General features: G+C 39.0%; 2 protein-coding genes and 1 pseudogene across 2 annotated transcripts; 1 reads left to right on the forward strand and 2 right to left on the reverse strand.

Annotated features, from left to right (window-relative positions):
• Nucleotides 1-4882: 4882 nt before the first annotated feature.
• On the reverse strand, nt 4883-5085 carry LOC110217809 (DNA-directed RNA polymerases I, II, and III subunit RPABC5 pseudogene; annotated as a pseudogene).
• Nucleotides 5086-21120: 16035 nt separating this feature from the next.
• On the reverse strand, nt 21121-33793 carry LOC144457780 (uncharacterized). Its single transcript, XM_078156227.1, has 2 exons — nt 33508-33793; nt 21121-32996 (listed from the first exon to the last, which is right to left on the reverse strand). The coding sequence occupies exons 1-2, from the start codon at nt 33766-33768 to the stop codon at nt 32823-32825; spliced, it is 435 nt and encodes a 144-aa protein (XP_078012353.1). The 5' UTR covers nt 33769-33793; the 3' UTR covers nt 21121-32822.
• On the forward strand, nt 32488-50543 carry CCSAP (centriole, cilia and spindle associated protein). Its single transcript, XM_021000449.2, is given in 6 exon segments — nt 32488-32556; nt 32888-33010; nt 33800-34196; nt 34199-34270; nt 42534-42796; nt 47803-50543. Coding segments are annotated over 4 exon segments (774 nt in total). The 5' UTR covers nt 32488-32556; nt 32888-33010; nt 33800-33934; the 3' UTR covers nt 47980-50543.
• The last annotated feature ends 2537 nt before the right edge of the window (nt 50544-53080 follow it).

The raw sequence follows: 53080 nt of genomic DNA on the forward strand, positions 1-53080 counted from the left end.
GTTTTATTAGTGCCCTTCAATTGCATGCTTGATTTCTGGTGATTTGTCTGAACTGAGAATAGGAGCTGAATCAAATAAGAGAACGAGCAGAATATATTTCCTTTCCTCCCACACTGAACCCAAGAGTAGCATAAGGCCCCTCAGAGTAGAAGAAAGATAAATCCTCATTATAGTATATAGTTTTTATATGTAAATGATAGTAAATATTATTTTTGTGAGCATATTTAGATGTGTTATGAGATTCTTGCTTTCAAACTGAGTCTGTTTCATCTTTAACAATAATAATAATAATAATGAGAGCTAACATTTATAATCACAAAAACCCCATGAGGTAGATATTATTATTAACCTATTATACAGATGAGAAAACTGAGTCACACAGCTAGTAAGTGTCTGTCGTAGGAGTTGAACTCAGGTCTGCCTGACTCCAGGTAGCTAGATGGTAAAATGGATAGAGTAGCAGGCCTGAAGTCAGAAAAACTTATCTTCCTGAGTTCAAATCTGACCTCAGGCACTTACTAGTTGTGTGACCCTGGGCAAGTCACTTAACCCAATTTGCCTCAATTTTCACATCTATAAGATTGGTGGTAATAATGCTCAGTAGATCTCTTAGGGCTTTTCACAGCCAGTCTATAAATATTTATTAAGTGTCTCCTATATATCATTCACTATGTTAAGCACTAGGGATGCAGAGAAAGATAGACAGTCCCTACTCACAACCAGCTCACAATCTAATGGGATAAAACAACACATAAAAAAGAAGCTGGAAAGCTGGGAAGGGGGAGGTGCCCCTGGACAGGGACAGGATGAAGTCCGGGGAGTGTAGCCATGGGGAATGGTGAGATGGATACTCTGGGTGCTCTTCTTAAACAGAGGATCTAGGAAGAGGGATTCACTATCCAGCTTTTACCTTCTCCCTCATCCAGTGTATTCTCCTCAATATCATCACCGGTTATTAATGCCTCAATACCATTTAACCTGTGAATATCTCCTTGATATCACTGATAATTAACTAACACCAATCAGCTTTTACAAATGTATGCATGCATACATACACTGAAAAGATATAGCAAGAACCAATATAAAACCACCTTTGAAAACAAGGGTGACCTCTCCCATCTACACATCCCATAGTCCCTTGGGGAAAGTAGATTAAAGCTTTTAAAGTAGTGATTGCAAAACATTTCTATTACCAAGTTCATTTCTAGGTATGGATTAACGAATAATGAATCACTTTCTTGCTTCTAGGATGCGGTGGGTGTCTTGGCTGCTGGGTTAATACACTGCTGGGCTGTCACTGCTTCTCAAGCCAGCTCATTCCTGAGCTTGGCTCCTGGACCTCTGTTGACTCTTCTGACCTTTTGTTTTTTGGGTTTTATTTTATTTTATTTTATTTTATTTTTGGTTGGGCAGTGGGGGGTTAAGTGACTTGCCCAGGGTCACACAGCTAGTGAGTATTATGTGTCTGAGGCTGGATTTGAACTCAGGTCCTCCTGACTCCAGGGCCAGTGCTCTATCCACCACACCACCTAGCTGCCCTCTCTTCTGAGGTGTCCACTGATCTCCAAAATCTCATTTATCTAAGAACAGGAAAGAAGAAATACAAAAGAACAAAAGAAAGAATCAATACCATGTCTTCAAGGTCTCACATCAGCCTGGGCCATGAAGAGAATGCCAGTGACACTAGCTTACAGCAGTTATTGTCTTACTCACCATTTGGAAAGAGAGAGAGAGATTAAGTTCCTCTGCTGGAGCCTTTCATACATACGTTTAGTTCTGGTGCCCATGGACAACTAAAATGTTTTTCTTTTAAGCAGAGAGGAAACAGGTACAGTAAACCAGTACATGCTCCAAGAATCGTGCCCCCATTGGCCATCTCCCTTTTTTAAAGGTTTTATTGCTGTCTCTTGCTGTCACATCACAGTCATTGTGTACGGTATTCTCCTGGTTCTCCTTTCTTCCCTATGTAACGGTACATCTAAGACTTTCGTTATTTCTCTGAATTCTTCATATTTATCTTTTTTTTGGCTGCACAACAATATTCCATTACATTCCAGTGGGCCATCATCCATTTAATTGACAAGTACTTTATTTCTAGTTCTTTACTACCAGAGAAAATGCTGCTATGAACATTTTGGCATTTATGGGACATTTCTCTCTGTTGTTGACCCCCTTGGAGGCTGTATACTCACAGGGGAATTACTGGGTCAAAAGGCATAAATAATTCAGTCCCTTTCCTCATACAATTCCCAGTTTCTTTCCAAAACAGCCATACCAATTCACAGCTTCCATTAACCTTGTATTAGGATGCCTGTCTTCTCGTAATTCTTCCATTGCTGATTATTTCAAACTTTCATCATCATTATCTTTGCCAATTTACTAAATTTAAGGGGAAACCTGAGTTGTTTTGCTTTATTCTTCTTAATATTAGTGATTTAGAGCATTTAAAAATATTGTTGTTGATAGTTTGTAATTCTTCAAAGCAAAACTATGCCTCCCTTTTGATTGCTTATTTATTGGGGAATGCTCCTTGTTGTACTTTATTTCATTTTTATTATTATTATTTTTGGTGAGGCAATTGAGGTTAAGTGACTTGCCCAGGGTCACACAGCTAGTATCAAGTGTCCGGTCTGAGGCTGGATTTGAACTCGGATCCTTCTGACTCCAGTCCCAGTGCTCTATCCACTGCGCCCCCTAGCTGCCCCCTTGTTGTACTTTAAATGCCATACATGTGCTTTAATGTTTTAATGAATTTGTGTATTCTTTTTTTTTTTCAAAAATGTTTTACGTTTTGGCTTTTAAGATTTTGGCATTTCCTCCTCTCCATTGCCGAAGTTGAATATTACCAAGGGTCATAGCAGTCATCATTGGAAGACAGAAGCATAGAAGAAATTTCTTTTTAGGGGTGCTTATAATTGTCCCCAAATTTTCTATGTTACCCCAAAGTTAAAGTCAAATCTTTTTTTCTTTAGTGCCTAAACCCCTTCAATATAGTGTCTATTCAAATGGTTTAAACACTATCATTCAGTATTGCTGGCTAACTGACTCCTCAGAGAAACTGACATTATGAAACTCCAAACTTTTAATTCCCCTACAAAGTGCATCTAAAAATGCACTTTCATATTATGTAAACTAAGTACCTGAAAAAGACAAACCCAAATAATTCTCTCCCTTCTTATTTTATGGTTGCATTCTCCACTCTGAAGAGTGTCTGGCATACACAGATGCTTAATCTATTTATAAACATGATAAATGAGGTCCTGATGGCCTTGCTAGGTAGATAATACACTACTCTAAATTCAGTCAAGAGGAAATAGATACCCCGTCCTAGTCCTACTGCCCAGCATAGGTATCATTTACACTGTAATCTCAAAGGGCCAAAAGCCCAAAACACTGTCTGAAGCAAAATGGGAGCAGCCATGGTGGGAGTAGGAAAATTAGGTCCCTGAGGACCCCACCTGGGTGAATTGGGAAACACCTGGTTTCAAAGTGGCATATTAATTTAAAGGAGAGAGAAAGAGAGACAGACAGAGACAGAGAGAGACTTTTGTCTTCTGTTTTCTTTGCATATTATGTTTCTTCCCCAAAGAAGACTATGTATTTTATTTTGAAAAATAATGGTAAAATAGAGCTTGTCTTCTCATGGTCATTTTATACTTCTGGGATAACTAAGAGACTGTCACTAAGGAAACAAGACAGGGGACTACCCCACTCCTAGGTCAGAGGAAGAGATTTTTCTGATCATTAGTTCTTCATTTAAAAAAAAGGGTTTGTTTAGTTGTTTTGTTGTTTTGTTGTTTTGTTTTTTTTAAGCTAGGTTGGCACAAAAAGGAAAAACAGAGAAAGGATAGATCTGCTGCTTGGGGAAGTTTTGTTACAAACTATGAAACCTCAAGCAAGTCACAGCCTTTCTTGGCTTTAGTTTCTTTAACTATAAAAAGAGATTAAAGTAGACAATCTTAAAATCTCCCTTTTATCTCTAAATCTATGATTCTAAGATAAGGTATGTAACTCCGGTTTGCGCAGGGGTACTGAGGCTCATTGGCAGGAAGTCCTCCACTGGCAAATGCAAAAGGTTTTTGATGACCATCATTCTCTTGGTACCAAACTGCTCCCATGACTTCTAAGTTAGTGCCAGAAGGAGCTGGCTCAGGTCTGCATAAGGCAATACTGCTGCATATGTGGGACAGTTGGTCCAATCTTCAAAAGCTTCTTCCCATTTCCCATCACAATGGCCTCCAACTGGATTTTACAGGTTTAAGTGAAGCTGACTTTTTTTTTGTCCTGCTTTTGGTTCTTTCTAATTCTCTATCCTTGAGTGAGATCATTGAGAAGCTTAGTGAGAGCAGCGAGAGCAGCACAGATCTTCAGAAATTTGTTGGGGGAAGTTCTCAATCAATAGCTGGTGCTTACTCCTCCCTCGCTTAAATCCAATTCCCTTGTGCGTCATGGCCTCAACTCCCTGATGTCATGGTCCTCTTCCAGAATGAAGGACACACAACAACAACAACAACTCCTTGCTGAAATCACTATGTGGTCCACAGACTTGAAAGAGGTCTGCAAAACAGGAATTTGACAATCGACTGCATCAGACTAGCTTCTTCTAAATGCCCTAACACTTTTTTACCTATTTCCTTGCTTTAAGTGGGTCCTTCCAAAGGCAATTATGTCTTCCAAGTATAGCAGCACTTCCAGGGGGTTCATGTTGCTAACTCCCTTCTCCATAAGCTGTTGAAAAATAGCACATGCTCTTGAGATGTCTCGCCCCACCCCCGTGAGTTTATTGCCATCTCTGGAGGCCTTGTGGCAGACAGCTGATGGGAGCTCTTCCATGTGGCAGATAGCTGATGAAGGTCTGAACGGGGTCTTCGGGGATGGGGGCTCACTTCTCCAGGGGCGCATAGTTCAGAAGCTTTTCTATCAGGTCCATGTGGGCCAGCAGCATCCCACGGCAGCATTAAGGCTTCAGGTCCAGTGGCCCAGGGCATCCCCTTTGGCGTACTCTGCCTGCAGCAGGCCCAGGTAGGCCTCCCCCTTGTTGCCCACGATCTTGCCACACGTGAAGCGGTGCACCAGGATGATCATGGCAATGGTGAGGCGGCGGTGGCGAGGGCGGCGGCACCGGGGGGCCGGTATGCACCCTAACATTCCTCCTCGTCTGCCCCAGCTTCGGCCTCGCTGTCCCGCTCTCTTCTCCCCCCCCCCCAAGATGTCTTGAGGTATATGCATAAACTAGAAAAAGCCTGCTTGCTGAGCAAATGAATGCTATTTTCTCTTTTTCAGTCAGTCAATAAATATTAAGCACCTACCATGTGCCAGGCATCATGTGAAGTGCTACCATCAGTGATAACCACTGCATAAACCAAAAACAAAATCTAGCCATCCAATACTGTCTAGGAAGCAGTAGTCCACGGCCTCTTGGATTTCTGGCTTTCCACTTTAGTTCTGTTGTTCAAAGTCCAGGAGCCCACACATACCCTGATCTTCTATCTTCTTTTGTATCACTGCTATAGGTGATGTCATTTCCCTTTTTGGGGTCATCTTTCCAATATGATGACTATGAGATGGAACTCCGGAGTTGTTTTAATTTGCATTTCCCTAATTATTAAGTGATTTGGAGCATTTTTAATGTGGTCATTGATAGCTTGGATTTCTTCCTTTAAGAACCATTTGTTTATATTCTTTGACCATTTATCTACTGGGGAGTGATTCTTGGTCTTATAAACTTGAGTGAGTATAATATGCATCTTGGATATAAGACTTTCTTTTATCACAGAAATTATCCAAAGATTTTCCTCTAGTTACCCATTTCCCTTTTAATTTTAACTGCATTAGTTTTGTTAATGCAAAAACCTTTTAAATTTTATATAACCAAAATTGTCCATTTTTTCTCTTGTAATCATTTCTATGCTTTATTTACTCATGAACTCTTTTGTTGTTGTTGTTCAATCCTGTTCGACTCTTTGTTCTTCTTCTTTTTTTAGGCAATTGGGGTTAAGTGACTTGCCCAGGGTCACACAGCTAGGACGTGTCAAGTGTTTGGTCTGAGGCCAGATTTGAACTCAGGTCCTTCTGACTTCAGGGCCGGTGCTCTATTCACTGCACCACCTAGCTGCCCCCCTGTCCAACTCTTTGTGACCCCATAAATTATACTGTTCCTGGGTTTGGTTTTGTTTTGGGTTTTTTTTTTGCCATTTCCTTCTCCAGTACACTAAGGCAAACAGAAGTTGTGAGTTTCCTAGGATTACACAGCTAATAAGTGTCTGAGACCAGATTTGAACTAAGGTCTTCCTGACTCTAGACCTAGGGCTCTATCCCCTGAAGCACCAAGCTGCCTCCTCATGAACTCTATCACTATCCATAGATCAGAAAGGCAATTTCTTTATTGACCTCCTAGTTTTTTTTTTTGATGTATTTATGTATTTTAAAGAAGAGATACAGAACGGCACAGTAGATAGTAGGCCAGCTTGAGAACAAGGAAAATCAGAGTTCAAGGCTTGTCTCTGACACTTACTAGCCATATTAACATCAAGAAGTTATTTAATCTCTATAACCCAGGCAAATCTCTCTGATTCTGATACAGACTAGTTGTTACCTGCCTCAATTGTGGCAGTTTTCACACTGAGAATTAACCATACCAAGGAAATGACTTTAAAAAAAAAAAAAGGAAATGCAACAACCTGCAAACAACGTTTTACATCCAGTGCTGTAGTGAGATAAATGCTATTTAGGGTGGTCAGTCTGATATCACTTCACATATTCAACCAAAGAAATCTCAGTTATGTAGGTCTGAAGTTCCTAGTGTTTTTTAAGACTTTTCTTACAAAAGCTTATTCTGTTAAAATGTAGCTTGTGGCAAAAGAAATTGTAATTGACTATAATACCGTCCAAGACAATCCCAATTCCAGATGTTTAGATTATACCTCAGAGCTAATTTCTGTCTTATTTGAACTAAATTTTCATCAGGACAAATAAAGTCAAAGCCATCTTGATGTATTCATGCCTCAGAGGTTCAAAAGATTTTGCCAGTGGAAATGAATGAAGTGTGTCTAGCCATAAGGATTGTTTCTTTTAACTACAAAAGAAAGGAAGAGAGAAAGAAGAGAAAAGAAAAGAGAGTTGTTCCTATCTTCATGGATATTTTCATGGAGCTAATGGTCAAATTCTTGAACTTGGTGTCCTGACAATGACAAGTAACCAATTAACAGAATATACTTTCTATTCATTCAGATGCCTCAGACTTGTTGGGAAAATTGTCTGCCTATCAGCTGATAATTTGAATGCTAACTTCAATAATTCAAACCAAATCTCTTTTGGAAGATGTTGAATAACTAGCAGAATATTGGTGGGGATCAGCCACACATTTGCAACAATTGTATTAACTATGCATTGAATACTCTTTCAGTTGATGTGGGAGTTCTAAAAAAAAAATTTCATTTTTTTCTCTCTTATTTATCTGGTATGAGAAGACAGACTGAAATCACTCTGTGACTTATAGAGGAATACAGATGCATTCTATTGTAAGGAAACAGGATTTGTGAGACTGATGCCTGCTTTTGGAAGACTATATTCATGTTTCAAATTGTGCTATTTGAAAAAGTTTATTGATTTATCTTGTTTTTATATCACTTTCATTTGCTAACATATCAGTCCTTTCTTCCCTTCCCAGGGAGTCATCCCTTATAATGAAGAATAAAAAAGAAAGAGAAAAAAGCATTTCAGTAAAATTAACTAAAATATCAACCAAGTCTGACAGTTTATCCTGTGTTTCAAAGCTATAGTCCCCCATCTCTAAAAGGAAAGGGGAGAAGTGCATTTTTCTTGCTCTTCTTTAGTGCCAATCATGGTCATTATAATTACATAGCATTCAATTTTGGTTTTATTATTGTTCTTTCCATTTCTATTATTGTAGTCATTTGTGCATTTTATATTCACGGTTTGGCTTACATTACTCTGTACTAGTTCAAATAAGTCTTCCTGTGCTTCTCTGAATTCTACATATTTGTTGTTTCTTAAGATACCAGAATATTTTAAAAAAAAAAGAAAGAAAAAAAAAGATACCAAAATATTCCATATTTATATTGTTGTCTCACTCTTTGTGACCCCATTTGGGGTTTTCTTGGCAAAGCCACTAAAGTGGTTTGCCATTTCCTTATTTAGCTCATTGTACAAATGAGGAAACTGAGGCAAACAGGGTTAAGTGATTTGCCCGGGGTCACACAGCTAGTAAGTGTCTGAGGCTAGATTTGAACTCACAAAGTTGAGTCTTCCTGATTCCAAGCCTGGTATTCTATCCCCTGGCCCACCAAGCTGCCCTTTTCACATTCATACACCGTAATTCATTTAGCCATTCTTCATTTAATAGACATCTCCTTTCTCTCCAAGTTCTTCACTCCTATGCAAAGTGTGGCTATAAATATTTTAGTGCACCTGGGAACTTTCTATTGTTGACATCCTTAGGGCATATGCCTAGCATGGGATCTCCAGGTCAAAGGGTGTAGACCATTCTATCTTTTTCTTAACATTATTTCAAATTGTTTTCTAGAGAGGTTCCTATTGGGGGGACAATTCCCAGCTTAGTCTTTAGTATGCTTGTCTTTCCACAATGCCTCTGACACTACTCCTATATTTTGTTCTCTTTATCAATTTGCAAAGTGTGAGATGAAACTTCAGAGTTGTTTTGGTTTCCATTTTACTTATTATTGGTGATTCAGAATTTTTTTAATATAGCTTGAAGTTGACAGTTGAATTAGTTGAAGTTGCTACTGTTATTTTTATTGACACATTTTGTTTTAACAAAGCAGACAAATATAAACAAACTTACAAATTAAAAAACAAAGTATATTCTCCCAAGAGCTGTTAAAGTAAAACAGTCCCCCAATGAGTGATTCTGATTGATCAAACAACCATATACTTCTCTAATTTATCCTTTTCTAAAAGAAAGGCTGTGTGCATTCACTTCAAGGAATACTGATTCATTGTATTAAACTTGAGTTTTGTTGCCATCTTATGTTGTCTTGAGCTACATTAATATCTTCTCCTATATATATTTTTGTATATGCTTTCTTCACTCTGCAGCACTTAAAATGTCTTCTCATTTTTATTTAAGTTCTTCGTATTTGTCATTCTTTGTTGCAACTATGTATTCCATATAGTTTTCACCAAGCATTTAAAGGTTTACTAGGTACCAAGTAATGTGCTAAATGCTGGAGATACAAAGGGAGATATATAAATAACCAGGTACGTTCAAGATATATGCAGGGTATTCAGAAGTAATCTCAGAGGGAAGGACCTAGCAGTGGGCAGTGGGAGTAGGGGAAAGGCCTACTAGAGAAGGTAAGTTTTGAGTTTTGTCTTTTTCTTTTCTTTCTTCCTTTTTTTTTACACTTAGTAGTATTTTATTTTTTTTTCCAATTACATGTAAACATAGTTTCCAACATTCATTCCCCCGTCCCTGCCCCGGCTAAGCAATGGGGTTAAGTGACTTGCCCAAAGTCACACTGTCTGAGTCTAGATTTGAACTCAAGTCCTCCTGATTCTAGAGCTGGTGCTCTATCCATTGCACCACCTCGTTGCCCCCTCAACATTCATTTTTGTAAGATTTTGAGTTCCAGTTTTTTTTCTCCTTCTCTTACCTCCCCACTCCCAAGACAGTAAGCAATGTCATGAAAGAAGAATCAAAACAAAAAAGTAAAACCACCATAAAGAGAGAGAGAGAGAGAGAGAGAGAATAATAGTACGCTTTGATCTGCATTCAGACTACATAGTTCTTTCTCTGGATATGGATAACATTTTCCATCATGAGTCTGTGGAATTGTCTTAGATCATTGTATTGCTGAGAAGAGCTAAGTCTATCAAAGCTGGTCATTGCACAATGTTGCTGTTAGTGTGTACAGTGTTCTCCTGGTTCTGCTCACTTCACTTAGCATCAGTTCATATAAATCTTTCCAGGTTTTTCTGAAATCTGCTTGCTCATCATTTCTTACAGCACAGTAGTATGCCATTACATTCATATACCACAACTTGTTCAGCCAGTGGACGTCCCCGCAAATTCCAATTCTTTGCCGTCATTGAGCTATGTATTGAAGGAAGACAGGGAAGCTAAGAGGCAGAGGTGAGGGGGAGGAGCATTCCAGGTATGGGGTCAACCAGCAAAAAGGTACAGAGGTAGGAGATGGGAGAGGGAGTTTTGTGTGTCAGGAAGAACAAGCAGATGAGTACAGCTGGGTCACTGAATGCATGGAGGAGAGTAAAATGTAAAAGAACTGGAAAGGTAGGAATGGCTAGGTTAAAAAAGGCTTTAAAAGCTTGACAACCTCTATCAATTAACCTGGAATCTACTGAGGGGTGGTCATAATCCAAACAACACACCTTGAATGGAATTATTTGGAAAGGATCTGAAATCTTTTTTGAAAGCACACTTCTTACTTTGTCCTATAATATTCTTTTTTAGTGACCTTTGAGTTTAAATCCAACCTCAGACACTACTAGCTGTGTGACCCCGGACAAGTCACTTAACCCCATTTGCCTCGGTTTTCTCCCCTGTAAAATGAGCTGGAGAAGGAAATGGCAAACCATTTCAGCATCTTTGCCAAGAAAACCCCAAATGGGGTCTCACAGAGTCATATGGGACTGAAACGACTGAGTAGCAACAATCAGTTCTTTTTTAAAAATTTTTTTTATTTTGAATTATTAACAATTTTTATTTATTTTGAATTATTAACAATCACTTCCATAAGCTTTTGAATTTTAAATGTTTCTCTCCCTCCCTCCCCATCTCCCTCCCTAAGATGGCATGTAATCTGATATAGGCTATACATATACATTCCTATTAAACATACTTTCACATTAGTGATGTTGTAAGTAAGAATTAGAAACAATAGGAGGAACCACCAGAAACAGGAAACAAAACTCAACAGAAGAAAAAAAATAGCAAATAGTATGCTTCAATCTGCATTCAAACACAACAATGAGTTCTTCAATCACTGAGGAATGAAAGATGGCTAACTAAATGAGACATTTTGAAAGTATCTGAAAGTATTTCTTTTGTTAGGTCTGTATACTTTGAAAAGTTTTCCTTCCATGCATTTTGAAGATTTTGGATGCTCAGAATGACAACATCTATTTGTAACTTATATTGTCAAGAAGATGAGATGTGTCAGCAGGTGCCACCCCAGAATCCACCAACTAGTAATTTTTTGGAACTGGGAGTTTTGGATTGTTTTGTGAAGATTTCTAGGAGAAAGGTGCTAGAAGCAGTAGAGCCAAGTTGAAAGTTGGAGTTAGGGAGATGTTCTCTATCTTGATACCATGTGGATAGGTATTGATATATCTGATATTTTGTTCTCCAGCTTTCTCCTTCAGAGACAAAAAAATCTTTGGTTACTGTTGCTATTATGGCAGTAGTTGAGTTTTTTGCTACATTGATATGGACCATATTTGGTGAGGTTATCCAAGGTGCCTATCAGAGGCAATTTCCAGCACCTGTGACCCTGAGAGTCTATGAAGTGTGCTATTCCCATTAACTGAGTAGTAATTTTTTTTGGGGGGGCTAGACAGTGGAGTTAAGTGACTTGCCCAGGGGTCACACAGCTGGTAAGTTTCAAGTGTCTGAGGCTAGATTTGAACTTAGGTCCTCCTGACTTCAGGGCTGGTACTCTATCCACGGTATCACTTAGCTATCCCGAGAGTAGTAACTCTTTTGAATTGTCTAGTCTAGTCTTCCTCCTTTTGGGGGTGGAGCAGGGTGAGTCTAGGAATCTAAAGCAAGAAAATCCAGTTTCTGCTACTGTTTGCCTGGCTCAGGGCTGACAAAATAAATACAGAAACTGTCCCTCCCTCTTTTGCTTTCTCTTCTTCCTTTTCTACCATTTATTTCATTCTTCATATAAACGAACTAGCAACCACTAATCTTAGTTATGTGGTTAGTATTAGCAGCATGGATTGAGGTTTGCAGGAAATGTGAGTCTAGGTGGGGCAGCTAGGTAGTACAGTGGAGAAAGTGCTAGGCCTGGAGTCAGGAAGATGAGTTCAAATCTGGCCTCAGACACTTAGTGTCTGGCAAGTCAGGCAAGTCACTTAACCCAGTTTGCTTCAGTTTCTTCACCTATAAAATGGGCTGGAGAAGGAAATGACAAACCACACGAGATGAGGTATAAAGTGAAAGATAAATTCTTCCTCTGCGTGACAACAAGACAAAGGTAATAACTCTGATTGAGGTTACAAACATATTGCAGGCAATTTGAAGTAGTGTTCCTATACCAGCTCAAGCTGATAAGCAGCTGTTATTTTAAGTGGAGATAAAATAATATAAAGTACATCAAAATACCTGCATGCAGAATAAATGTCTAAGACAACTGTGAACTGGGACAGGGAGGTGTATCATACTGTGTACCATCTGTGACCCTTTTGGGTTCTTTACAAGTTCTTATGTGACAACCCCCTCCCAGTCATGGTTCCTTGTCCCTTACCCTTATTTCAACTGAGGGGAGGGCCACCATCACTCTGACAGTTTACATGCAAACGCGGATTTACACGAGAGGACAACCCAGACCACCTGCCTTGATCAAGAGTAACTTTTAGGTGCCTCCAGCCATTGTGAGCTTAATAGGATGGTTCTTCAACCTTGTAGAGGGGATCTCTATCATTTCTGCATCTCCTTTCCCAGTGCAAACTTTCATTCCATATAACTATTCACTTACATAATAAAATGTTGTCATTAGATTTTTATGTATCAATGCTATGTCCAAGGCAGTTGTGAATAGCAGTTGTCTGTAATGATGCTTCAGTTCCATCACAGTTTATTTGTTGAATTCTCAAGAATATTTTGAGGATTTATGTTTGCAGTATGGGGATTTGTCACTTTTTAGTTTAGAAAGGGCAGCTAAGTGAAGTGGATAAAGTGCCAGACCTGAAGTCAGAAAGACTCATCTTCATAAATTCAAATCCAGCCTCAGACACTTATTAGTTGTCACCTGGGCAAGTCACCTAAGCCTGTTTGTCTCGGTTTCTTCATCTGTAAAATGAGTTGAAGGAGGAAATGGCAAACCACTTCAGTACCTTTGCCAAGAAAATGAGGTTATGGAGAGTCAGACGTGGCTGAAAAGACTGAATAATAAGGGGCAGCTAGGTGGTGCAGTGGATAGAGCTCTGGCCTTGGAGTCAGGAGGACCTGTGTTCAAATCCAACCTCAGACACTTGACACTTACTAGCTGTGTGATCTGGGCAAGTCATTTAACCCCGATTGCCTCACACATATACAAAAAACATTGAATAACAAAGTTTAAAAAGGATAGTGAGTTTCTGGTATGTAATGCTAGTCAACTGGATGTAGGTGTCTAAATATTCAGTAGATGCTAAACTTTTTCTTTTTTCACCTTTTTTAAAATTAATTTATTTTTAGTTTTCAACATTCACTTTCACATGCTTTTGAGTTTTAACTTTTCTCCCCCTTACCTCTCTGCCTCCCTCCCCAAGATGGCGTGCAATCTGACATAGGCTCTACATGTATATTCTATTAAATATATTTTCACATTAGTCATGTTGTAAAGAAGAATTAGAACCAATAGGAGGAACCACAAGAAAGAAGAAACAAAACAAAACAGAATTGGGGAAAAAATAGCAAATAGTATGCTTTGCTCTGCATTCAGACTCCATAGTTCTTTCTCTGGATGTGGATAGCATTTTCCATTATGAGACTTTTGGAGATGTCTTAGATCCTAGCATTGCTGAGAAGGGCTAAGTCTATCAGTGTTAGTCACCACACAATGCCGCTGTTACTGTGTACAATGTTCTCCTGGTTCTGCTCATTTCACTCAGCATCAGTCCATACAAGTCTTTCCAGATTTTTCTGAAATCTGCCTGTTCATCATTTCTTTTTTTGTTTGTTTGTTTGTTTGTTTGTTTTTAAAGGCAATTGGGGTTAAGTGACATGCTCATCATTTCTTACGGCACAATAGTATTCCATTATATTCATATACCACAACTTGTTCAGCCATTCCCCAATTGATGGGCATCCCCTCAATTTCTAATTCTTTTCCACCACAGAAAGGGCTGCTATAAACATTTTTGTATGTGTGAGTCCTTTTCCCATTTTTATGATCTCTTTGGGATATAGCCCTAGACGTGCTATTGCTGAGTCAAAGGGTATGCACATTTTTATAGCCCTTTAGGCATAGTTCCAAATTGCTCTCCAAAATGGTTGGTTCAGTTCACAACTCCACCAACAATGCATTAATGTTCCAATTTGCCCACATCTTCTCCAACATTTATCATTTTCCTGTTTTGTCATGTTAGTCAATCTGACAGGTGTGATGGGGTATCTCAGAGTTGTTTTGATTTACATTTCTCTAATCAATAGTGATTTAGAGCACTTTTTCATATGACTATAGTAGATTTAATTTCTTCATCTGAAAACTGCCTGTTCATATCCTTTGACCATTTATAAATTGAGGAATGACTTGTCTTCTTATAAATTTGACTCAGTTCTCCATACATTTTAAAATTAGGCCCTTATCAGAGACACGTTATAAAAAATTCTTTCCTAATTTTCTGATTTCCTCCTAATCTTGGTGGCATTGGCTTGGTTTGTGCAAAAACTTTTCAAATTGATACAATCAAAATTATCCATTTTGCATTTCATAATGTTCTCTATCTCTTGTTTGGTCATAAATTCTTCTGTTCTCCTGACAGGTAAACTATTCCTTGCTCTGTCAGTTTATTTGTAGTATCAGCCTTTATATCTAAATCATGTACCCATTTTGACTTTATTTTGGTATACAGTGTAAGATGTTGGTCTATGCCTAGTTTCTGCCATGCTTTTTTCCAGTTTTCCCAGTAGTTTTTGTCAAATAGTGAGTTCTTATCCCAGAAGCTGAGGTCTTTGGGTTTTAGATACTAAATTTTTGCAGCCACTAGTGACACGTTACACAGTTTCTGCCACTGTATTATACAATCATCATTAAATAAATCAAGACCTGTTAAAGGTAATTTTTCTGTAATTTCTGGCAGCAATGATCTTGAATAAATCCTTCCATTTCTATAAACAAATTTGAACAATTAAGCCATTTGTTCATTACTGCTTTGTCAATATGTTATTCTTTGAGTTCATGTAAATATTGCCCATGAAGAACCCTTTGTTTCTACTCCAGGATTTCAGCTGTTTCACAGAGTACATCCAGAGGTGAAACATGTTTGATTGCATTCAGCAAATCCTGTGGCATATGCCTGTTGTCAAGTTTTACTATTTCTTTGTGAAGTGAGGTCTGTTTGTTGGAAAGGTATTTCTAAAAATTTTTACCTGTGGGACATTTGGCCTGAGAACATCTATCAATGCTCTTCCTCTTTTTTGGCAAGGAACAGCATTTTAATCTTTCCTTAGTTGCTGTGGGACAATAAGCCCTGTGTTTCATTAAAACTATAAGGGACTTTCCCCCCTGTTGTTTTCATTTTACTATGCTAAAAGTATATATTATTTCTGATACTGGGCAGGTGTAAATTGCTTTAAATGTGTTCTTTCTGTTGTGCTTGCACCTCAGGAAGTTAGTTGATCTCTTAACAAACTTAGCCTCTACTTGCTTCTTGCTAGCCTCCAGGATGCATATGCCTTTTGTCTGAAGTGGACCAAGACATTTTTATCATCTTCATCCATTCTGTCAGTCTGACCTCAGTATTTAAACTCAATACATTCGAGCCTCAATACATTTCTTTCTGGATGACCATTGAGAATTTTATATTTGTGGAGTTTAATAACATGTTGATATTGTTGGAGATAGTTTCCATGAGATGAAGTAGCTGTTAAATGTGATTTTCAGTGGATATTGTCCATATATATCAAATGATTACTGTGATATTTTGGTATGATTTCCTCTTTGACTTGAAAAGTCATCTTCAGTTCTGTTCAGAAGTGAAGATCATGAATTTGAGGCTTGGCAGCACCATTGCAGGCTTAAGCTGTCTCCTCGCATGATGCCACTACTTCACATCATTTGATCATGGCAATATTATATTGACAGCATGTCTTAAACAGAAAACAGTTTTTCTATATGGACATAAAATATTTTAGTGCTTTTTCATATGCTCGTGTGCCGGAAGTTGTGTTTTGTGCTCTGACGTATGATAAAGCTATATCCCAAGGGCATATAAAGGAAAAGAACAAGGCTTATTGCTTTGATTTTGCAAAACATGGTTTATTTGAATTTGTCAATTTGTCCTGGAGGTTGCAAGAGTTTACAAAGGCCTCTAAAAGATGAATAAAAAATACGAAAGGTGTAACCTAAGGCCCAAGATCCCTCAAATGCCCTTGGTTTACACAGACCAGACCTGATCCTGGGGACTGACACTTGAGTCATTTCCTCTCTCTTGTTCATTACTTACAACTTCAGGATTATTTTTAATTATGCTCATAGTATATCTCATGTTTAGGTTTCTCCAAATGTGAGTAACAATCTCCCCAACTCCTGCAAGTCACTCCAAGTAATAAATGCATATCAGATATGGAGCAGCTTTTATTTCTCCCCAACAGAAAATGCATAAGATGTAGATGATGCATAGCAGCCCAATGAACAGATACAGAAAAATGTAAGGCATGCAAATAACCCATTTAGAGTCTTGGAAAGTAAACATACTTTGGGAACATTGCTAACTAAGCAATTCCTTACCCGTTAGACCTGCCAAGTTTGAACAGCTCACTGAAATAGTGGGAAGGGTGGTAAGGTTCTGATCTTCAGCCCTCCTCTGCCCACGGTGTGGCTCCAGTTTTCCAGCTGTGAAGAGGAATCCAAATAATATTTTGATATTGTTGGAGAAAGTTCCCATGAGATGAAGTAGCTGTTGACTCTGATTTTCAGTGGTTCCTATAATCTGATGTTTTCCATGTGTAGTATGTGATTAATGTGATATTTTGGTATGACTTTCTCCTCCACTTGAAAACCATCCTCAATTCTGTTCAGAGATAATGGATTCTTTAGTTGGTGATCCTCTTCTCTCTATAGAAAATCCAATATTAAAGATATCTCCCTTCAGGAGACAGATGCTTGAATTTTTAAACTTTTGATTAGCCATCTGGTTTCCCCCAGTTTTTCCATGGAAAAGTACATTCTTGGAATCTCATCTCTCAGGCCCTGTATAAGCACTTATCAGTGTACTTGTTATTTGCTCTCTAAACCAGATGTGTCCAATACACTGCCTGCAACACTCATGAGTCTGCCCAAACCAAATTAAAATGTAATTGGGAAATATTTGACAAGATGAATTAAAATACAATAAAACAGATGATATTACCTTTTAAAGCTAAGTCAATATTCAGCCCACAAGGATTTGTATGTACATTTTAGTGACACTCATTTTTATTTGAATTTGATACAATTGCTTTATACTATCTCAATTGTGGATTTCATCAGCTCTCATGGGTTCAACGTGCTCATAATCTCTAGATTTATACATCAAGCCCAAGAATCTCTCCTGAGTTCCAGACCCACATCACCAACTTGCCTATTGAACAATTTGAATAGGATGTCATATAGACATCTCAAATTTATCTAGAACAGAATTCTTTAACCTCCCCCCCCAAAAAAAAAACACCCCAGTGACTCCTTTTCTGACCTTCTGGTCATATTCACTAACCATCTCCCATGCCTGTAAAGTGCTCACTCCTCATCCTACATTCTGACTTCCCTGATTTCCTTCAATCTCAGCTAAAATCCCAATTTCTATAGGAAGATTTTTTTTGATCCTCCTTAATTCTAGTGTCTTCCATCAACTGATAATTTCTAATTTCTCCTGTATATAGTATCTTCCTACATAGCTGTTTGAATATTGTCTCCACCATTGGGTTGTAAGTTCCTTGAGAGCAGGGCCTAGCTTCTACCTTTCTTTATATCTCTAGCTCTTAGTAAAGTGATTGGCACACAGCAGGGACTTTAAAGAAATGCTTATTAACTACCGGCTGACTTCCCTATTACTACATATGGCACTACCATCCTCTTAGTCACCCAGGTTTGCAACCTCAGTGTCATCATTGACTGCACACTCTCATTTGCTCTATATAGCCAATCAGTTGTTATATCTTGTCAGTTCTATTTTCACAATATCCTTTATATATGTACCCTTCACTGATATAGCCACTGCCCTAGTTCAGGCCATCAGTTTTTTCCTAGACCAGAGGTTCCCAAACTTATTTGGCCTACCATCCCCTTTTCAAAAAAAAATTACTCAGAGTCCCCTTGGAAATCTACTTTCTTTAACCCTTTAATGAGTTTCAAAAAAATATAATTTTTTTAAAAAAATGATGCATCTTAAATTTAATAATTTATTGTAAATTTGTGGATTTTTTCCTGCATTGAAATTTTGGTGATGCAATATTGCCTCATGTAACCATATAATATTGTATTATAAACAAGTCATTACATGTACATATTCCTGCCAATGCATGCTGGACTTGCTGACAATGTGAGACACACTCACCTGTCAAAACTTGCTGGTTAAGACCTGTTGGTGGACTTGACTACTGATTGGTTATAACTTGCATTTTGTGTGTTTATTTGGAAAATAATGTGATCATTACAACTTTATTTCCGTTACACAACAGATGAAACACATATGAATGTTTTTTCACATTTTTCTTCTTTTCTTTCCCTATGCTTCATCTGCCCCCTTATTTTTATTCAATATCCCCCAATCGCACCTGAGGCTATTATCACCCCTCTGAATCATTCTAGCACCCCCCAGCGGGCTGTATCATACACTTTGGAAACCATACATAGTCTAGGACCTAGAGTAAGCCTTCTAATAGGTCTCCCTGCTTCATTTCCTCCCACTGTAATCTATCCTCTACTCATCTTCCAAAGTGATTTTTACTAATATCATGGCCTCATTCTTCATTTTTTGTATGACCAACCATAAACTCCACTTTTGGCATTTAAATTTCCTTACAGCTTGGCCCCTTCCTAGGCACTGTCTGATCTAGCCATACTGGCCTATTTGCTGTTCCTCACAAATGAATCTCCATCTCCCATGTCCATGTCTTTACATTGGCTGTTCCCTACGTATATGATGCTCCTCCTCCTTACTTCTATATATTAGAATCCTTGGTGTACTATATAACTCATATCAAAGGTCACCTTTTGTAGGAGATCTTTCCTGTCCCCTCCAACTGCTATAGACCTCCCCCCCCACAAGGTTACCATCTATATGCTCTATAGGTATCATCTATGAATTATATGTATATTATATATAGATATACATATATGACATAGGTATTAAACATATGTATGGTATATATATATTTATGTGTATGTGCATACATATAAATATTGTCTGCTCAATTAAAATCTTAAGTTCTTGAGGGAGGGATTATTTTGCTTTTTCCAGTATCCCTACTGCTTAGCACAATATCTGACATGGAGAAAGTGTTTAATAAATTTTTGTTAATGGCTTAATTTCAACAGAAACCCCATCAGTGCCTTGACTACTGCCCCTTGGGCAGGGGAAGTCTGTTCTCAACAATCTAGACTCTGAATTATGTTTAAATAAGGAAGTTTTAGCAGAAGGCAGCCAGGAACTTGAGGCCCAGAAACTCCTATTAGGCTACCTCATTGCCATTAACTGTTCCTCCTGTAGTCCAGAAGAAGGTGTAAGGGGAAAGGTGAAGAGCAGTCCTGAGCAAAAGAGTAAGCCTCAATTTACTTTAGCTCATAAGTAGAGTTGTGATCCTTTCATGAAAGGTTTGTCAACCTGACTGTCAGTCACTAAATCATCTTGGAGAGGACCACAGTTACTGGGTGCTAGTCAGAAGACTTCCCCATAGCCTGTCAGCAAAGCCCTAGCATGCATACTACCCTTCATAAGAAGGTGTCCTTTGGATGCTTCCATACAAAAGTTCATATTCATAATCTCATCAACTTTATCTCACCTGATCCATCCTGCCCCTTACAAATAGCAAACTGAAACCTTTATAAAATGCCTCATTTTTAAAAAAGGACTGTTTATATTGAAAGGTACTTTGTTCAACAGGTTTCATCTCTCACTATAATACAAAAAGTCCATTAGACAAATATTATCTCAGTGTTAAGCATCACACTAAGTGTATAATAAATAAGTACTGAATTGAATTTAACTACATTTTCCCTTTCCCACACCAGTTCTAAGATGAAATTCTATTATATTTTATGTCCTCCATTTTAAGAAGACTATGTCACCAACCAGCATCCAACTGATCATTTAATCCTCATTCTCTCTTCTCCTGCAGATAGATTACATAGAAGCAGAGATTCTTATGGAACAACACAGCTCTGCAGAAGAAGATGGTGGAAAATAAAAGATCGGCATTTGCCCAGTGTTCATGATCCATCACCAGACCTCAGGGTTGCACGCTTGCCATCACTTCAACATTTCTCTACTCAGTATCCGCACCATTTCCATTCAATGGTTTTGTTGGTCCATCTTTCTACTGCTCAGATGGTGGTAATATATCTGAAGACTTACCCCTCCCCCCAGTGATTTCATTGGTTTATTGGTACGGTGAACTCCTGGGCCAGGAAACTCCTTTTACATGAAAGTCTTTTCTCTGAAATTCGTATATGTTCCAGAGAAATTTATTTCCGACACACACATACACACATACATAAACACATACACATATGCGTATGTATGTATATGTATATTACCTAAGAACTCATGTATACAATGCTTATGTATATAGATACATAATACATGTATGTGTAGGGACAAGAGAGAGTAGAGGGCTCTACATATGTATGTGGTGAGGCCCACCTGAAGTGACGGGTATTATCCTCGTGTGTGTAGCTCTAAGAGAGGCAGAATAGACATCTTTAGCATTTTCTTCCCCCGCCCTTCTCCCAGTGATACTATTATTCCTGCCAGGAGGGGAAGCAGAAAGTGGGGGCTAGAGACCACCACTCTGCTCCCCTCAGAGAGGGGGGTACTAGGATGGAAGCATATCTATCTGCTCCCTTAAATATTGTTCATTTAAGGAATATGATCAGATTCTATCTAACTTTTGAACACTTTATCACTTTGGGAGGAAGGGGGACAACAAGCTCTAAATTCAAGGCTTGACCCCTTCTCCACCTAATATCAGTTCCACAATGAACACATAAAGGATAGGGGAAAAAATCCATTTATTCAAATCACAGCAAAACAGAAATTGGAGAAGGAATACATAAGAGAATGGGCAGCTAGGTGGCACAGTAGATAGAGTGTTGGGACTGGAGTCAGGAAGACTTATCTTTCTGAGTTCAAATCTGGCCTTGGACACTTACCAGCTGTGTGACCCTGGGCAAATCACTTAATCCTGTTTGCCTTGGTTTCCTTATCTGTAAGATAAACTGGAGAAGGAAATGACAAACCATTCCAGTATCTTTGCAAAGAAAACTCCAAATGGTGTCATGAAGAGTCAGACAGGACTGAAATTTCTGAACAAAAACAACAAATACATAGGCAAATATACACCAGACAGCATAGAATGAAGGAGCTTTCCCTTTGGGAGCAAGATAACTCAGCTCAAGTAAGAGAAAGGGTTCTGGATCTCATGCAAGGGGAAACTCCCCAAAGTCTCTAGAGTAACCAACTGGGAATAGGGGCATAATGCAGACTGCCCACTCCATATGTCATCCCATAATATTTTCCATCAGCAGTCTGAAGTAGGATTGCCCTCTTCCATCTTCTCTCTAAAAACTGAAAATCAACTCAATACTTCAAGAAAACTTGAAGGTTTACCAGTCCCAAAGGAGGGACTGGCCCCAAAGAGTCCCTCAAAAAGAGACCAGCTAAGAACTGAAGCTCTTGCCTCTCAACAACTCTGCTTTGCCCCACTCTTAGGGCCGGGCCTTTAACTCCAGGAGTGAGGAGAGAGTCCCATAAAAATGGATTTGGTGACGGAGGTTAGCGGCTTAGAGCCCTGAGGAGTTCAGTGACTCACCCATATTCACAGAGCCAATATGTGTCCAAGGTAGGACTTGAATCTAGGTCTTCCTGGATTAACGACCACAACTGACATTTATATAGGGCACGCTTTAAAGCCTGAAAAGTGCTTTACACATATTATCTCTTTTGAGCCTCTCAACAACCCTGAACAGTCAGTAATAATGTTTCCCTATTTTATAGGTCAGCAAACTGAAGTTCAGAAAGGCTATGACTTTGCCCAATGAATAAGTATCTGAGAAGGGATTTGAACCTAGGTTTTCCTTGCTAAGTCCAACACACTTTCCACTAGCACACTTTTCATTATGTCATGATACTATGTTATTAGAGAGTAGTCTACTTAATTTTCTCTGTTAAGTCTATATTGGATGGGACCTCTTGGATCTCAGATTAGATTTTTTTCTCTTATGGGTAGGAACAGAAGGCACTGAATTTTGTAAATATGAGTCACAGAATAACAGAATCTCATAGTTGGAAGGAATCTGAAAAAACTTGAAGATTAACACTTAAAGACAGCCAAGTGACTGAGGGCCATGGGTTTTATAGGGGGAGGGGCAGTTTCTCACTCAGGCGTGTCCATTGGTTACTTGTTTCTGATGTCACAAACAAAAAACGTTACAGGGACACAGTCTAACCAGGCTCCCTAGGAAGGCTTCATTAAATATAGCCCAGAGCTAGAAGTTTCCAGTGAGGAGGATTATAATATAAATAGTTTCAGGAAGGAAGATTTCAGAAAAGGTGAAGGCAGGGTGAGCCAGGCAGAGGAACAGGCATATCATTTATGAGCCTTATGGGTATCAGAGAAACTCCCCAAACCAGAGGTTTTTGAGCCTATCACAACCTGCATGCAAGAAGTGAGTCTGCAAACATCAACCAGGCCAGGTACACCTGGAGAAGAAGGTATGCGTGAAGAAGGTGTATAGTCAAGTAGTGAGACTGAGGGATAACAAATGGACAGACAGAGTTGTGCTGGTATCCTTGAAGCACTTTCAAAAAGCCAGAGAAAGGCCCCCAGGATGTTGGGTGAATCCACTAGAGGGTATTTACAGAAAGCCATGGTAAAGGACCTCATATGAAATTACCATGATCTGTTTGAGCAGAGGGAAAGCCCATACTGATGCGTCTGTAGGACTTTAAGCGTGTATTGACATAAGTAAATATCCTCTTATGGCTTCAGCCATCTGTTGAAATCTTATGGGATGTTACTCAGTAACAAGAAAGAATAGGCAGGGAGCAATATCCAAAAGAAGATAATAAGGAGGCCGCCAGGTGGTTCAGTGGATAGAGCACTGGGCCTGGAGTCAGGAAGACCTGAGTTCAAATCCAGCCTCAGATACTTAATAGCTATATGACCCTGGGAAAGTCATTTAACCCTGTTTGCCTCAATTTCCTCATTTGTCAAATGGACTTGAGAAGCAAATGGCAAGCTACTTCAGTATATTTGCCAAGAAAAACCCAAAATGGGGTCCCAAAGAATCAGGCATGACTGAAATGACTGAATGACAGCAACAACAAATTATCATGCACCTCTCATCACCACATCTTGTCCATCAAAAAATCATGAGAGGCTTCTGTCAAATGCCTGGCTAGATTCTGAATATTACTAGTTATGGCATTTCCCCTCACCTATTAGTCTAGTGACTCTGTAAAAAAAAAAAAAAAAGAACTGATGTAAGTGTTCGCATGAGTTGCTTAGCATTTGGACATCATTGCTAGATTACATAGGTAATGTCCAAACAATCTCAGAATTATGGGGAAGTCTATAAAAAGTCTTCTCTATTGCAGATTTTTATATTGCATCCACAAATGCAGAAAGTTTTATTTGAGACCCCAGAATTGAGAGTTATACCACTGATTAAAAGGTCTAGGTGTTGTTTTCTCTGCCATTGCAGTCTTGGTCAAAGCTGACAGTGTGGTCTATTAGAAAGAACACTGGATTTGGAATCAGGGGATGTAGGTGTGAAGCCTTAGATTTGTTATCTGCATCTGTGACCTTGAACAAGTTACTCCACTGCTCTGAGCTTCAGTTACCTCACCTATAAAATGACTGGGTTGGAGTAGGCTATTTCTTCTAGTTCTAGAATTATGACATGCTGTTAAGGAGGGAAGAGAAGGGAACAAGATTTATTAAGTACCTACTATGTGTTCGCCACTATGCTAAGTACATGAAAAATATCTCATTTGATCGAGATCATTTTTATTGCCACTAGTTTCCTCAAAGGCACCTGTGGAGAATTTTAAAAATAAGTTTTCTTTCTTAATTGTGGTTGACTCATCATTATCAACAACAAATCCATATTGAGTAGTATCGTGTGGTTGGCAAGTCCCCCTGAGATTAATTTTTGGCATGTTCTATATGTGAACCTGATAAAAATGTCTTATACTTTCTGTCTGTCTTGTAGAATTTGTTGGGGAGTGGCCCACACTGGCAATACCAGCATCTATAATAGAATGGAGGTAGGTGTAGGCTAGTAGGGGATTATTGCTATCCAAAGGTTGAAAAGTCAGGCTGAATTGGTCTCATCTAGCCCAAAGTCTCAGTCAGTATAGGAAACCCTAACACAATGTCCCTTATAGGCAAGCATCTAGTGTCTTTCTGAACATTTCCAATAATGGGGAGCTCATTACTTACAAGGAAGCCAATTCCATTGTTGGATGGTGATACAATATACTTTTTCACCAAAATTCTTCTGTCCCTCTGACATTTTAGTGCCTGCTGTTGCAAGCAGTGGGCACTAATACTTTGTAGTAGGGAGAAGCAGTACTTGGGGAACAAAGTTTAGATAAGATACAGCTCCTTAACCAGTATCCAAATTTACTTAACAATATTATCATCCAGCTTTCATTGCTACACCAAGAAATCATGGTGGTATATAGTGGGAGGATAGTAGAGGTAAGAAAAACAAACATAGGTCACTGTAATATGTAACCTTATATGTTAATTAGTTGATGTGAAATTTGCAGAACAGGGAACTATTGTTAGTTTAGGGGAGGAGGGAGGTCATAAATGATAAAGAGTATTCGAGAAGACTAGTGGAGGAAGTGGCTTTTGAGTTGGACTCTAAAGGATGGTAAGAGTTTAAGAGGCAAAGTGGGCTGGGGGATAGGAAAGAAAGATTCCAAGCATAGGGAACAGCATGAGCAAAGGTAAAGAGGTGGGAAACTAAAGGGTGTTAAGCTCAACTTCATTATTTCTGTCAGAGATACTACCTTTTACCTAGGCTCCCATATTTGACCTGAACAACTATTCAGTTTTGATGGAGCACAGAATATAGCAAAATTTTATGTGGGGTTTTAGAGTTTACAAAACACTACATGTATATTTTCTTATTTGATCCTCACAACAACTATTCAAGATAGATGCTGTTATTGTCCACTTTTTATTGGAAGCAGTATGGAAGATGGATTGAAGCTGAGAGACTATGATGTGGGAAGACCTGTTTAGGACATTATTGAAATAGTTTCGGGGCAGCTAGGTGGTGAAGTGGATAGAGCACCGGCCCTGAAGTCAGGAGGACCTGAGTTCAAATATGGTCTCAGACCAGACATTTGACAAACTTACTAGCTGTGTGACCCTGGGCAAGTCACTTAACCCCAATTGCCTAAAAATAACAACAACAGCCAAGAATTAGAATTAAAAAAAAAAGAAATAGTCTTTCTGGGTGTTGGGAAATGTATGAGGCTAGTGAGAAATGGGAGGACTAATGCAAGAGATATTGCAAAGGGAGAATTGACAAGAATTGGTCACAGATTTCACATGAAGGGTAGAAGGGAGAGAATTGTTATAGATAATGCCAAGTTGTTTCAAAAGACAGAAAGAACTAAGAGTAATGGGTGGCAGTTACAAAGAGGTAACTTTAGGCTTGTTTGCAAGTTTCCTAACAATTAAAGCTATCCTCAAGTAGAATTGGTTGTTTTTGGAGGTAGTAATTTTCCCTTCCTGGGTGGTGTTCCAGCAGAGGTTAGATGATTACTTATGTATGTTATAGAGGGAATTCCTTTTCAGGAATTGTTTGGAGTAGATAGCCACTGAGGTCCCTTCCAACCTTGAAATTCTGTAATTATGATTTCAAATTGTGACAGCAATGATAGAAATAATGAAATTAGGAGAATCAAGTTTAAGGGGAAAGGTAGGATTTAGTATGTTGAATTTGGGTTAGTAGTGAAATGCCAAGTGGTCAAGGATCCAGCGAAAGAGAAAGTGATGAGTGAAGGCAGCTGGGTGGCACATCAGATAGAGAACTGGCCCTGGACTCATGGGGACCTGAGTTCAAATCTGGCCCCAGACACATAACACTTACTAGCTATGTGGCCCTGAGCAAGTCACTTAACTCCATTGCCTAGCCGAGAGAGAGAGAGAGAGAGAGAGAGAGAGAGAGAGAGAGAGAGAGAGAGAGAGAGAGAGAGAGAGATGCTTCCTTACCTAGGAAATTAAGGGAGGAAATAATATCCAGTAAGTGTGTTCCATGGGGGACATGAGGGGTGGTGGGGGATGGTGGTGCTCAGCAATGTCAAACACAACATAGAGAATAAGGACTGCAAAAAAGATACTGAATTTCCTGATTAGGAGGTCATTAATAATACTGCAGTTATAATGAAGTATATGACATAGAATAGGTGAGTTGGGGTGAGTAGAAGCCAGATTGTAAGAGGCTGAGGAAACAGTGGGTGGTAGGGGAGTAGGGGATCCCTTCTAGGTGAATCATTAGGCTCAATGACCCCATTTCCTACTGACTCAGGTGTTGCATAGGCTACTTGGGGAAGAAGGGGGGGGTAGTAGCCAAATTAGGTAGAAATGTGAAGGAGGTTTTTTGTTCGTTTGTTTTTTAGGACTGGGAGACCTGAACATGCTCATAGGCAGATTTAAAAACAAAAACAAATAAAAAATCAGAAAAGGAATGATAGAAGTTGTATGAGGAAGGTGGTAATTGCTGGAGTCAGGTACTTCAAGAGGCAAGAAGGAATGGGTTTAAGGGTGCTGGTGCAGGGATTCATTTTAGTGAGAAGTAAGGAAACCTCTTATTCTGTGAGAGAGAATAATATTCAGAGAGAGAGAGAGAGAGAGAGAGAGAGAGAGAGAGAGAGAGAGAGAGAGAGAGAGAGAGAGAGAGAGAGAGAGAGAGTGAAGATGCAGATATGTTTTGAGGAATGGAGAAAGGGAGTTGAAGGAGATCATACTGGATGATTTTTCTATTACCAAATGAGTATAATGTATATAAAATGTTATAGAAAGGTCAGTTATCATTACTACTATTTTAAAAATTATTTTGCCTTTTTCATATTGTTCTAGTCAAGTAGGCTTTCAACTGCTGCAAGCATGGGAGGGGTAGAATTCAGGGTGACAAGGAGAAGAAAAAAATTGGAATAGTCCCTGTAAGGAATGAGATAGGAAGTCAATAAGGAAGAGCGGAAAAACTGTTGAGTAGCCACAAGGGCCCAGCTGAGTTTACATGCCGTACACTTGTCACTAATGTGAATAACTTACATTTATATAGGTGTTTAAAGTAGTAACCCTATGAGGTAAGTTGTGTAATTATTAGTCACATTGTTTAGAATGAGTCTCACACATTAAATGATGACCACAGCTAGTAAGCTGGAAGCTGGGGTTTGAATTTCTCTCTTGGCTCCAGGTTTAGGGTTCTTTATAAAAAAAAAGTCTTTTAATTCTATTCTGCTAAATACAACCTTGTGGTATAGTGGAAACAGTGCTAGTTTTGAAATTAGAGGACCTTGGTTCAAATCGTGGCTCTCCCACTACTATCTGTGCGGCCTTGGACAAGTCACTTAGCCTCTCAGGGTCTCAGCTTCCTCAACTGTAAACTGAAGAAGTTGGATTAGGTGACCTAGAAAGTCCATTCCATCTCTAAAGCTATGATCCTATGAATTTTTGCCAATTGAGGCCTCTCTTTTCTGTACTTCTTCAATTTAATTTTTGAGCCTAAAACTATGAATTTACATCAATCTATGTTAAACTTTATCGCCTTGTTGTAAGTCTTGCATTCCAGCCTGCCAAACTCATTTGAAACTTCCATTCTGTCATCTATATCATTAGCTATGTCTACCAACTTGGGGGCATTTGTAGCTTTGGTAAGACTTCTATTTCTTCATTCAAGTCATTAATAAAACTAAAATCAAGATATTTCATCTAACAGCATTTAGTGTATGTATTGCTACAGGATAACTGGTCCCAAATTGATTTATTTTCATTGCTTCTCTCCCTCCCATCTCAGTTGTTGAAATAAAAAAGGAGGGCAGGTGATCAGAGAGATCAATTGTTAATTTGTTAATCTGCTAAACAAAATACAAAGTCTTGTCTATGACCAGTTATCCCTTTACAAAATGAGAAGTCTTTCCAGTGGAATTAGATGGGGAGTTAGCTACTGACTGAAGATTGGCCACGCTCTTGGCCACCTTTAGAAAACAAGCTTGCTAGCTCTGAGAGCCACAGTGAGGACAGAAACAGCTTTATTCTTGGCGGGTTTTTTTTTTTTTTTTGTTTTTGTTTTGTTTTTAGGCAGTTGGGGTTAAGTGACTTGCCCAGGGTCACACAGCTAGTAAGAGTCAAGTGTTTGGTCTGAGGCTGGTTTTAAACTCAGGTACTCCTGACTTCAGGGCCAGTGCTTTATCCACTGCACCACCTAGCTGCCCCCAGAAACAGCTTTACAGAAAGACTGTTCCTCTATCAGATGGTAGCAGGAGAGAGGGGACTTCTCTCCCCATTCCCCATTGGACATGACAGCAGAACTACTCATCCATTAAGAGACACATTATCCAGCATAAAGAGAAGACAGTTGAGACAATGGAGACAGCTCCATTAAGTATAAACCCTAGCAGCAGAGAAGAGAATTAACTATGGATTCAAGGGAGAATTAGCTCTGGGTATTGAGAGTAAAGGAGAAGGTCCAGAGTACCCAGCTAAATAACCCAGCAAAGACAATTAACCTGCCAGGTAGGGATTAACATGAAAATAATACCACTAGAAGAGAAAGGACATTGGGATAATACCTGCAGTTCTGGAGGTATGAATTAATTGCCTTTGTCACATATATTCCCTTGCATACCTCACTACTAGTACACTCTAAATTTGTGCCCACTCTTCTTAATGACACTCTGTATATTTGTAGCAGAATGAAACTGTGTTTATGGGTGTGATGTTATATAGCTACTGTTCTTACTATACTTTTGTTTTAAACTAATTTTATCTCCTGGATGGTTATTAAAAGGTAAGCATACCAGTGTGGGGGTTTCTGAGCTTTGAGAATGTAGATCCACAGAGTCATATTTTTCTTCTATACTAGTACTATTTGGAGGAGTAGTAGATATGTCAGTAACCCTATCAAAAGAAAAAATTGTGAAGTCAGCCTGATATGACTTGGTTTTAGTGAATTCATGCTGAGTTTTAGTTCTTAACACAACTTTTTCTAAATGCTCATAAATAATATATTTTAGAATTTTCCTATTGATGAATGACAAGTTTACTTATATTTTTAGTTTACAATCTTTACTGTAGTTTCTAGAATAATTTTTTCTTTTAAAAATGGAAGCATTTATCCATTTCCAGTCCAGTCTCAATCAATCAATAAACAATCATTAGGTGCCTGTAGAAGAACTGGTATAATCAATAGCTCAAGTGATTAAAAAGTATTTAGAAATTAAAGCCCTTTGTGGAAGTATATTGTTTACCTGTTCCATTTACTGGGAGGAAGGGAAGAAGCATCTCTGCTTGGTATCTTAAGAGACCCTAAAAACTGCCAAAAAAAATTTATCGAGCACCCAGCTGGGTACCATGCAGAACACTAGGTAAAAACGAACTTGAAAATCATCTAGTTACTACTGTCTCAGAGCTCTTACTCAAATGTTGGTGAGGGCACAGGCAATTACATATAAACACAGTTTAAAAGTATAATTATATTCATAATCAGTAACAACTGTGGACAGAATTAAAGCATTGCACAATGTAACCTTCCAACCACTTGGGGAGGTGATAGTGGAAAGAATGCGGAATTTGGAATCATTGGACCTGGATTCTAATCCAGCCTCTGCTGCTTGCTCCCTTGTGTTATTCCAGGTGCATTATGTGACCTCTCAGGGCCTCACTTTTCCTCCTCAATGAAATAAAGGACAGAACTACATAATTTCTAAGAACAAAGAACAGAACTATGTCTTTTTTTAATTTTATTTTGTCATCCTATAGAGTAAGGACCATCGCTATCTTAGAAAAAGGGAAACTATAACGAAGTGACTGTGTAACATTATATGGAAATCCTCTTCTATAGTTTCCTTTCTTTGTAATGGTTGCTTGCATACTGTTTCAAGTTACCTCTAAAAAAAAGTCTGCCTTGACCTTTGAAACTGTTAAGACAAATAAAGTAACTTTGTATACTTTTATGTAAGTATTGAAACTATATAATACTAAACACCCAAGGAATACAGTATTATGAGAAGTGGGTTTTCAACTGGCTGAGATGGCCCAGTATCGGTGCTTTAGTGATCTTTGAATTCCTAAATAAAATAGTAATGATGATACCCTTGACTTGTTTTTGGTTTTTTTTTGGTTAGGCAATGGGGTTAAGTGACTTGCCTAGGGTCACACAGCTAGTAAGTATTATGTGTCTGAGGCTGCACTTGAACTTAGGTCCTCCTGAATCCAGGGCCGGTGCTCTATCCACCTAGCTGCCCCTGACACCCTTGACTTAGGAGCAGAGAGCAAATAGCTTTGAATGTAGTACTGAAACAAAACAAAAGAAAACAAAAAGACTAATTGTCATAGTCAACTAGCATTTTATTACTTACCTACTTACTATGTGCCTGGCACTTTGTTAAGTGTTGGGGATACAAAGAAAGGCAAAAACAGTCCCTCAAGGGGTGTTCACATTCTGATGAAAACAAGATCTATATAAGATAAAGTAAAGATATTCTCGTAGAGAAGGCACGAGCATTAATGAGGATCAAGAAGAACTTTTTGCAGAAGGTGGGATTTTAGACTTGAAGGAAGCAAGGCTAGGCAAAAGATGAATGTGAGAAGGGACAGAGATCCAGGTAAGGGGATGGTCAAAAAGGCCCAAAGCTAGAAAGTGAAGCAAAATGTGCTAAGAACATTAAGGAGAACAATGTCATTGGATAAAGGACATTTTTTTACTTGGTAAAGTGTAAGAAGACTGGAAAAGTTGGAGGGGGCCAGTTTATAAAGGGATTTAAAAGCCTAACAGAGAATTTTATAGTTATATCTTTATCTTGGAGATGTGAGGAAAACACTGAATTGAGCAGGCTGGATGATATGGTTAGATCTGCACTTTGGGAAGATCATTTTGATAGTGGAAGGGAGGATGGATTAGAGTGGGGAGAGCCTTGAGGCAGAGTGACCCACCAGCAGACTACCGAAATAGCCCAGGCATGAATTAATAAGGGCCAGTGGTGGTTGTGTGCTTTAAAGAGAGGGGCACGAATATCAAAGATGTTAAGAAGATTGACTTGACAGAACAAATTAGATATGCAGGGTGAGGGAGTGTGAGGAGTTGAGGGTGACACCTTGGCTGTAAGCCTGGGTGTGTGGGAGGATGGAGTTCTCACCCACAGTAATAGGGAAGTTCAGAGGTGAGGGGTTTTGGAGAAAGATAATTCATTCTGTTTTGGACAAGTTTAAGATGTGTAGAGTATATTCAGCTGGACAGGTCTAATAGGCAGTTGGAGATGTGAAACTAAAGGTGAGGAGAGATTTGTGGCTCAATAAATAGGGCTGAGAATCATTGGCATAGAGATGATAATTGAATCCATGGGTATTGAGATCACCAAGTCAAATAATACAGAGGGAGAAGAGAAGTGAGCTCAGGACAGAGCCTTTGTTTAGACTCCATGGCCTGGATGAAGACCTAGCAAAGGAGACTGAGAAAGAAGTGGTCAGAGAGGAAGGAGGAAGACCAGAAAGATCTATATCAGTGAAATCCTAGGGAGAAGAGAGTATCAAGGAAAAGAAGGTAGTTAACAGTGTCACAGGACTGAGAAAAGTCCCTTAGACTCAGAAATTAAGATATCAATAGTAACTTTGGAGAGAGCAAGTTCAGTTTGTAACAGGTGCCATGAATGGGGATGGAGAAGAGATATCAGAGTTCTAGAATGGATCTGCAATCATTGTTGACTTAACCTAGGAGAAGCAGGCTGAGCCTGGAGTCAGGAGAACCTTTTTTAACCACAGGCCTGACACATTAGTAGTATCGTTATGGCCCAGAACATGTTTCCTCATCTAGTGGGAGGTGGCTTAGAATCTTATGGAACACAATTATTGAATGAGCTCTAAGGTCCCTTCCATCTCCTGTGAGGTGAGTATTAGCTGTTTCACAGCTAAGAAAACTCAACGATTTCAGGTCCCACAACAGGTTAAGTGGCACAGCCAAGACCGAGACACAGAATTCCTGACTCCCAGTCCTATTCTTTTTCACTAGACTCTGTACTGCAAATTGACGTGGAGTAGCAGCTCTGGCGCACCACATTGGCCCTATTTTAGGCAGTTACCTAACTCAAAAGAGGAACACAGACAAAGTGTTCTTGAGTACCCGAATTGAGGAGCTCAAGGAAGGATACCCTCCTTGTCTTGTCATTCCCTGAGGCAGCATGATCTAGGTGACTGAGGGAAGGGGCTCTAGCAAGGATGGGGGTAGAGCTGGGAGCTCTCTTTAAGGGGTACCCTGGAAAAAGAGGTCAGTGGCCTAGGCTGGGGCTTCTTGGAATACAATAGAAATATCCATCTCCATATTTCCTGAGAAAACCAGCCATGGATTCACTGCCACCCCCAAGGAGACGGCAAGGGTGGGGGCTTGGAGGGGGTTGGGGGAAACGTGTGGAAGGAGGCGTTTGTTCCGGGAGGGATTTAGGCGGCGCTTTCGCTTCTAATCTGCTTCGAGAACATCTGCCTCCGCTCCACTTGTCGGTGACATCTTGCTATGGTGGAAAGGTTTGAAGGACAGTTGCTCCGGGGATCCGCCGCTGTTACTACCCAGTTCGCTCTGCCTTTGGCGTAAAGGCTGCGCTCCAGTGGCAGGAAGGGAAAAGATCCAGAAAGGCTGGGGAGAAGAAGGTAAAATGCGCTCCCTCCAAAACAAAAACCCAATCCCATCCCCCACCCACGCCCAAATAACCATGCCCACATTCCCCACTCTGCGGAATGCTTCTTGCATCCAAGACCCCTCTGGCCTCCGAGACAAATTCCCTCAGAACCCCGACGCACACCTGTCTCCCAGAGGTGTCACCACCTCCCAGCTCCCCCAGACCACCCCTGCCGGGTTTTATGTCACCCCTTCCCCCAAGCTCACTCTGGGGCATCAGCCTCTCACATCTTCCCTCTACGCATCCTCTTCCCCATAGAATGCTCCTTACTCAAAGCAGCCTCCTCTCTCGTGCCCAAATGACATCCACCCGCTTGTCCTCCTTCCCCTTTCCTCCCCCTCTTTCCACTCCTCGGTACCCAGACACCCTGACCTCTTCTTCCCCTTCCGTAGATATGTCCTATGCCAGTGCAGTGCCTTTCCTTTCTCCCTCCCTCCCTGCCTCCATCCTCCCTAGCTCCTCCTTTACCCCGGTCAGAGGAGGCCTGGGCAGCCTGCAACAGCCCGGGATGGCGAACGTCTTTTCCTCGCTCTTCTTCCATTTCGGGGCTCCTCCCCCAGGCCTACTCCGCCATGTTCTCCTCCCCCAGGCTTCAGCCCCGGCCCAGTCCAGCCTTGATCCCCGCCTCTCCGGGGCGGGGCCCCGCACTTTTAAATGTAGCGGCGGGAGATGGTGGTGAGTTGGTTGGGGGAGGGGCTGATTTGTGCCCAATTGCGACTGGAGCTTCATCTTTGATCCTGGGGGTGGGGGTGCGTCGCAGGTAGGCTAAGAGAGCGACGAAGCGGCTGCCAAGAACAGCTCACCTTGGAATAAACCTGAGGAGGAGGAGGAGGAAGGAAGGCAGTGGCCCGGGGCCTGCCTGCCCCGCCCGGCTGGCTCGGCTCTGGCCAGGACCATGCATTCCGGGAGCAAGGTGAAGAGCGAGTACATGAAGCGCTACAAAGATCCCAAGTGGGACACTTGCGGCCCGTGCTACCGGGAGCTGCTGCACTATCGCCTGAGCCGGCGGCTGCTGGAGCAGACGCACAACCCCTGGTTGTGGGACGGTTGGGGGCCGTCCAGCAACTCGGACGATTCCTCGTCTTCGGGGGGTGGCGGGGCCTCCACGCCCCCGGGCCCTCAGGGAGCTTCCACCTGGTCTCCACCTCCGACCCCACCCAAGCCCCTAGGAGAGGAGAGGAGGAGAAGGAAGCCGGGGTCTCTGAGGATGAGGACTCTGCCAGCCTCCCAGGTAAGTGGTTGGTAGGCTAGAGCCGGACGTGTGCGCCAACCCTAGTCATGGAAATTTGGTGGGGTACGCTCTCGTTTATCAAGTTGTTTCTGAGATCCGCGTGGGAGGGTGGGAGGGTGAGAGAGGGACTTCCCCCTCCCCCACCCCCCTTACTGCCTTCTCCTTCCCACTACGCTCATTCATCTCCAGGACCCAAAACTCACACTCCACCTTCCCCCGCCCCCTGTCTCCACCTCACGCTACCTGTTAACTTGATGAGCAAAATAGGGCGATCAGCTGTCCTCCTCTCTTGTTTCCCTAGTAAGGCTGCTTTGCTTTGGCGTCTTATTAATTTGGTTGTTGCTTGGCTACCTCCACTAACCTCCTCCGCTGCTATGTTCCCAAAGAACAATAAGAAATTTGTTTAAACAGTCATTTTGTTTCTTGATCTGTGTTAAAGCCTGATTATGAAAGATACCTTTTTCTTTATCTCATGTTTTTTACATCGCCTCCTTTCCAAATTCGTCCCTTCCTCTTCCCCTACTCAGAGACCCATTCTGTGTACCAAGGAATACAAAAGGAGCACGAGGCAGGGTGAGGGTGGGGGTGGAGGGAAAGGGGGGGGAGGAGGAACAAAACTAAACCAGACGCTGCCAAATCTAACTATAAACAATGCTCCATATCCATAAATCTTCATCTCTGCAAAGAAGGGAGGGAGGGTGCGTTGTCTCATTTCTTCAGGTCAAGCTTGATCATTTATAAAATTACATAGAAATTATAATCATTGTGAATATTTTTCTGGTTTTGCTTACTTTGTTTTTCATTAACTCATAATGCTGTTTTCCCATGCTTTGAATTCTACATAATCATGTTTTTAAGGGCCCTATAATATTCCATTACATTAATATGCCACGGATTTGTTTAATTTGTGTGAAGGGCTTTACATGCTGATCAAAAATTGTTCATTACCCTAAAGATAAGAGGGAGCCACTGAAGCTTACTGAGCAGGGGAGTGACCTGTGTTTTAGCGATATTAATTTGGCACCTTGGAGAGAGATGGGGATGGGCTGAAGGCCTTATTAGTAGGATATTGAAATAATCTGGATGGCAGATGATGAAGGATGAAGAGAGGAAGAGGGTCAGGACAAATGTGGTGGAGAAAGAATCTGCAAGACTTAGTAATTTATTACATTTAAGGCAGGAAGGGAGAGTTAAGAGTCAGGAATGATTACTAGCTTACCTACCTGGAAGTAGGCGTAACAATCCACAGAAATAGGGAAATTAGCTCAAAAACTTTACTTACAGTTAAGCGATCTTCATGTTTTTCTTTCTTTTCCCTTCTCTCTCCCTCTCCTCCCTCTTACTCACTTTACCAGTGTTATTGGGAGGAAATGCTGAACACATTTTCTGCCTGTTTGCTTGTTTTAGGGTTAATTGAAGAGAGGAAGAAATCTGGATCTCCTTTCTCCTGTTCTATTTTTTTATTTAACAGTTTGAACTACACCATTTTGCATTGTGTTTTTTGTATTGTTCTCTAATAATTTTCTGTAATTACAGGCAAGAATGTTAAGGTCTAAAGAAAATAAGTGACTTGTCTAAGGTCACAGAGTTAGCATAGCTTGCAGTAGAAACTAGGTCTTACAACATTTAAACCCATGTTTTTTGTGTTCAACCGAGAGCTCGACCAGATTTTAGAACTACTACTACTAGTACTACTACTACTACTAGTACTACTACTACTTCAGCAATTGGGGTTAAGTGACTTGCCTAGGGTCACACAGCTAATAAATGTTAAGTGTTTGGTCTGAGGTTGGATTTGAACTCAGGTCCTCCTGAATTAAGGGCAGGTGCTTTATCTACTGCACCACCTAGCTGCCTCCAGATTTTAAACTGATGTCCCCTCCCATATCTCTGGACAGAGAGCTTGAAGCTTGTCACAAGTCCAAGGCTGATTAAATGCCATGTATTTTGGGCTGACTGGATTTGTTTTCATTGCTAACAATCCAAAAGAATATAGATTAGTTTGATCTTGTGGAACACACTTTGGAAATCTGAATTTATGTTACAGGTAATTTTGCAAAATCATATTTAATATAAGGCAGCTCTTGGTGGAGTACAAAGAATATTAATCTAAATATCATGAGACCTAGTTTCTATTCCAAGTTATGCTAACTCTGTGACCTTGGGCAAATCAGCTAAACTCTTAGGACCTTAACTTTCTCATCTGTAATAACAGCATTAGCCTAGGTCAGTGTTCTCCCAAGCAGGAGCCAGCTTGAAACCAAGGAGAGTGAGATCAACTAATTGGAGAGTAGGAAGATGGCTTACATCTAATCCTCTCTGCAATAGATAGTCATGGGCTTTGTTTGCAGTACAACCACATCTACCCTTCACTCATTACTGCCCAACTCACCCCTACTTTCCTCCTTCCTGGGCAAAGCTCCCAACCTTCTCCCTTATGGGTTGTGGTGGCCCTTCAGGCTTAGGTTATAACAACCCCCATCTGGGCACCCAGAGTAGCAGCAGCAGTAGCTGCACAGATGACATTGGGAAAATTCCACTCTCCCCCCTCTAATCCTCCAGTATACCCCAAGGAAAACAATTTACAGATAGAGATGCTTATTCAAAAAAGTCTAGATGTCATTGGCCTCTAAGCTATACCTCTTAGTCTTAACAGTCTATTAGCAGTGTTAACGTAGTGTAAGAAACCATCAAAGTGGCATCATTAAAAAAAATACAGCATATTGACTACAAAATGGCCTTAGAAGGAAGAAAAAAAGCAGAAGGTAAAAAGCCAGCATGTTGTGAGTGACATGTAGTGAGGCAGATGGAGGCTTTAGGTAAGGATGTGGGCTTTCGTACTAAATTCTGAAGACCAAATATATTAAAACATCTACATTCTCTGAGTGGCAGTTCACAGCATATATTCACAGTCTAACTTTGGTAAGCTCAAGCTTACCAAGGTTAGATATACTCACACCTCTTTATTAACTATAATTGGAGAGGGCATATGTCTTGCCTTCCCTCCTTGAGGATCTTCAGTGACTTCCTGTTGCCTCTAGGCAGCTAGGTGAAATAGGGGATAGAGTGCTGGGCCCTGAATCAGGAATACCTGAGTTCAAATCCAGACTCAAACCTTACTAGCTGTATGACTGGACAAGTGACTTAAGCCCTGTTTGCTTCAGTTTCCTTAACTGTAAAATGGAGATCACAGCAATACCTACATCATAGAGCTGTTGTGAAGATCAAATGAGATAGTATTTGTAAGGTGCTTAGCACAGTGCCTGGCACTACATAAATGCTTATTCCCTTCCTCATCTAAGACAAAATTACAAATTCTTCAGCCTAGCATAAAAAGCCCTCTCCAACCTGGCTTTAATTTATCTTTCCCTCCTGCTTTCATATTATTCCTGTTTAAGCCAAGCTGTCTAATTGGTGTTTTTCAAACTCCCATTTCCAGCCTCCAAGTATAGTAGGCTTGCTCCTCATGCTAGAATCCTTATCTTCCTTCAAAGTCAGCTTATGTACCACTTCTTCCAGGAAGTGTCCCCTGATTCTTATTCCTACTATTGTTAGTGCCCTCTTCCTCCCCTCTAAAATTATCTTGTATTTGTTTTTCTGCATATGTGTTCTTTTCCCTCATTAAACTGTAAGTTCCTTGAAAGTAAATTGATTGGATGTATGGGATGATTAAGAGTGAGGTTTGGAGAATGACTCAACTGAGGTTCAGGGCCTGGATGGCTAAAAGGATGGTAGTGTTCTTGATATAGTTACCGGGAAGTTTGGAAAAGGTGTGGATTTGGGAGGAGGGAATGGTGAGCTTTGTTTTGGACACGTGTTTGAAGTGTCTATGGGACAGCTTGTTCCAGATGTTCAGTAGGCAGTTGGTGATGATGGGAGACTGGAACTCAGGAGAAAGATTAAATTGGTTTTCTAGACCTAGGAGTCACTTGTGTAGAGTTGACCACTGAAGCCGTGGAAGCTGATCAGGGCAGCAAATGAGAGAGTACAGAGGAAGAAAAAAAAAAAAGGAAGAGGCCCAGAATAGAGCCATGAGTCATACCCATAATTAGTGGGTGTGGCATTGATGATGATCCTGAGGAGGAGATTTGAGAATGAGTGGAGGAGAATTAGGAGACAGTGGTGCTGGGAAAACTGAGAGGACACTATGTTCAGAAGGAGAGGGTGGTCAATAGTATCAGATGCTGCTGCAGAGAAGTCGAGAAGGATGATAATTAAGAAGAAGGCATTAGATTGGGTAATTAAGAAATCATTGATAACCTTGGAGATTGCTAATGATGAGGTCAAAAATAAGATTGCAGAAGGTTTAGAAGAGTGAGATGAGAGGAAGTGATGACTTTTTCTTTTTTTTTTCTATTTTGCTAGGCAATGGGGTTAAGTGACTTGCCCAGAGTCACACAGCCAGTGAGTGTTAAGTGTCTGAGGTCGGATTTGAACTCAGGTCCTCCTGAATCCAGGGCCAATGCTCTATCCACTGCACCACCTAGCTGCCCCCCAGTGATGACTTTTTCAAAGGAGTTGAGCTTAGAAACAGGAGAGATAGATGTAGGATGATAGCTAACAGGGGTAATGGGATCTAGGGAGTTATTTTTTTTCTTCCCAGTTTTTGGAGTAAGAGGAAGGAGGTTCATTTTGTGTGAAATACTCATATTTGGATTACCAACTTTTGTCTTTGCCCATGTCTGCCACAATGCCAACTTATTAATGTTTAGAACAGAATCTAAAATTTGCCTTTTAAAATAGACTTGTATGAGAGAATTATCTTATCTTTTAAATTATCTTATCCTTTAAAATTGTGATTTTTATTGTTATTGAATTTTACTGTTTGTCTTGAAACTGTTTTTTAGCAAAAGTGTTGATCTACAAAAACTGTTAAATATTGAGAAAAGACTTCTCATGTATAAATCAGATCTACAAATCCTCTGTTTTCTGTTTTCATTCCAAGAGAAAATGTGTGGGTTGCTCAGAATTGAACACAGAACATTTTCACCACTTAGTTTTTCAGCCTTGGGATTGAATTTCAACACCATAAAATTCTCTGTTCCTATGGGATCAATTAATAGATAAGCATGTCTCATTATTTTGAAAGTGGAAAATTTCTAAAATTAGTGTCAGTTCAATTTAATAAACACTTAAGTGCCTACTATGGTCAAGGTAGTTGTTGGGGACACAATATTTCAAAATAAATCTTTGTCCTCGAGATACTAACATTCTAGTGGGGGGTGGGATGGGGTGGAATATGAAGAACATGTACACAAGTTGTTGTGAATACAGTTAGAATGCAAATGTGAGTTGGGAAAAATGCCTTAAAAATTGGAAGAGGGATACATTGCTTTCATTTTGAATACAGATGTTTTGGAAAGTTTCACAGAAAAAGTAGCATCTGTGTCAGACCTTGAAGAAAAGGAGGGATTAAAAAAAAAGAGATGTCAATGGGGAGTCTTGTTTCAAACATAGAAAATGATGTGAGCAACAGTAAAGAAGGTAAGAGATGGAGAATAGTCAAATTTGAGATAAGGCTGAATCCGGTAGGTCATATTGTGGAGGACTCTGAATCACCAGTATCAGTCGTTTAAATCAAAGACGGTATTAATATGGTAGGCATAAGGGGGAGTCACTGAAGATATTTAAGTAGAGGAGCAAGAAGATTATAATGGTGCATTAGGAAGATTACTCAGGTACATATGGAGGATGGACTCTAGGAAGGAAGGGCAGTTAGGATACTGTTCCAAGAGTCTAGGTGAGAAGAGCTTAAGTCCTCAACTATGGTGATTTCAGTGGGAATGGATGTCTACAAAGGGGGTCCTTTTACACCATTATTAGAGACTGAATACTCGTTTGGATAGACAATGGGTCCAATCCCTCATAATCCCTCTATTGGAAAATGCTGTTGTTAAGATACAGGATAATCTTTCAACTTTTCGAACTTTCTTTGGGGAATTCACAACAGGTTAGCTGAGGTAGTAACCATGGAAGTACATCCATTATTATGATTTGAACAGTTGTAAAACTAAGGAACCAGCAAACCTATGTAAATTTCATTCAGGAATCTTCCAGGAGGAGGACTGAAACTGCAATTAATTGTTTTCAATATTTTAAGATGCTAAATAAGTATAAAAGTTTTTTTCTGAAATAAGGCACTAAAATAAGACATGCTTTTCCCTGAGCAAAATCAATATTGACCAAGAAGAGTAATCCTTTCTGTTTCTGTTTTGTTTTATTTGTATTTGCAAGGGGAGTAGAAGTGGGCTGTTTCAATAGAAAAAGCACTGGACTTGCAGTCAGAAGCCCTGGGCATCAGTTCTAGCTCTGATGTTGTGGCCATGGGAGATTTGTTCCAGAACCTTTCTCTAAACTCCAGTTTCCTCACTCATAAAATGAGGATACTCTAATGTACCATCTACTACTGCGCAGGAGTTGTTGTTAGTGAAATGTTTTTGTAAACTGCAAGTGGTATCTGTCTAAATGTGAGCTACTATTGTTTCGTACTGGGTTGAGACTTCCCTGTTTCTATCTTGGGTGCCACCATTCGCCCAGTCTTCCATGTTAGAAACACATGTTGTGTAGGTTTTTGTTTTCTCCTCCTCTTTACCAACTCTCTCCCCTAATCATATTTCTAATTCTACCATATTTTTCTCATTGTTTTTTACTGCTACTACCTTGATTCATTCAGATCCTCATTAGCATCTTCATTTTTCAGTAGTCTTCCAACAGGTCATTGACTCCATTTTCTCTCACTTCTAACTCATTCTTCACACAACTGCCAAGTTCATCTTATACATAGATTTGATCATGTTCCCTCTGTTTAAAACTCTTTGGTAACTCTTCATTGCCTTAAATCCATAGCCTGGCATTCAAGGTTCTCCATGATTGTGGTATATATTATTCTATCTTTCTGGCCTCATTTTGAATTATTTCTCCCCAACAAGTATGCTCCAGCCAAACTAGGCTTGTGCTGTTCATCTTCTGCCTTGACTCATGTATTCCCTAAGTCTGTCACGTCTTCCCCTATCATCTCTGTTTGTTGAAATCCTATCCTTCCTTTAGGACCTAGAACAAATACTGCATCTTATAGAAGTCTTTCCTGAGCTCCAATTTCTTCCCCTCCTTCAGTCACGCAAACTTGGTTTTCTATCTTTCTTTGTGTACTTTATGTGTCATTTTGTATTCTAGTGATTTGTGTATGTGCTGTAACCAACTCCCTACTAGACTGTGAGCTCATGAGGACAGAGGGATAGTCTTGTTTTTCTTTATATCTCTCCTAAACCCTCTAGCATAAGTAGATGATGCATAACAAAGAAATGCCTGTTCTAGTTGTTGTTGATTTCATTTTCAGGATTTCAGAGTCTAGTTCTCATCCACCTTTCATTCTTGCCAGTCCTCTGCATTTAATGCAGAGATTAATACTCAAAACACATACAATTTATATCATTTGAACCTACTGTTCTATCAGTGCATTCCTCAAGTTTTTTTCTTTTAAAAATGAGATAAATTCAAGTGTTAAAGATTTTTTAGATTCTAAATAGTTGTATTTCTTTTCTCCCCAATTAACATACATTTATTTTCTCTCTCCTACATTCTCCTCTCCTCTAATGAGCAACAACAAAAAGAAAACTAAAACCTTCGTAACAAATACGTTCAGTCCAAAAATGCAAGTCTCATTATTCTGTATTCTGAGTCTGTCATCCGTATGCCAGGAGATGAATGCTGTTCTTCATCTTCAGTCCTTTAGGGTGGTGGCTTGTCTTGCATCATCAGAGTTCCAAAGTCTTTCAAAGTTACTTTTCTTTATGATGTCATTGTATAAATGGCTCTTTTAGTTCTCACTTTACTCTTCATCACTAAATTTCTTTTGTTAACTCATATAGTTACTTGTTAAATCACTGGTGTCTATATTTTTTCATCAGATATATAAATTTACATGTAATCAGTGGGCATAGTGGATAGAGTGCTGGGTCTGGAGTCAGGAAGACTGAGGTTCAAATCCAGACTCAGATATTTTACTAGATGTATGACCTTGGGCATGTCATTTAACTTGTTTGTCTCAGTTTCTTCAATTGTAAAACTGAGATCATAATAGCACCTACATTTTGGGATGGTTTGTAAGGATCAAATGAGATAAAATTTGTAAAGTGCCTAGCATATGCCTGGCAAATAGCAGGCAAATGATAGCTACTATTATTATTATTATCATTATTATTATCATTGTTGTTGTTATTTTCCTTTTTCTTTAGACCTCTAATTATGATACTTTTTTTTAAAGAAACACCTGGAAAAGATACACAAGAAAAAAGTAAACAACAGAGGGAAGCAAAAGAACAGAGAGAAGTGAAAGATACCACTGAGCATCCTCGCCAACGTGCCTTGCTTGCTAAAGCAGATAAGAAACCGGCTAAAAGTCCTCAAAGACCAAGTAAAACAAAAGAAATCAAACATCCATTTGCTCTTTATGGCTGGGGAGAAAAACAGACAGATACTGGGAGCCAAAAAACTCATAATGTACGTGCTTCTGCTTCGGCAAAACAGGTAAGTTCCCTTGGGTGATGAGCTCACTTTTCACCTCATCTGGAAGAGAGGAGAGGCTGACAACATTTATAGCATAAAGCACTGCTTTCCATCCAGCATCCTGGGACATTCCCACATTAATCTTTCTGGGTCTTGGGATGCAGCTGGATGAGGCAGGCCAGCAAAGTCCAGGGCCCCAAAGGATGTATATATAAAGTCTGTACAACAAAGACTCGCAGTCAAGAGGTCAGTTAATAATTCAGATTTATGCACTAATTTAAGGCTTGTAGTTTCTTCCCAACAACTCTGTGGGGTTAGGTAGAACAAGAATTATTTTTCCCACTTTTTAGAGGTGAGGAAATGGAGACACCCAAGAGATAAGATGACTTGCCCATAGTCAACCCAATTAATGAGTTGGAATTCAAGCTTAGGTCTCCTGATTTTGAGTTCGTTTTCTTTCTGTTCTACCACATTGTTTCTTCCCTTTTCCCCATGCAGTTAGCACAGGAAAAGGATATAGCAATATCATAAATTCAGGAAAGAAGAGACTCTCTAAGGGGTTCAGGAAAAAAAAAGCAGGTAATGGATTCCAGGTAGGAAGAATTATTATTAGAATATGCAGTAGCATAAAGCAAGAAGGGACAAACAAATTAGAATGAATAAACAAGAGCAATGTTGACTTCAGAGAGTAAGATTCTCTGCTTTGATTTTATTCTCCTTTCTAAATGTGGAGGCAGGCAAGCATCTGAATATAAGAATAGAGAGATCTTTGTAGGTTCCAGGAGCTCCTTATTAGAGTATGAGATATAGACTTTCTAAAATATTCAGTTACAAGTATGTAAGTAGCATGCTGTGAAGCTGTCTTTGGTGTCACAAAATGCTGGGTTTCCTTTATCTCTTTTTGCCCATTTTTTTGACCAAAGGGGTTGAGACAAGAAGGTGAATTGTTTGTCTCTGTGTGTGTGTGTGTGTGTGTGTGTGTGTGTGTGTACGTGGGTACACACACTTTGTTTCCTACAAAACCAGTAATTGTTGTAGACACTGGGAACAGAACCTCCTAGGATATTCTCTCCTTCAGCTTTGCTAAGCTAGCTATCTTGGGTGTTGAATCTTTGTGTCACAGTGAGAAGTGTTAATATACAAATCTCATATCCCAGTAGTTACTGAAACTCATATGGAACCCTTTATAGTTTTTGCTCAAATGTCCAGTATTATCATGCTCTTTTATTCTCTCCCCATATATTATAGCTAATGTGTTTAACTTCTAAGAACTTGTTTCTCTATACCATAATTACACTTCCTTTTAGACATTCCTAAACTTAATTACTTATCCCCTTACACTTTAGTGAGTGAGCCCTGAAGACTGATTTCTGAGCATCCTGGTTTCTAAGTAGTTTTATGGGAAACAATATTATTATTAATAATATATTAATAGCTTAGAAAAAACTCCTTTTTTTTTCTTTTTAACATCGAGGGGCAAATTCTTAGTTTAGGTCAAATTTCATTAACAACAACAAGAGTCTTGGCTTAACAAAATGCTTTCAAACCACAGCTGTAATGGTCTTTTAAAAAAATGTTTGGACATTTTGGTAAAGAATTTGGATAGCAGCCACATGGAATTAATAATGCAACAACATTTTACCTGTAGCATTTTGATATTTCTAGCTAATTTACTGAACTATAATCTTAAGAATTCACTTGGATGGTTAGTCTGTACTGAGTCTAAAATAAATGTAAATTGACTTGGAAAGAGGAGTAGGCAGGGTTCTGAATATAATCCAACCAAAGTGTCAGATTTTGTTTGTAGATTATTTGAGCCCACTTTGAATTTCAGAAATTTTTGCTTTATGACTTGTAGTGATAGTGGCAAGTATCTGATCTCATTTAGGACTTACCACAGAATAGCAAACAATTTTTAGGTTATTTAGTGTAGCATTTCCAATAAAAGCCCATATATATCCAGATCTCTTGGGACTAAGCCAGTCAGAGGAAAATTCAGAGTACAGATATGCTTACGCATTTATAATATATACTGTGATGCACTTATGTTTCCATGTAATCTGATGTAGAGGTAGATAAACTGTCATAGTAGAATATTTTCAATACTATTCCCACTAAACTTCAATGTAAACACACAGGAGGAGTGTTTAATATTCAGCTTCCTTTATGTAGGTCAGCTGGAATTCAATAAATGAGCTTGGTATTGAATTTAACCTTTGAGTGGGGGGGAAATAATGGAAGAATAACTCTTTTAGGGATCAAGAAAGATGAAGAGTCCACATACATTATGTAAATAGAAAAAACTATATTCCAAATTTTAGTTTGGCAATAAATAGGAAAGATTTATTCAAGGAAAAAGCACTTGTTTTCTAATGCCTAGTGGTTCAAGAAATGGTATGATTTATTTTATTCTGAGTGAACTAACATACTCAGGCATTATTCACCACCATAGGAACACTGGCACTAGTCTCACCATCTCCTGACTTTCTTCATCTAACCTATCCTGCTTTATAGGCCACTATGCCATCTTCTTTTTTCTTTTTCTTTTTTTATTAATTTATTTTGATTATCAGCAATCACTTCCATATGCTTTTGAGTTTAAAATTTTTCTCCCCCCCCCCCCTCCCCACGATGGTGCACAATCTGATATAGTAAGCCATCCTCTTAATATATATTTCATCACTTCCCAACTCAGAAAACTTCCCTGGCTCCCTATACCCCACAGAGTAAAATCCCAACTCCTTTACCTGGCACTTTATGCCTCTGTGATTAGGCTTTCACCTCCTCTTTCCATCTTCTCCGCATTTCCCCTGCCTCTCTCCCCCAACAAATGTATACCCTTTTCTAGCTATTTCAATACATCTAGGTGGCACAGTAGATAGAGGGTCAGGCCTAGAGTCAGGAAGACATCTTCCTGAATTCAAATCTGGCCTCAGAGACTAGCTTTGTGACCTTTGACAAGTCACTTAACCCTGTTTGCCTCAGTTTCCTCATCCAAAAATGAATTGGAGAAGGAAATGGCAAACTACTCCAGTATCATTGCCAAGAAAACCCCAAATGGGGTCACAAAGATCAGAAAATGACTGAATATAAGCTATGTCAATCTCACCATTCTCAGACAAGCTCAATTTCATTCTGGTCTTTACTTAAATACATACTAAGGCATTGGGGGAGGTAAAAAAGATAAAATGGGTTGACACTACATTTTGAGAAACTTTAATTCCAGGCCATACTTAACTAGAACAGATTCCTTAATTCATCTAGTTTCAGCATTTATTATGGATACTAGAGTGTGCTAGAGAATGAAGTTAGGGAACACCCATCCCTAAGGGGCAGCATGCTATGGTGGAGATAAGCACTAGCTTTGGAGTCAGAACTCCAGGGTTCAGATCCTGGCTCTGCCACTTGACTGTCATGTGACCTTGTCCAAGTTGCTTTACCTCCCTGGGAGGGCCTTAGTTTCTTCTGGAAATGAGAGAATTGAATTAAATTATCTCTCTGGTCCCTTTTAGCTATAAATATATGATCCTAAAGGACCATAGTGGGGTAATCTTCCTGGGGTGGTTTCAGGGCTCTTCTGCACTAAAAAATTTATGAAATTTCTTTTTTTTAAAGTTTAGTCTAATGTTTCACAAAGTCCATTACTTCCTGATAACCTTCCTGTAGAACCCTCTCTCATTGCAAAGAAAAACCAGTAAACAAAACAAACTAACACATCAATTATATCTGATGCTGTGTATATGCTGGATTTCATACCTGGAGTCCACCATCTCTACTGAGAGGAGGGAGATAATATTTCATTATTAGCCTTCAGAAATCAAAGACTAGTAACTTCATAGGTGGTATAGTGGATAGAGCACTAGACCTAGAGACAGGAAGACCTGAATTCAAACCTGGTCTCAGACACTTACTAGCTGTGTGACTTTGGGCAAGTCCCTTAACCTCTGTTTTCCTCAGTTTCCTCATCTGTAAAATAGGAATAATAATAGCACCTATCTCTCAAGGTTATGAGGATCAAATGATATAATGATTATAAAGCACTGCACAGTTCTGGGCCCAGATTTAGAGGTGAGCTGTCATTATTATCATCTGAATTATGTCTTTTATTATTGTTTCCCCTTTACATTATTGTAGTTACTGTATATAGTATTGTCTTGGTTCTGCTTTCTTCAAAGTCATATATTCTTTCTAGCCATTAAAATCCCCTTGTCCTTCATGAATCATTATGAACTAGGATTCCTTTCAGTTCTGAAATTCTCTGAATTCATTAGAAGACTAATAAACGGGCATGATCACTGCTAACAGTTCTATCATAAGTTCACCAAAGTCAAGGTTTTAGTTGCATCTCTAAAAATTGGGCCTGTGGATATAAAAAAATTCTTTGGATTTTTTGAACTGGATCTATAATTTTGTGAGTATGGGCAAGTGCTAATGAGGGAACTCCATCTACCAAAGCAGATAGGCACCTCCTTTGCAACTTAATCTTAGAGAATTTTCTAGAGCACTGAGAAGGTTGAGTGACTTGCCTAATATTATGTAGCCAGTATATGTCAGAGGTTACACTTGAACCCCAGGAATTTGTAAATTTGAGGCAGCCTCTCTCTTTTTATGCCTTCTAATTTCTTTCATCAATTCATTAACTATTTTTTGTTTTGTTGTTTGGTTTAGACCCATGATTTCCTTAGTGTGGGGTATTCTTGGCATGGGAACTCCCTTCACTGATGCAGAGTAGCATTTCTTCTTCAACTTTAACCTAGTCTTAGAGAGATGCTAGTGACTCTAAGAGGTTAAATGACTTCCTTGTCCACTGCTACACAGCTAGTATGTTTCAAAGTCAGGACTGTCCACTATCTCATGATGCTTTTCCTTCCATTTGTTAAATACATTTAAATCCTTATTTGATTTTATTCTATTTCATGAATCAGTAGGCTGGCTTTAAGAAAAAAAATAGTCTTGACTGAAATAGTATTTTGTTAATGCCAAGACAATTTGATTTTTGATACTTAATTTTTTTTAAACCTTCACAGATTCATGAATCAGCATTACGAGCCAAGAACAGAAGACAGGTAGAAAAAAGGAAACTGGTCATTCAGAGGCAAAGAGCCTATTCTGTAGATGCACAGAAACCCAGAAGAATCAAGCCTTCCTCTGCAGATAATCCATGGATGACAGAATACATGAGATGCTACTCAGCAAGAGCTTGATGAAAGAAAAATGTGCTTCTATAACCTCATTAAAAACAACAGGATGTTGGTTTAGAAAACCAAATGATTATGTAAGGTTTTGTTTAGGGGGGGTTCCCAAAAGAGTCTTTTTTTAAATGTATTCTGGTAACCTGCCTCTGTTGTAGGGCAGATAGCTGAAACCATAGACACTTGAAGTTATTCATGATGATCATTCCCTAAGTCTTTGGTATTCTTGAGTTTGTGAAGCATCTTAATCTTTGGAGAAAATGACACCAAATGACTTTTAAGTGGCAGTTTTATAAGATGCTTAGTAATCAGTATTTCATAATTGCAGAAGAAGCCCATTGTCTTTCTCTCTTGAACATCAACAAACTCAAGCCGGTTTTCAATTATGTGAAATTTTACCAAGTGCAAGAATTAATAGCTAAAGGACAGTAATTTCTGATAGCTGTTCTTTTAATGCCTACCAACTCCTGAAATGAGTTCTGGTAAAAACTGAACTTACCCCATTTTTTTTAACCTGTTCATTTACTGTTTCATGTGGATAGGAACATTCAACATTTTTCTAGGGTTGAACTTCACTTTTTCTCCCTACTGTGGCACTTATTATTTTTAATACCCCAAACACATTCCATTTGAGAGATATCCATGCAATAAATATTAGGGTAGGACTGAAGTTTCTTTGCGTCAAAGACTGTCACTAACTAAGTTTTCTACTGCAGAACTTTTTCTCACTGAGCACACTCCTAGTGACTTCAGACCTGCTGGCCTGATTTTAATCATGTGCTTTGCCACTTGTATACCGGTTGGATTTTAAGAATAAATGGGCTTCAGAGCAGTAAGTTTTAGAATTTATACTCAAACTTAGAATAAATTTGTAAGTATTGAGGTTCTGGGACTTATCAGGAAGGGGCATCTTTTAGAAATTATGTCAGGACATCACGGGTATAGCCTCATTTCTACTTGCATTGCTTTCCTTTCCAAAACTAGTTCAACAATAAGTAAACCTTGGTGTTATGCAGTCTTCCTCAGACTTATTAATTCACTGGCATTCCTTATTTGATATTCTTGACAGGACATAGTCTCAGGGAAGGGGTGTATGTTTCCCTGCATTATGTGTATGAATTCAGGGGGAATTCTCCCTCTCTTAGGCTCCAAAATGTCTTTAAAATATAGTTTCCAGCTGAGTCTGAACATGGCTTCTTTCTCCATTTGTTAGGGATGGGGACCTGATTGTGGGATCTGATTCTAAAGATCCTTAAAAGGAAAAGGAATATCTTGCATATGTAGCTCTAGCAGCCACATGAACAAAAATTAATGTTATTATAACAGGTGCTTTTAGATGTGAGACTAAAGTTTTTATTCTCAGTCTGTGGAACAGTGCAAACAACTGTAGTGTATATATCCACTCTGCTTACTATTTTCCCCCCATCCTCAGCTGGTCTTTAAATATATTCTACTTGTTTAGTTATAAATATATTAAGCTTTGAAAACTGATTTCTAAATAGTAATAGCCTTTCTACCTGTGATTTTTGACCTTTATATGGTTTTGAGGTTCATTCTTTTGTTCAAAGAGCTGTCTGTGCTTGTCATTGAACCACATGATATGTAAGCGAAATCTCTTTATTCTATATATCATCACCAAAACCAAATCACCAATGCATGTCAGCACTTCTGGTGATAATCCTCTAAAGTCATCATTAGTTTATTGTGCTATAGACACTGGAAGTACCAGATGTCCAAATGAATGTGGCAATGAGTGGCAGTTGTGTAAATGCATATAAAATTCAGAGTTCTCAAGTAAATTCTCACCTGGTTGGATTTAGTAATCAAGCTTAAACTTTTCATATCGCAGCTGACAATCAGAAAGTGGCACTGTGAAGTAAGGTAGGTTTTAAATGTCTATAAATAGCCTTAGAAAATTCATTTTAAATTCAATATTTTTAAAAAGCCAGCCTTTTTCTAGTTTAGAAAACTGACTTGCATGTAACTAACTTACTATTGTGAAAATCCAGACAAACCAACACAAAGCTGAAGGCTGAAAATAATCAAAATAATTTTGTTCAAAAACAACTAGAAGTATAACATAAGTAAAGTTTTAATCCTATTTTTTGATATATACTGATAACTTACATTGATTTCTTTAAAAGTGACTATAGAGGTGTAGGAGAGAGACACTGATTCAACTCTCCTTTCCATTAGATTACAACCTATGAAATTCAAATCTCTGATCATTCAATTTTTTCCTTTCTTATAAACAAATATAATTTGTCATTATGCTGTTACAAGTTCTCTGTGATAATTAGAAAATAAAGTAGTATAAATTATTTCATATGGAAGAAGTTTGAGACTGAGAATGTGATCTTTTTAAAATCTAGAGTGAAAAGGCATTTAAATGATAAAGTGTGGCTACGAGGTTTCTCCTTCCTAAAGTTTAGCTTTAATATCTTAGTTAAAATCTTTTGCCATGAGTATGCTCCTTCCCTTTGGCCAAACTCTTTTTTTCCTTCACCTTCAAAGTAGTAATAGAATTTTGAAAGTAATGGCAGCGGTTTATATAAATAAAAGTGACTATTTCCTTCTCTCTGTGTCCCTTAACGCTTACTTAAAACAACTAAGGTATTAAAAACAATCGCAACAAACTCTTCTCACTTAGAAGGTTCTGCTTCTGGCACTTCCCTTTCTAGAAATGTTTATGTACTGCTTTTCCTATTGGTTTGTCATTTTTCTTGTCCAGTATGTTAATGAATTATATGAAATTTGATGCCCTTATCTTAATGAAAATACTAATGAACAGAAGACTCATAAGAGGTCTTTAACTTGTTTGAAGATAGACTTACAGACTCAGGTTGCTCTATATTATATGTGCTTGAGTTAGATCCAAAATCAGTTTGCTAAAACTGGAAGAAGAGAGTAGTAGTGTGCCTTGCTTGGGGCCACTAAGTCATGTCAAGGAAAGGTTCAGAGTAATGGCATGGCTACTGCAAATTACGAGTGTCTGAAAGGAAATGATATTGTATAACCTTCTTTACAAAATAAGTCTTACTATGTTATTTCCCCCCAACTTCTAAGCTGTACCAATTCAAGGTCTTGGAGAGCTGGGAACAAAAATTCCTGCTGAAATGTTGTGATACAGTCATATTTATAAGTACCCAAAGTGTTAATGGGCAAAAATAGACACGCAAACTACATGTCAAAAGTGAAAATCTTGTTAAGTGGAATATTTCAGTGAAAAGGAGTTTTGCATTTCTTTAGATTTAAAGACCACACAGAGTGAGATGTGTTTACATATGTAAGCTTAAATCTCTAGTTTGCTTGGTGTCAAACTGCCAATCCAATGTGACCTGTATAAAGACCTTGTTATAATTTGTCTCTGGCACCAGAGAAACTGTATAAAAGAAATTAGCATGCTTGCTTCAAACTTGTGCTTTTGAAAATTGCTTTGCTACAGTTTTAAAAATGACACAGGATGATAGGACATTTAAATGCATGACTGCGCTCAATATTAAACCATATATGGGAAGTACTGTCTAGATTTAAGACCAACCATGATCCCCTTAACACCTGTAGAGGAATGTGGGCAGTTCTGGATTCCAAATGGTTATTTTTCTATAATCTATGTAGCTTGGAACTTGTTCAGGGAATAAAAACATTCTAAGCCCCAATACTCTTTCTAGGAAAGAAAAAACCAAATGCTTATACATATTTAAATGAGGCCTTTTGAATGAAAATTTTATTATTGGTAATAGTGACAAAAAGCTCTTAGCTATTTTAAGGGCACTCAAAGGATATTTATGAGCATAATTTCCCATTTCAATTTCAGTAGACCATGCACTAGATGTGGTCTTTTAATGAACAAAACCAGAGTTGGGGAAAATTGCCCCAAGTTGAGATATATATATATATATATATATATATATATATATATATATATATAGATAGATAGATAGATAGATAGATAGATAGATAGATAGATAGATAGATAGATATATATATATGTATATGTATATTTTAGCACTGCATTCACTTTAAATTCTAAGAAGTGTAGGCTAGACTAATCATAAAGTTCTGCCAATGTGAATTTCAGGTTTTACTTTTCTAAGGTAATAGTATTCTTTTTAGCTTCTCCAATGTTGTATTTACTTGTATAAATGTGAATAAAATTAATACCTACAGGTAAATTATAATTTTGTGAAAAATAATTCTGAGTTGGTGTACAAATAGTTGGATATTAAAAAGGATCAGAATTTTAAATTTTAAGGATAAATTTTGCTTATTGGTGCCTTATTTTTTTATACAACACAGTCCCTAACTGCTTTATACCAATCTTCTTGGCTCTCACCCTTTCCTTCCCCAATTGAGTCTGTATAATATGGTTGTTTGTCTCTGAAGGCTTCATTAGATTATGTAGAAAGATTTAAAAAATCTACTTTCCATATGGAAAGACTTTGGACTTCACACCAATGCAACCTACCCATGACTTCCTATTCAGGGCAATTTTTATCCAACTTTTTACATGAATCCCCCTACAGAGGAACTAGTCAATATATTTCTTTCCCGTTCAGATATGAGCTAATTGTACATGGGTTACACATGTAAGTTGTTTTCTATTTCTTTATTTCCCTTTGATATGCTTCTCCCTCCTTTACCCCCCCCAAATACATTTTAAAATGATTTTTTAAAATTAGAAAAAAAATTCCCAATTAACAAAAATTGATTTTTTTCACCACTGGCAGGGGGCAGAAGGAAACAGAAAAAAACCATAGTTACATATACATAATCAAGCAAAAAAAAATTCCCACACTGGCCATGTCCCCAAAATACACGTTTCTTTCTTCACCCTTTAGTCCCATTACCTCTCTCAGGATGTGAGTAGCATGCTTCATCACTGGTCTTCTGAAATCATGGCTGGCCACTGTTATCTATCAGAGTTCTTACTACTTCCAAACTTGTTTTTACAGTGTTGTTATAGTATAAATTATCCTCCTGGTTCTCCTCACTTCAGTCTTGCATTGGGTCATACAGGTCTTTCCTGGTTTTTTGGAAACTTTCCTCTTGATCATTTCTTATGGCACAACAGTATTCCATTACATTCATATATATAATTGTTCATTCCCCA

The sequence above is a fragment of the Phascolarctos cinereus genome, unplaced genomic scaffold (genome assembly GCF_003287225.1).
Source record: "Phascolarctos cinereus isolate Bilbo 61053 unplaced genomic scaffold, phaCin_HiC Scaffold_5;HRSCAF=322, whole genome shotgun sequence".
In the NCBI taxonomy this organism is placed as follows: domain Eukaryota; kingdom Metazoa; phylum Chordata; class Mammalia; order Diprotodontia; family Phascolarctidae; genus Phascolarctos; species Phascolarctos cinereus.

Coding starts and splice junctions, on each gene's coding strand:
- LOC144457780 (XM_078156227.1), bottom strand. CDS start 33,768: ATGAAGCTCCAGTCGCAATTGGGCACAAATCAGCCCCTCCCCCAACCA. Junction 32,997..33,507: donor CCAGGCCTCCTCTGACCGGG/GTAAAGGAGGAG, acceptor TCTTCTCCCCAG/CCTTTCTGGATCTTTTCCCT.